The sequence below is a fragment of the Gossypium raimondii genome, chromosome 8 (assembly GCF_025698545.1).
Source record: "Gossypium raimondii isolate GPD5lz chromosome 8, ASM2569854v1, whole genome shotgun sequence".
Lineage (NCBI taxonomy): Eukaryota > Viridiplantae > Streptophyta > Magnoliopsida > Malvales > Malvaceae > Gossypium > Gossypium raimondii.
In genome coordinates this window covers 17,789,771-17,861,859 of record NC_068572.1, presented here as the reverse complement: position 1 = coordinate 17,861,859, position 72,089 = coordinate 17,789,771, and the positions used below count along the sequence as shown (strand labels likewise).

Genomic DNA, 72,089 nt, shown 5'->3' with positions numbered 1-72,089 from the left:
GCTTTTTTGTGGTAATTTGGTTTTTTTTAAAAGAGAATGAAAAATGAATTTTTTTGAAAGGTTTCTGGCTTAAATAGCCAAATAAAACGACGTCATTTTGGGCATGGGTCGACCCGACTCCGACCCGGGCATTTTTTAGCGGAGGGGTAAATTGCGCTTTTAGCCCCTGTGCCTTTTGAAGTTTTGCAATAAAGTTTTTTTAATATTTTTAAAATTTACCCTCTAATTTTTCTTCGATTTCAATTTATTCCTACCTGAACGACAACATTTTGAGGAAAAGGGGAAATTGCCCTTCCAGCACCTCTGAATTATTAGCGGGTTCAATAAGGTCCTCTGATCTTTAATAATTTGCGACTTTGCCCCAGTTTTTTTATTTTACAATTCAATTTAGTCCTTTTTTATTCTTATTTATTTTTTTCTCCTTAATTAATAATGTAATTATTATTTTCATATGTAATTATTTTTTTTCTTTTTTTTCTTTCTATATATATATGTATCTTTATTTTTACGTATATATTTATTTCCATATATATATATATATATATATATATATATACATATATTTTTAGTATAATGTAATTATTATTTAATTTTTTCTATTTATTTATATACATACATGTATGTATATTTATTTTTCTTCCAACAAATATTTTTCTATATTATATATGTATATATATATATATATGTTTTCTTTAAAATTATATGTACATGTATATATATTTATTTTTTCTCTAAGGAATATTTTTCTATATTTATATATGTATGTATATATATATATGTTTTTTATTGATTAAATACTTACTTATTTTTTAAACACATATTTTTTTAATTTGTATATATATAATTATATTTCTTTCTTTATTTTCATAAGTGCACTATATAGTTTGTTATATAAATTTTATAATCCAAGATTTTATATGTAAATCTATGTATATGTCTTTCATTCTTCATAATTTTAATGTATATTTTATGTATCTCCTATTCTTTATTTTTTACTTATTTCCTTCATTTGTTTATTAATTTATGTTTTCATTTATATTTTAAAAGAGTTTTTTAAATTTTTATTTTGCTCATTTATTTGGTATTCTTGCATTGTCATTGTTTATTTTTATTTTATTATTTTCGTTTATTTACTATTTATATTATGTCGTGCAATTGTTATATTTGTTATGGCAACATTTACACATACATTTAATATAACATTACATCATCTTTTAATCGAATTTAAAATAGAAATTTTCAAAATAGAGATAATACCCGTATTTAGGATTTTCAAGAGAATTGAGCCCTAACGTATTGGGTTCCAATTTTCTTCGTTAAATCTAATAATCGAGAATTGCTCTTTAATCAAAAACAAAATGAAAAAGCTTGTTGTTGGGAATTTAATATGTTGTGTCCTAATGCATTGGATGTGACGTATTGATTTCTCGAGACAAAGATTCTTTTTTTCAAAAATATATATATTAATAAAGGAAATATTCAATATTTAGGATGTTGAGAAATTGTGCCCTAACGTATTGGGTTGTGGTTTCGTCAAAAATCTTAAACAATGAAATATTCTTTTAAATTTTATCACACAAACCTTTTGGACAAACTCATCTTGAAAAAATAAAATATCATGCCCTAACGCATTGGGTGTGATGTTTTCTGTTTCGAAATGAGGGAGTCTTAATAACTTAACGGATAATTTAATTAGGGATCATATTTTTCAACGCTCGACATTAAGACATTAATTAATCAACTTGGTACCAATTTTTGGGCATTATGAGGGTGCTAATCCTTCCTCATACGTAACCGACTCCCGAACCCATTTTTCTAAAACTCGTAGACCAAAGTCGTTTTTAGGTGACCCAATCACACCTCAATAAAAGATTGGTGGCGACTCCAAATTTTCATCGACAACAAATTTTTGTTTTTTTTCAAAAATGAAAATGGTTTCGACAGCTTGGCGACTCTGCTGGGGACTTTTTTTTATAAGAGAGTCGAGCCACAGAGTTGATTAATTCTTGTCTTATCGTCGAGAAATTTTTTTTTTTAAATTCATGGTATCTTGTTGCATTCATTATTTCTTGCTTAATGGATTTAAGTATTGTTTGCATTACACATTACATGAGTTGAATAATTTTTCCCTTTTAAGTGGGAGCGAGAAACTAGTCCTTCGTGAGGTTTTCACCTTCGTACAAGGTAGTGGACCGCTTTCGAGATACATCCGTACCTATGTCTTCGTGAGATTTTCATCTCCATGCAGCCATAGGGAAATGTATTCCCCTGAACTGAACTCGGTCCATATGAGCCTATAATAGGTGAGGATTGAGGAATCTGCTAGTTCGGGTACCCTTGCTCTAGAAGCCAAACCTCATATAATGAACCTTAGGAATCCACCCTTGCTCTAGACATCCTATCAGGTGTTTCATTATTTCTTGATTATATTCTATGATACTAACTTTTAGTGTTTTCTTTTGATTGCATGACATGGCATTTCATTTCATTATGAAAGTCATCGGTTCATATTTAGTTGCTAGATAGGAAGCTTATCATGGAAAAAGGGTTTCTTAATAAAGTGGAAGAAATACGACTGCTCGAATATATTCCAAGAAACACAACAAAAGAAGGGTAATGAAGAAGTATATGACTTTACTTCATGGCCCGAGAATTTAAGTTGATTATTCAAGAGCTGCCGACATTTAAGGAAGTAGATGAGCATTACGAAGACGGGCAGATAATGGATCACGCAAAAAGGAGCTAGTAATGGCGTCCATTGGAAATTCGTGTGATTTGTCTTAAACATCCAGATGAATGAAAGATTGACTTTGTTTCTTGGAGTATAGGGGCGAGGCCGTACTTGTATCTGTTTATGTAAAGAAATTTACTTTCTAGTAAAGTTTTCTAAATGAAATTGAATCAAAATTGACGCCTTTTTTGCATTCATTTCATGCATTGCATTTGCTTCATATGTATTAAAAAACACTAAAAAATTCTAATTTATTTAAGTCATTCCTCAGATAATCTAGAAACCAACCAACCTACCAAACACCGCTACGGTACTCGATCGAAAACTAAAGACATGGAACAAAGGCTAGAACAGTTCCAAAAGGAAATGCAAGATCAGCTTCAACAACAAATAAATGAGTAGCTTGAGAAGATTCAACAAAAAATTATGGACAAAATGATGGAATCTCAGGGGAAAATGATGACCCAGTTAACTCAGTTGTTGACTAGAGAAGTTGATAAAGGGAAAAGCTCTGTGCTTAATGTTGAAGAAGGAGACAGTGAGGGACCTGTTTATCCTCCAGGCTTTACTCCTCAGCATGTGGAGGTATATTCGCAGAAATCCTCTATCATCATCAAGCCTCAACAATTACAGGCTGATGCTTCAATACCAATGAATTTTCAAGTTGGATCGGGCTCTAACCTTGGAGACAACCTTGTTAATCCTACTGTCTCTGACTTTGATGAAACGGCCGGAAGAGAGAAAATGAAGGATGAATCGTCAAAACAGTTAGAAGCGAAGTATAAGTGGCTGGAGGAAAAATTTAGAGTTATGGAAAGCACTGAAAGCTACCATGGGATTGATGCAAAAGAATTGAGCTTGGTTCCGGATTTAGTACTCCCTTACAAGTTTAAGATGCCTGAGTTTGAGAAGTACAATAGAACCAGTAGGCCGGAAGCTCATATAATTATATTTTGTAGGAGGATGACTGGGCATGTTAATAACGACCAGTTGTTGATACATTGCTTCCAGGATAGCCCCATAGGGGCAGCATCCAGGTGGTACAATCAATTGAGCCATACCAAGATTAATTCATTGAGAGATTTAGCACAAGCATTTATAAAGCAGTACAGTCATGTAACCGACATGGTACCTGATAGAATCACTCTACAAAACATGGAAAAGAAGCCCGGTGAAAGTTTTAGGCAATACGCACAAAGGTAGAGGGAGGTCGCCGTCCAAGTTCAGCCACCGCTCTTGGAAAGGGAAATGTCAATGCTATTCATAATTAGATTGAAAGCTCCGTTCATCACACATATGTTAGGGAGTCCCACAAAAAGCTTTTCTAACATAATCATGAATGGTGAAATGATTGAAAGCGCCATAAGGAGCAGAAAGATTGATGCTGGAGGAAATAACAGAAGATAAGCCTCAAAAGAAAAAGAAAATGAGGTGAACAGCGTGAATACATACAGCAAATCGATTGCTAATCAGCAGGGTTCATCAAGACAAGAATCATATGTGAAGCAAGGTACTAAAAAACTCCAGTTCACGCCAATTTCAATGTCGTACAAGGAGCTGTATCAAAGCTTATTCGATGCGCATGTTGTTTCTCCTTTACATGTAAAGCCTCCACAGCCTCCGTATCCTAAATGGTACGACGCAAGTGCACAATGCGATTATCATACGGGAATGACGGGACACTCAATAGAGAATTGCATTACCTTCAAAAAGCTAGTCGAAAATTTCATCAACATGGGTATTGTCATGTTGGATAGCTCATTTAATGCAGAAAATTTGCTACCCAATCATGATTGAAAATGGGGTGAATGCAATATATGAAGAGATGTTGGGAAGTGTTCACATTAATGACATATAGGAAGACACAAATGAAAGGGGGACCTTGTTAGATATCCGCCTTTATAAATCTGGGAGTGTTCTAAGTAATTGAACTGCGAAAGAAATCCCTATAGTTTTTAAAGCTTATTTAGAGTAATGTTCAGAACATTTTTGTTGTTTTTAGCCTAAAAATGATAGAAATTCCTTTGTGAAATAGGCTCATGTCTGAACGTCATTATTCTAATAAAATACATCTTTGCATTTATTTTTGAGCCAATATTTTTTCATTCTTTTTTGAAATAATTATTCTTTCATTCTTTTGGATTTTCTTCCACATCATTCTTTCATTCATAATTATATTGTACAAATAGTTATTCATAAATACATTCTTTTATATTGGGTCCCTAGATATCAAAATCATGAGTGACGCTGCTACAGGCTCAGAATTTCCTTTTGAGCGAGGCATGTGTTTAGAGCGATTTCATGACTTTGAAGATGACATAGATTGTAGCCTATTTTCAGACTTGTTAAGGATGGTAGAACAAGTCGAGAAAAAGATCTTACCCTACAAAGAATCATTGGGATACATGACTTCTCCTTATATGGGGCATGAAGGTCATTTGGTCGTTCTCGCCAAAAGAGTCTGATGGTCATTGATTCATCTTTGTGATCGTCAGTTACTTTACTAAATGAATGGAAGCTGCTTCATATGCCAATGTCACAAAGTCGACAGTTAGCAAATTCGTGAAAAATAATATGTTAGTATGGAACGCCAAAAGGATCATATCTGACAATGTACTAAATTTGAACAATGGCACAATATCAAAAGTTTGCAGTCTGTTCACATTAATGCCATATCGCCCAAAAAAAAAGGATGGCGCGAAAAAAAACTCTACCGGGGCAATGCCTTTCTCTTGGGCCCATCGCAGTTTTGCCTATTGAAGACAAAATTCTTTCTCTCTGAGTTTTTGAATCCAATTCCGATTGAAGAGGAATGTTCATAGTTGTCCATCATGGTCAAATGTGCCAAAAGCAAATGATGCAAGTTCACAAAAAAGGTTCGTCCTAGAGAATTCCTTGAGAGGGACCTGGTATTGAAGAAGATCCTTCCCATGCAAAAAGAACTTCATCCCAAGTTGGGAAGGACCTTATGTGGAAGGCCTTATTTGGAAAAGCATCGATTTTTATCAAAAAGGATAACAAGGACATGCCTAATCCTATGAGTTCAGATTCAATCAAAAATATTTCAAAATATATAAAAAAATTAGCAAAAAAAAAAGAAAAAAAGGAAAAAAAAATGGAGAGGCCAAGGTGAAAACCCGCAAAGGGCGCCTTAAGACCAAAGGGGATTTGAGTTGAAAACCCGAAAAGGGCGGCTCAAGTATTGATAAGAATGGGGCATAAGGTGATCAGAGCAGTTCAAATTTTGATCAGATTGGGGCATATGATGATCTTGAAGCAACAGGAAAGGGTGGACAACATCTTGGGACATCGACAGAGTACTGTAGATCTCCTAAACACATGTCAAACTCAAAAAGTTTGTACAGAGAAGCTCAAGCTGCGATATCTGGGGCACCCAATTTTTTATACTATTAAATTTGTTGTTCTTGGAATACTTCATTCTTTTCCAAGATACATATTCCCACTCAATTTCTTTATTTACTATTTTTGATAATCTATTTCTTTCGAACTATGCTCAGAACCAATTGTATTCTCATCCATTGTTATGACCTTTTTGCAAGCATGTTGCATTGGAATAATAATTAATGTACTAATAAAACTTTCACAATGGAGTTTTTGCATATTACTCTAGAAGTTTCTAAATAATACAGGAGCCTGAAGCAGGACTATTGTTTAGAACACACCAAGTTTAAAGGATGAAATGTCTAAGAAGAAAAAGTCTAAATTAAGACTATCCTGTCGGATTTTGTTGTCCAAACATTGATTGAACAAAATGATAAGATGTCGTGTTGGTGACAAGGCTTCAATGAACAAATAAGCAATGATCACTGAGTGATAAGAAGAGGTTTTCTCGGAGAAGAGAATCTTTCATTTATGCATAGGCATTTGGTATGACACCCTGTGAATGCTGTAAAGGACCAAAGAATTTCACATTCTATATCCTTAAATTGTATAGCAAAGGATTGAGAAAAGCCTAGATCTTTTTGCCCTTGGGTATCAGTGGGAGGAAGATGGTACGAATTTTATATCCTAGTGGATTGAATCTGGAGGATTACAGTGGGGGCAATCTGTGAGCATTTCTTTGAAATACCAGTTGAATAAAATGGCGTTCTGACGTGTCGATGTTAAAGCCTTAATGAACAGCGAGCAATGACAACCTAAGCATTAAAAATGATCATTCTCAAAAAAAAACTCTGCATTAATGCAAACATCATTCATACACGTCTAGTTAGGAGCATTTGATTCATTCTAATGATGACATCCTAATCTCTAGGCATAAATAGGTTCATAAAATGCATTATACAGGTCATATTCCCCAGAGAACAGATCATTGAAGATAGCAGATCTTGCCTTCCTGTACGGCCAGCGAAGCAGATCAAAGACACCAGCCTTGCCTCCCTCGGTTGCAGTGGAGCAAGTTGAAAATAGCAGATCTTACCTTCTTGTACAGACAACAAAGCAAATCGAAGACACCAGTCTTGCCTCCCAAGATTACAGTGGAGCAGACTGAAGATAGCAGATCTTGCCTTCCTGTACTAACAGCGAAGCAGATCGAAGACACCAGTCTTGCCTTCCTAGGTTGCAGTGGAGCAGACTGAAGATAACAGACCTTGCCTTCCTGTATTGACAACGAAGCAGATCAATGACACCAGCCTTGCCTCCCTGGGTTGCAGCGGAGCAGGTTAAAAATTGCAGATCTTGCCTTCCTGCACCGACAGCGAAGCAGATCGAAGACACCAGCCTTGCCTCCCTGGGTTGCAGCGGAGCAGGTTAAAAATAGCAGATCTTGCCTTCCTGCACCGACAATGAAGCAGATCGTAGACACTAGCCTTGCCTCCCTGGGTTGCAGCGAAACAGGTTAAAAATAATAGATTTTACTTTCCTGCACCGACAGCAAAGCAGATCGATGACCCCAGCCCTATCTCCCTGGACAGCAGTGGAATAGGTTGAAGATTGTAAGTCCTATCTCCCTAGTCAGCAGTGGAATAGGTTGAAGATGGCGAATCTTATCTCCCTGAAGTTACAGTGGAGCAGATTAAAGCCAATAATCCTATCTCTTTGAAGTTGCAGTGGAGTGGATTAAAATCACAGATCTTATCTCTCTGAAGTTGCAGAGAGCAGATCACATTGGGTCTTATCTCACTGAAGTTGCAATGGAGCAGACCCAAGAAAGCGAGTCTTATCTCCCTGAAGTTGCAGTGGAGCAGACTGAATAAGCAGGTCTTATCCCCCTGAAGTTGTAGTGGGGCAGACCCAAAATGGCGAATCTTATCTCTCTGAAGTTGCAGTGGAGCAGATTTAAGCCTATAATCCTATCTCCCGAAGTTGCAAGTGGAGCGGATTAAAATCACAAATCTTATCTCTCGAAGTTGTAGTGGAGCAGAGCAGAATAAGTAGGTCTTATCCCCCTGAAGTTGCAGTGGGGCAGACTCAAAATGGCAAATCTTATTTCCATTGGCCAAACCCAAGAAATAGAGTAGATCGCATCAAATTCATCTTTAAGTTGCAGCAGATCAAGTTGAAGTTATAAGTCTTATCTCCCTAAAGTTGCAGTAGAGTAGATTAAAGATAACAATTTTTTTTCTCTTGAGAAACTACAAGATACACATCCTATCTCCCGGCATTGCAAGAGAGTAGATTGAAGCATTTGTTCCTATACCTCGAAGATGCAGAGGAAAGGAATGAGGCTACTTGAAGAAAAAGAATACCAAGGTCTAGCACGAGGGCAAAATTGGGCATTTTAAAGTTTTGCTCCATTCTCGTTACGATAACGAGCAAAGAGGGCATTGTAATACCTATTTTGGCCGGGTCTAAAAGGCCCAAACTACAACGGCCTATAGGGCCCAAACCCAATTACAACGAAATAGGCCCAAATACAATGGCGAAAAAATATCGAAACCCTAGGGTTTCTAAATCATCTACGCCAGTAACCACCTAGCCCGTTTTGCGCCAGTAGTAATCTTCACCGTAAGGAATGGACACAGAGAAGGAAACAAAATTAAAAGATTTGCAGATTAAGAGATATCAAGCATGATTTGTTTCTTTATTTTTTTATTATTACTATGGCTACAAGAAGGCCATTAATGTACTGTAAAGGGGGATTGGAAATCAATAAAAAACTATTTCCACAATCGAAAAGAGAAAACTCAATACTAAGAGCAATACAATCAATCCAAAGGTTAACATCTAAAGTTTTTTTATATATTTTTTTATTTACTTTTATTTTTCTTTTACATACGAATAAAACAAATAAAAAGGAAAGAAGTAACATTTAGAGGTGCCCAGATCGCAGTGGATGGCCGAGGGTGTCGTCTCCAATGACAGACGACTGGAAGCCGAGGGTTTCCCGGGCTTTTGGGGCATTTTTGTTGATATTTTGAGGGATTTGAACCCAGATTTGAGCTTAGGGGAGTCTAAAAGGCCAAATAGGGGATTTTCTCCTTTTCCACCACATGCAGACGGTGGTCCGACGCACAGATCGACGGTAAACGCGGTGGCCGATGACTGACCGATACCCGGACGGTGCCTGAACGATGCGCAAAAGGGGAGAGTTTTTTTGAGGGAATTTAGTTTTTTTTTAAAAAGAAAATGAAAAATGAATATTTTTGAAAGGTTTTTAGCTTAAATAGCCAAATAAAACGACGTCGTTTTGGGCATGGGTCGACCCGACCCGGCCTAGGATTCGCACGTTTTTGAGCGAAGGGGTAAATTGCACTTTTAGCCCCTCCGCCTTTTGAAGTTTTGCAATTAAGTTTTTTTAATTTTTTTTAAATTTACCATCTAATTTTTCTTCGATTTCAATTTATTCCTACTTGAACGACACCGTTTTGAGGAAAAGGGAAATTGCCCTTCCAACCCTCCGAATTATTAGCGGGTTCAATAAGGTCCTCCGATCTTCAATTATTTGCGACTTTGCCCAGCTTTTTTATTTTACAATTCAATTTAGTCCTTTTTATTTTTATTTCTTTTTTCTCCTTAATTAATAATGTAATTATTATTTTCATATGTAATTTTTTTCTTTTTTTCTTTCTATATATATATGTATATTTATTTTATGTATATATTTATTTCCATATATATATACGCATGTTTTTAATATAATGTAATTATTATTTAATTTATTTTTCTATTTATTTATATACATATATGTATGTATATTTATTTTTCTTCTAGCGAATATTTTTCTATATTATATATGTATATATATATGTTTTCTTTAAAATTATATGTACATGTATGTATATTTATTTTTTTCTAACTAATATTTTTCTATATTTATATATGTATGTATATATATATATGTTTTTTATTGATTAAATACTTACTTATTTTTTAAACACATATATTTTTTAATTTGTATATATATAATTATATTTCTTTCTTTATTTTCATAAGTGCACTATATATTTTGTTATATAAATTTTATAATCCAAGATTTTATATGTAAATCTATGTATATGGAGCAGATCGAATAAGGTGTCTTATCCCCGAAGTTGTAGTGGGGCGGACCCAAAATGGCGAATCTTATCTCTCTGAAGTTGCAGTGGAGCGATTTAAGCCTATAATCCTATCTCCCGAAGTTGCGGTGGAGCGGATTAAAATCACAAATCTTATCTTTACGAAGTTGTAGTGGGCAGACAGAATAAGTAGGTCTTATCCCCGAAGTTGCAAAGGCGGACTCAAAATGGCAAATCTTATTTCCATTGGCCAAACCCAAGAAATAGAGTAGATCGCATCAAATTCATCTTTAAGTTGCAGCAGATCAAGTTGAAGTTATAAGTCTTATCTCCCTAAAGTTGCGTGAGAGTAGATTAAAGATAACAATTTTTTTTTCTCTTGAGAAACTACAGCATACACATCCTATCTCCCTGGCATTGCAGTAGAGTAGATTGAAGCATTTGTTCCTATACCTCTGAAGATGCAGTAGGAAAGGAATGAGGCTACTTGAAGAAAAAGAATACCAAGGTCTAGCACGACCGGGCAAAATTGGGCATTTTTAAAGTTTTTGCTCCATTCTCGTTACACGATAACGAGCAAAGAGGGGCAGCTGTAATACCCTATTTTGGCCCGGGTCTAAAAGGCCCAAACTACAACGGGCCTATAGGGCCCAAACCCAATTACAACGAAATAGGCCCAAATACAATGGCCCGAAAAAAAATATCAGAAACCCTAGGGTTTCTAAATCATCTACGCCGTAACCACCTAGCCCGTTTGCGCCGTAGCCGAATCTTCACCTGTAAGGAATGGACACAGAGAAGGAAACAAAATTAAAAGATTTGCAGATTAAGAGATATCAAGCATGATTTGTTTCTTTATTTTTTTATTATTACTATGGCTACAAGAAGGCCATTAATGTACTGTAAAGGGGGATTGGAAATCAATAAAAAAACTATTTCCACAATCGAAAAGAGAAAACTCAATACTAAGAGCAATACAATCAATCCAAAGGTTAACATCTAAAGTTTTTTATATATTTTTTATTTACTTTTATTTTTCTTTTACATACGAATAAAACAAATAAAAGGAAAGAAGTAACATTTAGAGGTGCCGGATCGCGATGGATGGTCGAGGTGTCGTCTCCAATGATGATTTAATTGGAAGCCGAGGGTTTCCCGGGCTTTTGGGGCATTTTTGTTGATATTTCGAGGGATTTGAACCCAGATTTGAGCTTAGGGGAGTCTAAAAGGCCAAATAGGGGATTTTCTCCTTTTCCAGCCACCGCAGACGGTGGTGCCGACAACAGCAGATCGACGGCGACGACGGTGGTGGCCGATGATCGACCGATACCCGGACGGTGCTGAACGATGCATAAAGGGGAGAGTTTTTGAGGAATTTAGTTTTTTAAAAAGAAAATGAAAATGAATATTTTTGAAAGGTTTTAGCTTAAATAGCCAAATAAACGACGTCGTTTTGGGCATGGGTCGACCGACCCGGCCTAGGATTCGACGTTTTTGAGCGAAGGGTAAATTGCACTTTTAGCCCTCCGCCTTTTGAAGTTTTGCAATTAAGTTTTTTAATTTTTTAAATTTACCATCTAATTTTCTTCGATTTCAATTTATTCCTACTTGAACGACACCGTTTTGAGGAAAAGGGAAATTGCCCTTCCACCCTCTGAATTATTAGCGGGTTCAATAAGGTCCTCCGATCTTCAATTATTTGCGACTTTGCCCAGTTTTTATTTTACAATTCAATTTAGTCCTTTTTATTTTTATTTCTTTTTTCTCCTTAATTAATAATGTAATTATTATTTTCATATGTAATTTTTTTCTTTTTTTCTTTCTATATATATATGTATATTTATTTTTATGTATATATTTATTTCCATATATATATACGCATGTTTTTAATATAATGTAATTATTATTTAATTTATTTTTCTATTTATTTATATACATATATGTATGTATATTTATTTTCTTCTAGCTAATATTTTCTATATTATATATGTATATATATATGTTTTCTTTAAAATTATATGTACATGTATGTATATTTATTTTTTTCTAATGAATATTTTTCTATATTTATATATGTATGTATATATATATATGTTTTTTATTGATTAAATACTTACTTATTTTTTAAACACATATATTTTTTAATTTGTATATATATAATTATATTTCTTTCTTTATTTTCATAAGTGCACTATATATTTTGTTATATAAATTTTATAATCCAAGATTTTATATGTAAATCTATGTATATGGAGCAGATGAATAAGGTGTCTTATCCCCCTGAAGTTGTAGTGGGGCAGACCCAAAATGGCGAATCTTATCTCTCTGAAGTTGCAGTGGAGCAGATTTAAGCCTATAATCCTATCTCCCTGAAGTTGCAGTGGAGCGGATTAAAATCACAAATCTTATCTTTCTGAAGTTGTAGTGGAGCAGACAGAATAAGTAGGTCTTATCCCCCTGAAGTTGCAGTGGGGCAGACTCAAAATGGCAAATCTTATTTCCATTGGCCAAACCCAAGAAATAGAGTAGATCGCATCAAATTCATCTTTAAGTTGCAGCAGATCAAGTTGAAGTTATAAGTCTTATCTCCCTAAAGTTGCAGTAGAGTAGATTAAAGATAACAATTTTTTTTCTCTTGAGAAACTACAGCATACACATCCTATCTCCCGGCATTGCAAAGAGAGTAGATTGAAGCATTTGTTCCTATACCTCAAGATGCAGAGGAAAGGAATGAGGCTACTTGAAGAAAAAGAATACCAAGGTCTATACGACCGGGCAAAATTGGGCATTTTAAAGTTTTGCTCCATTCTCGTTACGATAACGAGCAAAGAGGGCATTGTAATACCCTATTTTGGCCCGGTCTAAAAGGCCCAAACTACAACAGGCCTATAGGGCCCAAACCCAATTACAACGAAATAGGCCCAAATACAATGGCGAAAAAATATCGAAACCCTAGGGTTTCTAAATCATCTACGCCGTAACCACCTAGCCCGTTTTTGCCAGAGCCAGAATCTTCACCGTAAGGAATGGACACGAGAAGGAAACAAAATTAAAAGATTTGCAGATTAAGAGATATCAAGCATGATTTGTTTCTTTATTTTTTATTATTACTATGGCTACAAGAAGGCCATTAATGTATCAGTAAAGGGGATTGGAAATCAATAAAAACTATTTCCACAATCGAAAAGAAAACTCAATACTAAGAGCAATACAATCAATCCAAAGGTTAACATCTAAAGTTTTTATATATTTTTTATTTACTTTTATTTTTTTTACATACGAATAAAACAAATAAAAAGGAAAGAAGTAACATTTAGAGGTGCCGGATCGCGATGGATGGTCGAGGGTGTCGTCTCCAATGATGATTTAATCGGAAGCCGAGGGTTTCCGGGCTTTGGGGCATTTTGTTGATATTTCGAGGATTTGAACCCGATTTGAGCTTAGGGAGTCTAAAAGGCCAAATAGGGATTTTCTCCTTTTCCACCACCGCAGACAGGAAAGCCGACAATATGATCGACGGCCCGGCGCGGTGGCCGATGGATCGACCGAACCCGGACGGTGCTCGAACGATGCATAAAGGGAGAGTTTTTGAGGAATTTAGTTTTTTTTTAAAAAGAAAATGAAAAATGAATATTTTTGAAAGGTTTTTAGCTTAAATAGCCAAATAAAACGACGTCGTTTTGGGCATGGGTCGACCCGACCCGGCCTAGGATTCGCACGTTTTTGAGCGAAGGGGTAAATTGCACTTTTAGCCCCTCCGCCTTTTGAAGTTTTGCAATTAAGTTTTTTTAATTTTTTTTAAATTTACCATCTAATTTTTCTTCGATTTCAATTTATTCCTACTTGAACGACACCGTTTTGAGGAAAAGGGGAAATTGCCCTTCCAGCCCCTCTGAATTATTAGCGGGTTCAATAAGGTCCTCCGATCTTCAATTATTTGCGACTTTGCCCCAGTTTTTTATTTTACAATTCAATTTAGTCCTTTTTTATTTTTATTTCTTTTTTTCTCCTTAATTAATAATGTAATTATTATTTTCATATGTAATTTTTTTTCTTTTTTTTTCTTTCTATATATATATGTATATTTATTTTTATGTATATATTTATTTCCATATATATATACGCATGTTTTTTAATATAATGTAATTATTATTTAATTTATTTTTTCTATTTATTTATATACATATATGTATGTATATTTATTTTTCTTCTAGCGAATATTTTTCTATATTATATATGTATATATATATGTTTTCTTTAAAAATTATATGTACATGTATGTATATTTATTTTTTTCTAACGAATATTTTTCTATATTTATATATGTATGTATATATATATATGTTTTTTTATTGATTAAATACTTACTTATTTTTTTAAACACATATATTTTTTTAATTTGTATATATATAATTATATTTCTTTCTTTATTTTCATAAGTGCACTATATATTTTGTTATATAAATTTTATAATCCAAGATTTTATATGTAAATCTATGTATATGGAGCAGACTGAATAAGCAAGTCTTATCCCCCTGAAGTTGTAGTGGGGCAGACCCAAAATGGCGAATCTTATCTCTCTGAAGTTGCAGTGGAGCAGATTTAAGCCTATAATCCTATCTCCCTGAAGTTGCAGTGGAGCGGATTAAAATCACAAATCTTATCTCTCTGAAGTTGTAGTGGAGCAGACAGAATAAGTAGGTCTTATCCCCCTGAAGTTGCAGTGGGGCAGACTCAAAATGGCAAATCTTATTTCCATTGGCCAAACCCAAGAAATAGAGTAGATCGCATCAAATTCATCTTTAAGTTGCAGCAGATCAAGTTGAAGTTATAAGTCTTATCTCCCTAAAGTTGCAGTAGAGTAGATTAAAGATAACAATTTTTTTTTCTCTTGAGAAACTACAGCATACACATCCTATCTCCCTGGCATTGCAGTAGAGTAGATTGAAGCATTTGTTCCTATACCTCTGAAGATGCAGTAGGAAAGGAATGAGGCTACTTGAAGAAAAAGAATACCAAGGTCTAGCACGACCGGGCAAAATTGGGCATTTTTAAAGTTTTTGCTCCATTCTCGTTACACGATAACGAGCAAAGAGGGGCAGCTGTAATACCCTATTTTGGCCCGGGTCTAAAAGGCCCAAACTACAACGGCCTATAGGGCCCAAACCCAATTACAACGAAATAGGCCCAAATACAATGGCGAAAAAATATCGAAACCCTAGGGTTTCTAAATCATCTACGTAGTAACCACCTAGCCCGCTTACGCCAGAATGAATCTTCACCGTAAGGAATGGACAGAGAAGGAAACAAAATTAAAAGATTTGCAGATTAAGAGATATCAAGCATGATTTGTTTATTTATTTTTTTATTATTACTATGGCTACAAGAAGGCCATTAATGTACTGTAAAGTGGGATTGGAAATCAATAAAAAAACTATTTCCACAATCGAAAAGAAAACTCAATACTAAGAGCAATACAATCAATCCAAAGGTTAACATCTAAAGTTTTTTTATATATTTTTTTATTTACTTTTATTTTTCTTTTACATACGAATAAAACAAATAAAAAGGAAAGAAGTAACATTTAGAGGTGCCCAGATCGCAGTGGATGGCCGAGGGTGTCGTCTCCAATGATGATTTTTGGAAGCCGAGGGTTTCAAGCTTTGGGGCATTTTGTTGATATTTTGAGGGATTTGAACCCAGATTTGAGCTTAGGGGAGTCTAAAAGGCCAAATAGGGGATTTTCTCCTTTTCCAGCCACCGCAGACGGTGGTGCCGACGCTGCAGATCGACGGCCGACGCGGTGGCCGATGACTGACCGATACCCGGACGGTGCCTGAACGATGGGCAAAAGGGGAGAGTTTTTTAGGAATTTAGTTTTTTTAAAAGAAAATGAAAATGAATATTTTGAAAGGTTTTAGCTTAAATAGCCAAATAAACGACGTCGTTTTGGGCATGGGTCGACCGACCCGGCCTAGGATTCGACGTTTTTGAGCGAAGGGTAAATTGCACTTTTAGCCCCTCCGCCTTTTGAAGTTTTGCAATTAAGTTTTTTTAATTTTTTTTAAATTTACCATCTAATTTTTCTTCGATTTCAATTTATTCCTACTTGAACGACACCGTTTTGAGGAAAAGGGAAATTGCCCTTCCAGCCCTCCGAATTATTAGCGGGTTCAATAAGGTCCTCCGATCTTCAATTATTTGCGACTTTGCCCAGCTTTTTTATTTTACAATTCAATTTAGTCCTTTTTATTTTTATTTCTTTTTTCTCCTTAATTAATAATGTAATTATTATTTTCATATGTAATTTTTTTCTTTTTTTCTTTCTATATATATATGTATATTTATTTTTATGTATATATTTATTTCCATATATATATCGCATGTTTTTAATATAATGTAATTATTATTTAATTTATTTTTCTATTTATTTATATACATATATGTATGTATATTTATTTTCTTCTAGCTTAATATTTTCTATATTATATATGTATATATATATGTTTTCTTTAAAAATTATATGTACATGTATGTATATTTATTTTTTCTAACTAATATTTTTCTATATTTATATATGTATGTATATATATATATGTTTTTTATTGATTAAATACTTACTTATTTTTTTAAACACATATATTTTTTTAATTTGTATATATATAATTATATTTCTTTCTTTATTTTCATAAGTGCACTATATATTTTGTTATATAAATTTTATAATCCAAGATTTTATATGTAAATCTATGTATATGGAGCAGACTGAATAAGCAGGTCTTATCCCCCTGAAGTTGTAGTGGGGCAGACCCAAAATGGCGAATCTTATCTCTCTGAAGTTGCAGTGGAGCAGATTTAAGCCTATAATCCTATCTCCCTGAAGTTGCAGTGGAGCGGATTAAAATCACAAATCTTATCTCTCTGAAGTTGTAGTGGAGCAGACAGAATAAGTAGGTCTTATCCCCCTGAAGTTGCAGTGGGGCAGACTCAAAATGGCAAATCTTATTTCCATTGGCCAAACCCAAGAAATAGAGTAGATCGCATCAAATTTATCTTTAAGTTGCAGCAGATCAAGTTGAAGTTATAAGTCTTATCTCCCTAAAGTTGCAGTAGAGTAGATTAAAGATAACAATTTTTTTTTCTCTTGAGAAACTACAGCATACACATCCTATCTCCCTGGCATTGCAGTAGAGTAGATTGAAGCATTTGTTCCTATACCTCTGAAGATGCAGTAGGAAAGGAATGAGGCTACTTGAAGAAAAAGAATACCAAGGTCTAGCACGACCGGGCAAAATTGGGCATTTTTAAAGTTTTTGCTCCATTCTCGTTACACGATAACGAGCAAAGAGGGGCAGCTGTTATACCCTATTTTGGCCCGGGTCTAAAAGGCCCAAACTACAACGGGCCTATAGGGCCCAAACCCAATTACAACGAAATAGGCCCAAATACAATGGCCCGAAAAAAAATATCAGAAACCCTAGGGTTTCTAAATCATCTACGCCGTAACCACCTAGCCCGTTTGCGCCGTAGCCGAATCTTCACCTGTAAGGAATGGACACAGAGAAGGAAACAAAATTAAAAGATTTGCAGATTAAGAGATATCAAGCATGATTTGTTTCTTTATTTTTTTATTATTACTATGGCTACAAGAAGGCCATTAATGTACTGTAAAGGGGGATTGGAAATCAATAAAAAACTATTTCCACAATCGAAAAGAGAAAACTCAATACTAAGAGCAATACAATCAATCCAAAGGTTAACATCTAAAGTTTTTTTATATATTTTTTTATTTACTTTTATTTTTCTTTTACATACGAATAAAACAAATAAAAAGGAAAGAAGTAACATTTAGAGGTGCCCGGATCGCAGTGGATGGTAGAGGTGTCGTCTCCAATGATGATTTATTTGGAAGCCGAGGGTTTCCCGGGCTTTTGGGGCATTTTTGTTGATATTTTGAGGGATTTGAACCCAGATTTGAGCTTAGGGGAGTCTAAAAGGCCAAATAGGGGATTTTCTCCTTTTCCAGCCACCGCAGACGGTGGTGCCGACGCTGCAGATCGACGGCCGACGCGGTGGCCGATGACTGACCGATACCCGGACGGTGCCTGAACGATGCGCAAAAGGGGAGAGTTTTTTTGAGGGAATTTAGTTTTTTTTTAAAAAGAAAATGAAAAATGAATATTTTTGAAAGGTTTTTAGCTTAAATAGCCAAATAAAACGACGTCGTTTTGGGCATGGGTCGACCCGACCCGGCCTAGGATTCGCACGTTTTTGAGCGAAGGGGTAAATTGCACTTTTAGCCCCTCCGCCTTTTGAAGTTTTGCAATTAAGTTTTTTTAATTTTTTTTAAATTTACCATCTAATTTTTCTTTGATTTCAATTTATTCCTACTTGAACGACACCGTTTTGAGGAAAAGGGGAAATTGCCCTTCCAAACCCTCCGAATTATTAGCGGGTTCAATAAGGTCCTCCGATCTTCAATTATTTGCGACTTTGCCCAGCTTTTTATTTTACAATTCAATTTAGTCCTTTTTATTTTTATTTTTTTTTCTCCTTAATTAATAATGTAATTATTATTTTCATATGTAATTTTTTCTTTTTTTCTTTCTATATATATATGTATATTTATTTTATGTATATATTTATTTCCATATATATATACGCATGTTTTTAATATAATGTAATTATTATTTAATTTATTTTTCTATTTATTTATATACATATATGTATGTATATTTATTTTCTTCTAGCGAATATTTTTCTATATTATATATGTATATATATATGTTTTCTTTAAAATTATATGTACATGTATGTATATTTATTTTTTCTAACTAATATTTTCTATATTTATATATGTATGTATATATATATATGTTTTTTATTGATTAAATACTTACTTATTTTTTAAACACATATATTTTTTAATTTGTATATATATAATTATATTTCTTTCTTTATTTTCATAAGTGCACTATATATTTTGTTATATAAATTTTATAATCCAAGATTTTATATGTAAATCTATGTATATGTCTTTCATTCTTCATAATTTTAATGTATATGTTATGTATCTCCTATTCTTTATTTTTTGCTTATTTCCTTCATTTGTTTATTAATTTATGTTTTCATTTATAGTTTAAAAGAGTTTTTTTATTTTTTATTTTGCTTATTTATTTGGTATTCTTGCATTGTCATTGTTTATTTTTATTTTATTAATTTCGTTTATTTACTATTTATATTATGTACGTGCAATTGTTATATTTGTTATGGTGACATTTACACATACATTTCATATAACATTACATCATCTTTTTAATCGAATTTAAAATAGAAATTTTCAAAATAGAGATAATACTCGTATTTAGGATTTTCAAGAGAATTGAGCCCTAACGTATTGGGTTCCAATTTTTTTCCTTAAATCTAATAATCGAGAATTGCTCTTTAATCAAAAACAAAATGAAAAAGCTTGTTGTTGGGAATATAATATGTTGTGTCCTAATGCATTGGATGTCACGTATTGATTTCTCGAGACAAAGATTCTTTTTTTCAAATATATATATATTAATAAAGTAAATATTCAATGTTTGGGATGTTGAGAAATTGTGTCCTAATGTATTGGGTTGTTGTTTCGTCAAAAATCTTAAACAATGGAATATTCTTTTAAATTTTATCACACAAACCTTTTGGACAAACTCGTCTTGAAGAAATAAAATATCATGTCCTAACGCATTGGGTGTGATGTTTTCTGTTTCAAAATGAGGGAGTCTTAATAACTTAAAGGATAATTTAATTAGGGATCATATTTTTCAACTCTCGACATTAAGACGTTAATTAATCAACTTGGTACCAATTTTTGGGCGTTATGAGGGTGCTAATCCTTCCTCATACGTAACCGACTCTCGAACCCGTTTTTCTAAAACTCATAGACCAAAGTCGTTTTTAGGTGACTCAATCACACCTTAATAAAAGATTGGTGGCAACTCCAAATTTTCATCGACAACTAATTTTTGTTTTTCCCAAAAATAAAAATGGTTTCGACACACCCAATCGAAGAATTCAATCTTGGTCGAAGTTTTTCAATACTATAGCTATGGAGTTTCGGCTTGCTTAACAAGAAGAAGAAAAGAAAATGTTATAATATTAACTTGAAGTTATAAATTTTATTTACCATTTACTTATTTACCAATTTAACCTTTATTTTAACATATAAAATCATTAATACATGCCTAACAATGTCCATAATTTAAATATATGGTACAATCACTAACCAAGGAAGGTTTAATTACACAATTGGTCCTTCAATTATTTTAAATTTCAACTAAACAAGCTTTTTTTCAATTTAACCGTAAACTTATTAGGACTCAATGAGTAAATAGCCCAAAAGTTAGTGGATTTGACCATATCCACCACCGCTTGAAATTTTTTACCATGTTTTAATTACCATTTTGGTTCTTTTACTATTTTAAATCAAAAGAAATTAACTTTTACTTTATTTACAATTTAATCCTTTTCTTGTAATTAAGCAATAAATCATCAAAATTAATGGATCAAACTTCAATTCACATATAATATGACTCTGTAAATGTTAATAAAAATATTTACGACTTTAAATTACGGAAACGAGGTCCTAATACGTCGTTTTCAATAACCACTTGACTTTTGAACCGAACCACTTATACTAACTTTTAATTCAATTGGTTAAAATTTCTCAAATCAAACTTCATTATAAAATTACTATTGACTCATATAATTAAAATATTAATTATACTAGCTTACTCATCGAATTTGTGGTCCCAAAATCACTGTTTCTGACACCATTGAAAAATAGGCTATTACAAGAATTGTGTGGTCGAACCACCAAATACTGCCAGATACAAAATAATGTGGACATGCCACCAAAAATTGCAGATTTACGGCCAAATACTTCCTTCATACATTTTTCCCAACCCATGCATGTGTTATGGCAACATAATAGATTTTTCAGTAGGATGTTTTACATGCGAACCAGAATATTAGAATATAGCATGCTTAACATATGAATCAAACCTTATATTTTTACACATAATTTCACAATGACATTCTTTATCATGCAAATCAAAATATCAGTAGGGCATGCTGAACATGCAAATCCATAGATCAGATTTAGTAACCTATATTATTTTCATATAAATCAAAATATCATATTTTTATGAGTCATAAATCACATGACATGAGTAACGGAAATCACATTATTGAGTCGCTAATATCAAGAATCAAATATTCATAAATATTACACTTAAAAATATCTTTATTATTGAGTCGCTAATATCAATTATTATCAATTAAGTCCCCACACCTTAGATCTTGATCGAATAGATCCCGATTCCACTTCAAAAGAGATGAATCTGATCTCTTGAGTCACTATGCTTAATCACATATACGTGTTACTATCGATCTAATGAATAAATTATGACCCTTAATAAGAAAATAGTGGTGATTCGGCAATACTTTCACAAAAGTGTGATCAAATCGCACACTGTCACGAATGGGTAGTGATTCAAGGATTTCGATTAACTCTTCAATAAAGCATGAAAAGCAGTAATTAGTATTATTCTAATCTAGAAATAATATTATGAGAACATAGCGTGAGTGAAAACCTTCCATACTTACAGAAATAATGGAGGAGAAGGCTCGATGATAAATCTCAAAAAATCGATCAAAGAGAGGGATTATGCTCTATAAACGCAAAATAGAAGTGTTTAGTGAAAATAATTCAAAAATATTATCTTTAATATTTTAAAAATCATATTCAAAATTTTACATAGATAATTTTTGGAAAGATGAGAAGAAAAGAAGAAAAATGATAAAAATCAGCCGTGGCTGACAGTGGTAACACTGCAATGGTGCGACAGTGGTACGACGAAGGGCATGGTGAAGGTGAGGTGATGGTGCGGCTGCTGTGTGTGGTGGAGGAGGGGAAGCGATTAGAGGAGAAATGGCTTCAAAGGTGGTGAGAAAATGAAGAAAAAAGCTAAAAACCGATGGAGAAAGGGTGGTGGACAGCAAAAGAAGGGAGGAAGGAAAAATGGGAGAATCAAAATGAAAAATGGGATTTAGGGAGAGCTAGGGCCAATGGATAGTTTGGGTAAGTTTGGGGATAATGGGAGTAAAAAGTGAACAGTGAGTAAAAAGGGGAGTGAAAAGCGGCCTTTGGATGGATAGTTGACTCAAAACACAAGGAATCTCCCCCTTTTATGGAAAGGCTTGGGAGGCAAGTAGGGTTGACCTTCTAGAATGGTCAACAATTTCGGCTAGCAAATATAAATCGGAATGTGAGGGTTTGAACATGGGACCACTAGGATTTAATTAACATACTTAACCACTAGGCTACTAGCTCCCTTGTGTCATAAACTTGTGCATAATAATAAATAAAATTTAGGGCGTGACATTATATTTCTTTCTTTAATATTGTTAATTGAATGTTTGTGTAAATATTAGAATTAATTTATACTTGATATATATTTCACATATTTCAATTGTACATGTGTACATGTAACACCCCTAACCTGTATATATTGTCGGATTAGGGTTACAGAGCGTTATTGAACAAACAGAACATTTAAACATACATTTCATACATTATCATAAACATGTTGTAAAAAAAATCATTCACATACATATCATCCCTAAATTGAGCCCTCGAGGCCTTAAAATTTCTTTAGAAACAATTTGGGACTAAATTGGAAACATTTGGAAAGTATAAGAAAAAGTTAAAAAAAAGTTTGACTACAGGGGTCACACGGCCGTGTGCCTCACACGGCTAAGACACACGTTCGTGTCTCAGGCTGTGTAACCTTCGAACTAGGAACACACGGCCCTACCCCAGCCCGTGTAACTCTCTGCGTAGGGTCACACGCCCGTGTGCCAGGCCGTGTAACTCTCAAAATAGCCCCACACGTCCGTGTTCCAGGCCGTGTGCTAGGCTGTGTAACTAACTGACTTGCATGTAAAGGAACCTACAAAGGACACACAGTCGTGTCCACAGGCTATGTGTCACACACAGCTAAGTCACACGCCCGTGTCTCAGGCCGTGTAGACATAAATTTGCCCAAAATCAAGTCATTTCCAATACCAAATCATGCATACACCTATTGGCCTTTTATGCACATAATCAAGACATCAAAACCTTACCAAAACATGCATATAATGACCGATTTACGAGTTCTAGATCAACCAACCAATATGCCATTCAAGGCACCTTAAGTACATTCATTCAAAACTTACCTAAACATGTATACATTACCACATTTCAATCAACAAAATCTAGCTCAATACATTCCTAAAACATACCATATTTTAACAAAAATCAAACCAACTCAACACATACCATTTGAGCCATTCAAACATGCAACAACATAACCGCATTAACACAAACTAGCATGGCATCAAATGTACCAAACCAAACAACTTATACATACCAAATCATCATCTAAGCATTCAACTAAACATTATTATAAGTCCACCTATACATGCCATTATAACCTTGGCCAAAACATCAAAACCTACAGAAATTAATGTTGGATAGTGTGGTAGATCTTCAACGAGCTTCCAAATCGATCGAGCTTTCGATAATTTATAAAGCATAAGAAAAAAACTATGCAAGCACATAATACTTAGTAAGTTCGTAGAAAATGAAACACAACTTACCATTTCATTGCATAATAATAAGTATAAACATAATGTAATCCAAACCACAACCTTGGTTAAAGCCTAGCATCATCCTCAATACACAAGTTAGTGCATTTATACATAACTCATTTGGATTAACCACATGATAAGCCATTTTCATAAGAAAACACGTCATTTGAATTATACATCCTTTTCATGAGCATATGCATAATTTCATTTAGAAACTTAACATTTCAATCTCATTTCATGCCCGTTGAACCACTTAGAATATCATCGGATACTCAGGAAAGCTCACAAAAAGTGTGCTTAAACATATAATCATAACATTTCCTTTACATCATTACTCATACGAGCTATGAAATGGGCCTGCTCACACGAGCTGTGGGTCGAAATATAAGCTACACGATGCTGCTCACACGAGTTGTGGAGTACCCGCAACAAATGCAAGACCACAGCTGTCGATAGCACATTCAAGACCAACACCCGAAACATGAAATCCCTAATGACATGTCATTTGTATCCTATGAATTCTAAGGGTCAACCAAGACTCTATAACTGTCATAGTATTGCTTGTACATACATTGTTCAATTACATGAAAAATAATATATTAATAATATAATTTGAAATAATAATAAAATGATATTCATTCATATGAACTTACCTTGACAACTAGGGCGTAGAAAAGAAATCGTACTAATCTGAGGCTTTAGCTTTTCCCCAATCTAAATCCGTACGTGATACAAACTCGTATTTGTTGTCGAATTTGAGTCGTTTGTTGCCCGATCGTTAAATTAAGTAACAAAATTTTTCGTTTCTCAAAATATGTTTACGAAGGGTTGATAGTTTAAAACAAAGCAAACAAAATGGATATTAAATTGATGGAAGATGGAAAACGATCACAACAGCAAAAGAAAGAACCTCTATTAAGGAATAGAGACCCGAATCTTGTAGGGATATCAAGGGGATCAATGGATAGCTGGATAGGACCGTAACCCTCTATCTAGGAAGCTAGGAACCAGTCGGTATAAAGGGGTGAACACCACACTCAAAGAGTGATAAGTTCGAAAAAGGAAACAGATTGACGCCACTAGCAAGCTAGATAAGTCAATTTGAATCACTGAGAACAACGAGAGTTGAACAACTCACAAATATGTTATATTTCATAAAAGGATCAAAAGTTTTGTAACCTCCTAAATGTTTACATAATAGCTATTTATAGGAAACTATAAAAGAAGATGAATGACCAACAGTCAGCCATTAATGTAGTTCATGTACACAAACCATACAATGAACTGAATGATTCATGAACTCCCTTAAATGCATATAAATGGTTGTTCACTCCCCTTTGTTGGTTCATGGACATTCATGCCTTGTATTGGCATGTATTTGGACGTTCATGCACCTCATTGAATTATATTCATGCATGAACTTTAGCTTGAAGAGTCACATTCTTCCTCCCTTTGCTGTGCATGAATTCTTAGCATAGAAGAAAGCTTCAAGTGCCTTGTATGACCACCAAAAGTCTCATTCATCTCCTTAGGCCGTTCATGCACTTGTATGAAACATGCGTTCTCATAAATAGGTGATTTAATGGCATGTAGGTTCATGAACAAGTTTCATGCATCTTGCAGATTCATCCTCCATGATGTTCATGCATGTTACCATGCATTATGCTGAATTCATTGCTGAATTCTTTTCCCTTGGACGTGCATGCATGCTTAGCCATGAAAAACTCCATGTTCCATGAATTAGCCCTCTTTAATTCCTCTCCATCCCTTTTGACCAAATGTATAATGCATGGGACATGCATTTCCATTAATGACGCCATAATGAGATTGTTGGTTCATGAATTTGATGCATGGATCTTTAAAGTTCATTCACCACTTGGTGCATGTATATTCTCATTCAATGTGCCGAATTTATGGGGCACAAAACCCTTGATTTGTTCCTGAATTCTTCATTAAGAAATGCATGAAGACATGTACTTGGCCCTCCCATGCGAACAGTCACATGTATCTTCATAATGGCATGAATTTGTTGGTTCCATAAATGTTCCTTCTTAAATGAGTCCAACAAATTTGGAAATGGTGCATGTATGTCCAGCCGGATGTTTAATAACCTCTAAGACAAATTTAAAACCTGATTAAAACTACAATAGGACAAACTAAAACCACAAATTAAATGTGTAATAAGCTAAGACACAATTAAGATGTCTAACTAAAACATGCATTGATGCTGTCCGAATTAGAGCACACTTAATAGGCAAACTAAAACACGATTTTAATGTGTAATAATCTAAGACACAATTAATAGACTTAAACAACTAAAACAATCAAACATGTAATAATGTTGTAGGGAATTAAAAACATAATTAATATGACTAAAATAACTAAGAATTTTTAAGTCTTATTCAGCAACTAAATTAGCTAGTTGAATTGTAAATCGGCTTGAAGTAAAGTGCAAGGGCACTTGACGAGCACTCCCAAGCTCAATCGGTTGAAGCCTCTTCCCAAATTTGTCCCACCAAAGCCGAAATTGCTTCTTTGAATTGCTTAGATCGAACTCAAGTAATTGGACCAGTTGGTAGCTCAATTGGATCACGATCAGATTTGGTTGATTCCTTGGTGAGTTCGTATCAGTACGTGGTCTATCTTGATCTAAATAGACAAATTTAATCCATTTAATATCCCTAGCAATCAATTTAGTCCACATTTCATTTTTTACAAAATTATTATTTTGCCCCTAACATTTTAACTTTTCACATTTTAGTCCTTAAGCTCATAAATTGAAATCTAAGCATTTTAATCCTCTTCTCAAGCTAGCCAAATTCTTTAGGGGCTTAAATAAACCCATAAAAATCACCATTCATAAATGTAACATGTATTTTTACTATTTTTACAAACAAGCCCCTAAATACCATTTTCATCAAAAATCACTTTACAAAACTTGTTTATTTACCAACAATGACTCATAATCTATCGTTAAACATCAAGAATCACACAAAAGCATTCATGGAACAACCCTCAATCTTTAATAATTTTACAAATTGATCCTCAGGTTAGCTAGATTAAGCTAAAACGACTTTAAAAATATAGATTTCATTAAAACGAGGCTCGAAAACACTTACATGCAAGAGAGAAAACCAACCGTATGCTCAAACCCTAAAATGGCTTCTTCCCCTTCAATATTTTGGTGCAAAAAAAGCATGAAGAAGATGATACATCTTTTCTTGACTTTAATTTTAAGTTTATTATTAATTTACTATTTTAACCTTAACTTTTAACTTAAGAATAGTTAATTTCTGTCCATAAAAGTCCATTAACTATTTGAATGGTCTAATTACCATCTAATTCCACTCACTTTTAAGTTTCATAGCCATTTGGACCTTTTAAAAAATAGAACTCCACTTTTACACTTTTTACAATTTAGTCCTTTTCACTTAATTAATCACGTAAACATCAAAATTTCTTAACGAATTTTTTATATGACCTTACTAACATCACATAAACATTAAAATAATAATAAAATAATAATTTACTCATCAAATTTGTGGTCCCAAAATTACTGTTTTTATTTCACTAAAAATGGGTTGACGACCCTAGGAAGTCATTTAGGTAGGAATTAACCCGAAATCGGTATTGCTTACCAAACATCACTTAGCAGATCATTGGTTAGGGAAGGAAGAACATAAACCCTAGGCTTGACGACCCTAGGAAGTCATATATGTTGGAATTAACCCGAAATCAGTATTTTCTATCTGTGAAAACCTTACCCTACCCCGGTCTGAATTGTACAATCAAGAGGTGAGTAGCTCTTACTAACTAGTTAAGTCAGTAGAAGACTGAGATCCCTTGCTTGGTTAATTACTAGCCAAATATTTAGAGCCCTACATCAATATTTAATCAGGTAAAATAATTGGGTCTAGGCAGAAAGAACTCACGCAGTCGAAACAAGGGATAGGAGAAGCTGATACATGAACTTAGGAATAGATTTAGATCTAATTCAATTTATTTGGTTATCATTATCATCTTGCTTCCAGATTAACACTACTAATTTGTGACTCGAGTAGATTAGTATTTATTTTTGAAAATTGGTTTAATATAAGTTTTCTCCTAACTGTAATACCTGGGGTACAATCATCGGAATACTTACCAAGTGTTTCACTGTAAACAAACTATATTGCAACCTAACTCATATACTTGTGGTCACCACCTTAATTCATATCTTTAGTTGTAGTATTCACACTCTCGATTTAGTACGTCGGGAGGCAGTCAAGTTGTTAGCGCCATTGCCGGGGATTGCGACGGTGATAATTGTTATTGAATCAATTAGTTTGTAAATAATATTAGTCAATTGTATTAAATGATTATCAATTCATGACTTGTAGGCTTTAAAATGTAATTAGACCATTAATAGAAACAATGGATGGTATAGTTCATCTTTTGGTTATAAGTTAAGGTTAATTATAAGGGTAAAATAGTAAATTAGTAAATAAGAAAACATAAACTAAAATAAAAGAAATCATCATCACCTTCATTAGCTCACCACCGAATTTGGAGAAGGAAGAAAACATAATAGTTGAAGCTTAAGGTTCGGCCAAGCTAGGTTTTGTGCATGTAAGTGAATTTTTATCTCGTTTTTAGTGATTTATGTTTTTTAGGATAAATGAATGAAATCGAGAGACCCACAGAGGAGGTCAAGGTGTTACACCTCAACCAAGCAAGGAGGGCCACATGCGAGAATGCTGAGGCATCGCGCCTAGCTCAGGCATGCACCACAGGCCAACCAGTGATACGAACTCGCTTACGAGGTGTAATTGAGTCGTTGAATGCCCGATCGTTAAATTAAGTAGTCTCATTTCGGTTTAACAAAAGACTAGTTTTAAAAGAAGATAGTTAAAATAACGAATAATAATAAAGATAAATTGAAGGAATGATGATATAGTGAACTTAAAATAAGAATGAACCTGTAATAGAGATTAAGGACCCGATTCTTAAAAGTTTTAAGGTGGTTGATGGATAGCTGGATAGGACTGTAACCCACTATCTAGCAAGATAGAAACTAGTCGGTATATGGGGTGAACGCCACACTCGGAGATTGATAAGTCCAAGAAAGAAACAAGTTTGATGCCACTAGCTAACTCGGTAACTCAAATTGAATCTCGAAGAACAATGAGAGTGAACAACTCACAAAGTCTGATGTATTTCATAAAATAACAAAGTTAAGCAAGTAAGTAAGTAAGTAACCTCAAAAGGTTTACAAATGAGCTATTTATAGGCTGATGGGTATCCAGTCGAATAGCCACAATTGAATGCAAATACATGAAACTAAATTGACTTAATTTCCAGCTGAAAAATCCATTGAATTGGCTTCAATAATTAGCTGTCCATTGAGATTCCCCAACAGTCTTGAGAATGTGCTCTTTCGTGTGCTCGAACAGCCTTTGATAGGAACTTTAATGATTGAGTTGAAATGAGCTTTGTTTGGTTAATGAAGTTATGGCTGGAATGAATGTTTGAAGGTGCACCGAATGAGGAATCAGCTGGTGAGTGTATTTAATGGTAGCCGAATGGCCCTTGGGTGTGAAAACTCGGTTTTGGAGAGTCTTTGAGTGTAAACATTAAGCACTGAATGGTCTCTTGAAGTGTTAGTTGATCAGCTCACAATTGTTGGCTATGGATTCATGAATAATCAGCTGAGTAAATGCACCAAGCAACTCTCAAGATACATGCACAGTCGGGTGCATGTTCTTCATTAAATTAGCTTCATTGAATTTGGAAAATACATAAATGTCCAGCTGCAAACAACTCCCAATGTACATGCACAATCGGGTGCATGCTCTACATTAATTAGCTTCAATGAATCCATATTGTGCATGAATGTCCAGTCGCATGCTTTAATAACCTGCTAAGACAAATTAAACACTTGATTAAACAGCAACAAGACAAATTAAACACACAAATAAAATATGTAATAGACTAAGACACATTTAAGAAATTTGACTTGCTAACGTGCATTAAGTCTATCCGAATTTGAACATACTTAATGGACAAACAAAGACATGATTTTAATATGTAATACACTAAGACATTATTTAAATATGTAACATGCTATGACACAATAAAGGCCGAATCAACAATGACACAATTAATAGAACAAATCAATCAGACATGTAATTAAAGCTGTAGAAACTAAACATAATTAAATAAACTAATGTAATTAAAATGTCCAAGTCCTAGTAGCTAAGTTAGCTAGCTAAGTCAAATTTAGCCTCAAATAAATTGTAAATGTCCCTTGTTAAATCGTCCAACACTTGATTGATGAGTCCATTTGCAGTTTCCTTCCAAACTCGATCAACTAAAGCCGATATTGACTCTTTAAATCGTTTGGCTCGTGCTTGAGTGATCGGTCCACTAGGCAGCCTGATTGGATCTCGTTTGGAGTTAGCTGAGTCCTTGGGCGAGTTCGTATCAATCGAGGCCATCGTAACCCCAACGCGCAGGTCTAATCGAGGCCATTGTAGCCCAGTAGGCAACCAATGACCAGGGTGCCCAAAGGCATCGCCCTGTAGGCCAATGTGTATGGTGCATGGACGTACAGGGGAATGATCCCTTTTAGTTCGTATAATTATAATTTCGAAAAGTATAATTTTATGATGCTTTTAGATTTTTTTATTAATTCTTTTAGAATTACTGTTAACAGAATTCTAAAAGTATCAAAATGATATTTTAGCTAAAGTTTAAGGGCCAAATTAATTTTTAACCCTTTCATTATGCGTGTCACATAATCATATTGTTATTAACAAGCGAATGACCAAAATATAATAACTCAAAAGCGTTAATGATTATTACATAACTTTTAAAAATTCAAAAGCGTTAATGATTATTACATAACTTTTAAAAATTAAGTGAAAAAAAATATGGTTTTAATTAAAATTTGGTGACTATTAGTATAATTAAAATATGATTTCATTGGTTGCTGCTATCCATAACTTGCTGCTATTAAACAGTGGAAATAGAGGGTTGACCAGTTGCCCGGGCTTATGGACTTTATTTAAGTACAGGAATTAAAAAGCAGGAGGCAAGCTGACTGAGTCAACCAACGCAGGCAACCAAGACCGCAATGTTTTATTTATAGTTATATAAAAGAGTTTAACTAGTCGAACCCAACTGTTAAACTACTAATGGGTGAGATGATGTTGTTGGCTACCAAAACTTTAAATTTTTACATATGAGCTCTTTGCTTACGGTTCTTAAGACTCTCATGATGCAGAAGTCTTTATTATGTCCAAATGTTCTTATCATGTTTGGATTTAAGTAGTGTTTGGTGAATTATATTTTAAAAGAATAATTATATATATTTACAACAATATACTCATAATGTGTTAACACATTCGTTCAATATAGACCTTGTAAAAGAAATTAGGTTAATATAAAAAAATATTTGATTCATGAGTTTCATGTATCATCGGTGAACAATAACCTAAAACTTTATCACTGGTTAAATAAAAATATGAAAAATTTATAAATAAATATTGATAACTTTATTTAAATATAAACCCTAAAATCTAAACTCAAACCATAAATTGATTTAAATTCTAAATCCTAAACCATAAACTCTAAGCTAAAAACTCAAGAAAAATATAATAATTATAGTCTATATTTTTTAATACAAAGATTAGAACTACTCATAACTCCTCTTCAATCCTTAAATAAGAATGTAAACATACTTTAACGCACATGAACCCACATCCTTTTTCAATGACAGCAATGTTGATGCCAACCGAATTAAGACGCAATTAATAAATTATAATTTATATTTAATTTTGTTTAAATAAATTTATTAATATTTATTTGTAAGTCTTTCACTATTTTTTTATTTTATGATAAAGTGGTACGCTGTTATTTAATAATACTAACATATACATTAATAGTGCCTCAAATACTATTGCGTAATATATATGGGATGAATTTGTATTTGAATCCAACATTTATACATTTTATAGCTGCCTATCAAGACAAGGCAAAGTATGCAATTTTTATGCTTAGCAAAATAGATTTTAAATTGACAAAGTCAACATGTATCTAATCCACATGTCTACCATCAGGTTTTCTGCTGCCCAAATACATCTATACGCCTAAAAGAAAGAAAGAAAATTCCTTGTTATTTCATATAATATTATAGAATGGATCAAACTTTTGACCCAACATTCTCTTAATCTTGCATAAAAATCAGATCGTCACCCCCACACGGTACTTCCTTTTGATAAGCATTTTTATTTTTCTTCCCAACTTACTCAACACCTTCCTTTTCCTTAACTCATTACATTATATATCTAAAACTCTGTCTTATCTTCTACCAACATATATATATATAGCTTCGCCACACACATTAAACCTTAAACCCAAAGTTGTTAATGGATAAGTGGTATTTGCTTAGCCGCCTAAGGAGGGCGGTGAACAAGGTAAAAGTGTTGCTGAATTTCAATATGAATCGATGGCGTATTGCTTCCATGATCGGTACTTCTCGGAGCAGCAAAAGGCTGAGCTTCACGGATAGGCCAGGGTTGAGGGCGTGTGCGGATGACAATGATTCCGAAGATTCGGGGTATTGTTGTAATCGACTGGCTCGGACAACAAGTTATCCATCGGAGGATGATATTGACAAGAGAGCTGAGATGTTCATTGCAAATTTTCATCGACAACTTCAGATTGAAAGGCAGGTTTCATTGGAGCTCAAATACCTTCGTCTGAACAGCTTTGACAACATTTCTCCCTGATTAATGTATGCTTCTATTCCCTCATTATTTCATTTGTATTTATTTCGGAAAAAAACAATAAAGGATTGAACATTGAAGCTTTTATTGGCAATTAAATTCAGTGTGAATATTTTGTAATGGAAACCCGCAAGTTTTATCGGAGGTTGTCCAGTTTTGCAAATTCGATTTGAAGTTGTAATTCTTTGTTTATTTCGTCATCACAATTTTGATTCTTTTGAGAGATTCTAAGGAAAAGTATTATTCAAATCATATATATAATATTGAAGCAGATTTTAATTAATGAGATCATTGTGATATTGTCACCACTCACCACCATTAAAACTATTAAAACAAATGAAATAATTTTTATGTCAAGACAAATGAAATAAATAAAAGATTTTTTTTAATTATGTTAAAACCATTGTCTAACTTCGATTCATATTATTTTTATGAAATGAGTTAATTTCAGTTTCGGTCTTCCGTAGTCTGTGATCTATGTAGTTAAACCCTTTATTTCAGTTTTTTTCTTTAATTCAATCCCTGTTGTTAATTATTTTAATTATTTATTTTATGTGATTTATGCATTCTTATTGGTATTTTGTAAAGTTCTGATAAAACCAAAGAAAATAAAAGCAAAATAGTTTCCGAAATTCAGAAATTAAAATCATTAAAGTAGACCTCTCCTCCCTTGCAAACCAAACGTCTAAAGAAACTAGTTGAAATCTCTCTGAAAATCATCTAAAATCCTTCTGCATGTAAAACCCATTGATCAATCTCAGAGAGAAACACTTTGGTAACCTATTTGGAGTACATATAGCTCAATCTCTAAAAACCCAAAGCTTTCTGTTACCCATATTACGTGCTCTGATCGTAATACAGAAAGACAACTTATATTATTAAATGAACCTAAACATGTCCTTAGTCTAATCAGAAATAAGCAAATTGATTGAAAGACTAATATGTTGTCTATCAAGTCCAATTGGGGAGATGTCTTGTCTTGAGCATCGGAACAGATGACTCCCAGAAGATAGAGACATAAATGTGACTAACTAGGCTAACAGTACATCGGACAAGACCTAAGCAAAATAGATATTGAATTCGTTTATGCATTTATTCACTTGTGAAGTTCATAGTGTAACATACCTAAATCCTAAGTGGATGGCAGACCATGTATGCGTGACTCGTACACTTTGATGTAAGTAAAAGCCGGAGTTCAAATAGATAAGGAACCGAAAGCTGGTGCGTTAGGTGTACGACTTTTGTAGTATGTGTCATTCACAACAGTGGAATTCATAGCCCAAAGCATGGTTGATGAAAAGTAAGTGTGGTGACAGGTCGTCTATCTTTGTGATGGATGACTTGATCACTATTTGATAGTGATTGACTTTCATGAAAAAAGATGTAATGGTTACCATGAGATAAAATATGATCATATTAGAAGAATGGATATTATCCCAAAGAGATCAAGGATATCCTATGAGGGTAACAAACTTATGACAAGCACTAAGTAATTGTTTTCGTAATGGTATGTCGTTGAGGAGAGCTCAATCACGATACTATAGTGGAATGACTTCATGACCAAATGAGTTTATAATTAATAGGCAAAAAGCTAGAACTTCATTATAAACCATTTGAGCCTCAACTACATATGTCCAATCGGTCCCTCCACTAGCTCATTGAAACAAAAAATGAATTGCGTGTTTGAATAGAAATACACAAAATGAATAGAAAAAGAGAAATGAGAAACATTCAGGATCTCCAAGATGGAGAAATGGAATCATTTGGAAATGAATGTAGGTTTCCAAAAAAATAGAAACTTGCAATCTTATATAGGATTACTTAAAAAATTATGGAAGAATGAGTTTATATTTTTGGACTATTTTGAAGCCTAACAATGAAAATAAATCATCCAGTCATAGTGAATATGTTGAGTTGTGACATATTGAATGAATTTTCTCAAAATTTTATCGAGGTAAAATGGTCAAAATTTTACCGAGGGTAAAATTGTCAAAAATCTTAACGGGATAAAATTGGTATGAGAAAATTATTTAATATATAAATATTAAAGTTTATTTTGAGAAGTAGAAAAATTGAATCAGGTTGAATCACATTACAGAGTACTCGGTCAGAAGGCCCAAGAAGTACTCGTAATTGGACTCGATGTGAGAGAGGCCCAAAACCCCTTATATAACATAAAGGGGTGAAAACCCTAGTAGAAATACAAGGGTGAGTTGTTCACCCCTCTCTTACTCTAAGTAGGATGTTATTTTTCTATTTAAAATAAACATCTACAACTTTATAAGGGTTCTAGCTTCTCTTCCTATAAATAGATGGCACCGGTAGAGCTATTAACACAACTCTTGGGATATTGTCATTTTTCCTAAAAACAGAGATAATTATTCTCAACTTATAAACATAATTTTTAGAATAACAATTTTACCGATTTCTTTTTAAGAAGAGAGAATTTTTGTTTTCACCCCAAAAAAGAAATTTTTTTCTATTTCTGTGTTTTGGTTCAATTGGTTCGAGCCCACACTCGTAGTAGTTTGTGGTACAAGAATAGCAGAGAAGATCGTTTGGTTGAAAGCCGAAAAACATCAAGGATCCGCTTACCAGAAAACACAAGTGCATATTCAGTTAAGGTTTATTGCTATAAATATCACAAACCAGGTCGATTTTCAAAATTTTAATTTTTCGTTATGCAAGAAAATTGTTTTCGAACCGGGTGTTTTTCCAACATGACATGGTGTATTGAGGTAAGTAATGAAAATGGAAATAAAGGATTGATTTGTAAAGCATGACAATTGTGTATGTACAAATTGAATGGTATAATCATATGAAATGTATATGATCAAGTAGAACATGGCAAGATGCTGTAAGAATGGAAAGATTATGAAATATGAGTTAAGGCCCGTGTGTGCTTAGTGAATGATTAGGATACAAATGACATGTCATTAGGGTGTTTCAGGCACTATGTGTCGGTGATTATAGTTATCAGGTACTTTGTACTGCTGTTACAATTTTCAAGCACTCTGTGCCAGTGTTATATTATCAGGTACTATGTACCAGTGGTGGATATCATATAGATGGCTAGAATCTAGCATTTGTTGCAGATTCTCGTTAGCTTTTGTGAGCATTATTTCCCCGCGTATCTAAAGTTAAGTTGCTATAATTTTCCAAGCAAAACAATTAATGAAACGTATAGAAATGAAATCCTATGGCATGAGCGGTTGTGTATTTGTTTATTGTAATTTGGTCTGTGAGATATGCTAGCTTGAGAACTTGATAATGTTATATGCTCATATCTAACATTTTGGTATGGTAGGAAATGTGAAACATGGCAAGGAATACTAGCTATATGTAAACATTGAATTGTATATTTTAAATGACAGGTATGTGATGTTTATTTATACAAACTTACTAAGCTTTAAGTAAGCTTACCTCGTTTTGTTTTCTTCCTTGTAGATTGTTGGAATCGAGCTGTTGATTGGATCATCTTTGGAGATCACAATATCTGTTAACTCTTTTGGTAGCTATTTACTTATTTTGGTATGGTTATAAATGACATGTAAATAGGGTTTTAGCAATGTATGTTATAAGTATTTTGGTTCAGATTTGTGCCTTTCGTTATATGAACTAAGTGTATAAACATCTAATCTAATGGTTATTTTGGTGGCTTATGTTAGTATAAGCCTATTTGATATCTATCAAGTTATCTTGGTTATGAAATGTTGTTTATGTTCTTGGTTAGTTGGTGAACTTGGTTTGATGAATATTGTCATGAGAAAATGGTGTTGGTTTCATGATTGAATAGACATGAAATGTTAAGTTTGTTTATGCTTGAACTGTGGTGCCAATGATGGAATATTGGTTAAACACTTAGGTTGGTTGCTATATTGTGTAATTTGACAGGTATTTGATGTATTTTGTATAGGTTTAATAGTTGGTCTTGCATGACTGGTGGCCTAAGTGAATATAGGTGTGATTTCTTGGTTTAGAAGGCATGTTTAGGTGCACACGGCCTACCCCATGGCCGTGTGCCTTGAGTGCAAGGCATGACCATGTTGACTGTTGTATTTAGGTGCAGGTTGATCCACACAATCATAGTCTGTTACGCAGTTAGGCAACACGACCATGTTATAGAACCACATGGTCTCAACCTTGTCACACGACCGTGTGATCCCTATTTTCACTTTTTATCTATCTTTTTATTAAAGTTTCAAATTAGTCCCAATTTGTTTCTTAATTATTAAGAGCTTCGTAAGCTCAATTAAGGTTTGGTTTTTATTTAATATTATTGAATAATTGTATTTATATTGAATTATGGGTTTGTTGATTATTTATGTCGAATTATTGAATGATATTGATGTTTAATATTTGTAATACCCTATAGCTCAGGTCAGGTGACTGGATCTGGTATAGGGTGTTACATTTAGTGGTATCAAAGCTATGGTTCAGTCAATTCTTGGACTGAACGTAGCATGTATTGAGTCTAGAAATATATGCCACTTTATAACATGTGATAGTGTGATGACTTCTAATCAGTTTGACTTGTTTTCTTATAGCTTAGATTATTTATATTGTTAGTGATGTTATGCATTTCAACTATTTATGCATTCAGATAAAATTATGACTATGTTATTCATGCATTATAAATATGGGGAAAGCAACTGAATTAATTATTAAATCCTAACCGGACTATAATTAATTAACACGCTATCTAAATGGTGCATGTTTAATATATATTCGAGAGAATTAGGTTAAAGTTTGTAATAATTTGAGAGAACCTTATTACCTTGCATAATCTTAGGATTCATGTGATTAAACTGATTCAGTATAGAAATATTATTGTTACCACACAAAAACCTATTTTTGTGCTTATTAATTTTACTAAGTTGTTGACATAGACATATGTTATACTTAATAATTTAATAAGTTGAATTCTTAGGCGATGCCTAAAAAGGTAACCTTGAAGTCATAACAGACATAGATATATGCAGACAAGAGGTTAAACTTCGGACTTCGAGAGAAGCTAAAGTACTCGTAAATAAAATAGGATTGATAAATACCGAGTTGCCATGGAATTTTCTGAAACACCATTATCAATATTTAAATATTTCTAAGTTAGGAAGGAGAATTATTCTAACACATGCATGATATTGTGATTTCTCTGAAAGACTTGCATACTCATTCCTTGATATATTTAATTTAATTTTAAGCATATTTAAGTTAGTTTAATTTAATCGAACTCATCACTTAAATTTATTTCCATCACCAACCAATTTGCTAGTAATTAATTTTACAATATTTGATTCACATAAACAGTCTCTATGGAGACGATACTAGATATACTTATCACTTTATTACTTGTCAACGATTGTGTATACTTGCACGTCAATCGAATCATCTCAAGACAATTATCTTGTGAAAATGGCTTGTAGCAATGACAATGAACTTAAATTGTTTTAACAACCTTCTAATGGGGTGTTAGATTAGGTGTAACCACTCATTAGTTATGTTTTTTTATCACCAAAAAAAGGTTGCACTCAACCTACTTTTTAATTTAATTTTTTCTTTCTATATGTAAAGGTTTTAACTTTTGTTGGTTTTTAGTTCATTTTATGGCTTTTGGTATTACATAATGTTGCACTATGCTACTTTTTAATTTGAACTTTTTTTTTCTGGCTATATTATACGATACATTTTCTTGTTGAATCTTAAATTTAGTTTTTCATTTTATTTCCTATTTTCTTTTTCTTTTTACAATAAATGAAAGATTCCAAAAGGGAAAAAGAAACGAGGTAGCTATAAAAATCACCCGCAATATAGTTTCCCATTCCAAATATATGCTATCTGTAGATCATTTTAAAAAAGCAAGGTTCTTTTTGGTTCACATAGAAGAAAGCATGTTAGTAAAGAAATTCAAATGGTGCTTTCAAAATGACCGAATTTAATTCAGTTATTATTATTATTTTTGGGTAAACTATAAAATTAGTCACCAAATTATTAATGTGTTTCTGTTTTGGTTACCCAACTACGAAAATTTCCAATTTAGTCACTCACGTTTTAGATCATTTTTATTTTGGTCACTCTCACGTTAAATGGTTAACAAAAGTAATGATGCGGCATTTTTCTAACTGGTAAAATAACACATTTAATCCTCAATACTTACACATCTATCAATTTGATCATAATTCTAAATAATTCAATAAATTTAACCTCTACATTTACAAATTCTATCAATTTGATCCTCAAACACATTTAATTAAATATAATTATAATTATATTTAAACACTGTCGAAACCGTTTTTATTTTTGAAAAAAAAACAAAAATTTAGTTGTCGATTTAAAAAATAAAAAAATGGGAGTCGCCACCGATCCTTTTTATTTAGGTGTGATCGGGTCACCTCAAAAAGTGGTATTTTTAATAAGCGATTTGACTTTATTAAAACAACGATTTTAGTTCACGAAATTCAGAAAAACGGGTTCGGGATTCGGTTACGTACGAGGAAGGATTAGCACCCTCGTAACTCCCAAAAATTGGTACCTAGTTAATTAATTAATGTCTTAATGTCGAAAATTGAAAAAATATGATCCTTAGTAGAAACTTTAAAAATGCGTTACTTATTTAGACTTTTCTCATTTCGGAAAAAGAAAATATCACACCCAATGCGTTAGAGCATGACATTCTACTTCTCCAAAAATGAGTTTGTCCAAAATACTCGTGTAATAAAATTTAAAAGAATATTCATTTGTTATAAAAATATAGGTAGGTATGTGTATATTTTAGCGTTATAAAAAATATATGTAAGAATATTAAAATATACATAAATGAATATTTAATAACAATAATACTTAATAACAATAAAATCAAATTTAATAATAATAAATAATAATAAATAAATAAATAAAAAGACTAAATCGAGCTTTGACATAAATTCTGGGACTAAATCCGCAAATAAATGAAGTCGAAAGAACCCTATTGAACACGCCAATAATGCAAAGGGGTTGGAAAGGAAATTATCCCTTCTCCTCTAAAACGGCGTCGTTCAAATAGGACTAAATTGAAAACGAAAATAAATTAAAGTGATAAATTTAAAAATAAAGAAAAACCCAATTGGATGAACATTAAAAGGCGGAGGGGCTAAAAACGCAATTTACCCCTCTGCATAAAAACACACGGATTCTGGGTCGGGTCAGGTCGGTTTCGGGCCGGTCTATGCTTAAACGATGCCATTTTTAACATTTTGGACCGCTCCCAAAACGGTACCGTTTAGTACCACTATTTAAATCAATTTTTCCCCAAAAAAATCATTTACAGCAAAAAAAATAAAAAAAAAACTTAATATTCCTCTGCTAGGGTTTCGACCCTAGCTTCTATGCCGCCGCACCTCTGCCACGATCCCACCGTGAAAGGTCGTCGGAGCCGCACCCCAAAGAGGCTTTTTAGCTTTTTTAGCGCAGATTTAAAGGTGTCTCCAAGTATTTTCCTTTTCTTTCTTTTTAGTTTCCGTATAACAAATAAATAAATAAATCGAATCGAAAGAAAAGAAAACAAAGAAAACAAATCACTACCTTTAATCTCTATTTTGTTTTTCTCTCCTTGATATTGTGAAAATACTCGTTTTTATATTAATTTCCCAAAACAAAAATCCCCTCTATAGTATATTAATGGTCTTTTTATAGCCATAGTAATAATAAAAAAATAAAGAAACAAATCATGTTTGATATCTTCTTGATCTTTGATTTTGTTTCTTTCTTTGTGTTTATTTCTTGCAGGTGAAGGCGTGCGGCTCATGCGGGGGCTTGGATGCGGCGCAAAAGTTTACCCCAGAAACCTTAGGGGTTTCTAACATTGTTTTGGGCCACTGGGTTGGTATTGTGGGCCTCTGTATTTCGGGTTTGGGCCATATAGGCCTGTTGTAGTTTGGGCCTTTTAGACCCGGGCCAAAATTAGGTATTACTGCTGCCCCTCTTTGCTTGTTGTTGTGTAACAGGGACAGAGCAAAGACTAAAAAATGCTCGATTTTGCCTGTCGTGCTGGTCTTAGTACTCTTCTTCTTCAAGTAGCCTCGTTCCTTCCTACTGCATCTTCAAAGGTATAGGAACTAGTGCTTCCATCTACTTTACTACAACTTTAGGGAGATAAGACTTATAGCTTCAACTTGATCTGCTATCACTTAAAGATGAATTTGATGTGATTTGTTCTGCCACAATCTCAGCGAGATAAAATCCATCATTCTAATCCACTCCACTAAAACTTTAGGGAGATAGGATTTTTTTGCCCCACTGTAATTTCAGGGGGATAAGACTTGCTTTCTTGAGTCTACTCCACTGCAACTTCAGAGAGATAAGACCCGATGTGATCTACTCTACAGCAACTTCAGAGAGATAAGATCTGTGGATTTAATCCGTTCCGCTGCAACTTCAGGGAGATAGGATTATTGGCTTTAATTTGCTCCACTGCAACTTCAGGGAGATAAGATTCGCCACCTTCAGTCTGCCTCACTACAACTTCAGGAGGATAAAACTTGCTTACTTAGTCTGCTCCACTCCAACTTCAGGGAGATAAGACTAGATGAGATCTGCTCTTTGCAACTTCAAAGAGATAAGATCTGTGATTTTAATCCGCTCCATTGCTACTTCAGGGAGATAGGATTATTGGCTTTAATCTGCTCCACTGCAACTTCAGGGAGATAAGATTCGCCATCTTCAGTCTTTTTAATTGCAATGTTGGGGAAACAAGATTCGCCGTCGTAGCTTCAATCAGTTCCACTACACTACCAAGGAAGTAAGATTTGCTGTTGCGGCTTCAATCTTTTTCACTGTAATGCCAACGAGATAGGATTCGCTGACCACAGCTTCAATCCGCTCCACTTCAGCTAATCCAAGCCTTAACGCCAGGGAGATAAGATTCACCGTCGTGGCTTCAATCTGCTCCGCTACAACGCTAGGGAAGCAAGATTCGCCGTTGCAGCTTCAATATTGCAATGTTGAGGAAACAAGATTCACCGTCGTAGCTTCAATCTGTTCCACTACACCGCCAGGGAAGTAAGATTCGCCGTTGCGGCTTCAATCTTTTTCACTGTAATGCCAAAGAGATAGGATTCGTTGCCCACAGCTTCAATCCGCTCCACTTCAGCTAATCCAAACCTTAACGCCAGGGAGATAAGATTCGTCATCGTGGCTTCAATCTGCTCCGCTACAATGCCAGGGAAGTAAGATTCATCGTTGCGGCTTCAATCTTTTTAATGGCAATGTTGAGGAAACAAGATTCGTCGTCGTAGATTCAATCTATTCCACTACACTGCCAGGGGAGTAAGATTCACCGTTGCGGCCTTAATCTGCTCCACTGTAATGCCAAAGAGATAGGATTCGCTGCCCACAGCTTCAATCCGCTCCACTTCAGCTAATCCAAGCCTTAACACCAGGGAGATAAGATTCGCCGTCATGGCTTCAATCTACTCCGCTATAACGCCAGGGAAATACGATTCGCCATTGTGGCTTCAATCTTTTCCATTGCTACGTCAAGGCAATAAGACTGATGTCTTTGATCTGCTTCACTGCCAATATAGGAAGGCAAGATCTGTTATTTTCAACCTACTCCACTGCAGCTGAAGGAGACAAGGCTGGTATCTTCGATCTACTTCGCTACCAACGTGGCGCGATGGTGATGAAAATCGAAGGTGGCGTGTTGCAAGGATACTGCGGCGGCTTAGTTTGCTGCTTAGGGTTTCTGATTTGGGTTTTCTGGTGTTGGGCCATTTGGGCTGAGTTGGTTTTGGGTTAAGGTTATTTGGGCTAGTCTAGCTAATTGGGTTTAGTGTCTGGGCTAGGTTAATTGGGTTGTTTAACAAACTGTGGTGTTTGGTTTTTTTATTATCTATTGGGTCGGGCAAATATTAGGCCTTACAACTATGTCCTAATCTAATGTGTCTAGACTTTCCATTATATACTTGGCTATATGCCTTTGCTAGAGTAGCCTCACTATCACAACGGATAGAAATAGGTGAAATTGGCTTAGGCCATAAAGGTACATCATAAAGAAAATTTCTTAACCATTTTGCTTCTTTAGATGCAATGCTAATGCAATAAATTTCACGCCACGGTGGAATCAGTAATACATGTTTGTTTCTTGGAACCCCAAGAAATGACTCCTCCACCAAGAATAAAGATCCATCCACTAGTAGATGCATGATCTTCCAAACTTGTAATCCAACTAGCATCCGAATACCCTTCTAAAACTGGAGGATATCCATTATAACACAATCCATAGTTAATAGTTTTCTTTAAGTACCTAAGTACTCTATTCAAAGCTTGCCAATGCAAACTACTTGGATTACTTGTGTACCTACTCAATTTTCCAACAAGATATGCAATATCCGGTCTTGTACAAATCATTATGTACATAAGACAACCAATTAGACTTGCATATTTCAATTGATCAATTTTCCTACCAAAGATTAGATACTAATTTTAATTGAGGATCCATGGGTGTAGATGCTAGTATACGATTGAAAAGATCAAACTTTTAAGCACATTTTCAATGTAATGTGATTGTGATAAAGCTATAGTGCTTTCATCTCGGGTTATTTTAATCCCAAGAATAACATCTGCTACACCCGTATCCTTCATAGCAAAGTTGTTTGACAAGAATTTCTTTGTGTTTTCTATTTGTTCCAAATCCGTGCCAAAAATGAGCATGTCATCTACATATAAGCAAATTATGACAACTTTTCTATTTTCAAATTTGCTATATATGCACTTATCAGATTCATTTATTTTATAGCCATTAGCTAAAACAACCTTGTCAAACTTTTGGTGCCATTGTTTTGTTGCTTGTTTAAGCCCATATAAAGATTTAAAAAGCTTACATACCTTATGCTCTTGTCTTGGAACAACAAATCCTTCCGATTGCTCCATGTACACTTCCTCTTCCAATTCACCATTTAAAAATGTAGTTTTAACATCCATTTGGTGAACAATCAAATTATATATAGAGGTAAGTGATATTAAGAGTCTAATTGTAGCAATTCTTGCTACTGGAGCATAGGTATCAAAGTAATCAATACCTTGTCTTTGTGTAAAACCTTTTGCTGCATAAATTATGCACCAATGTAGGAGTATTATCCATGTCACATAAATTTTGATACTGGAGCATAGGTATCAAAGTAATCAATTTCTTTCCACCTAATGTAGGAGTATTATGCATGTCACATAAATCACTATGTATCAAATCAAGAAATTTTGTTTTCCTTTTAACCTTAGGGAAAGGGTTTCTTGTAATTTTAGTCAACATACATGTATTGCATTTTTCAATATTATTATTAAAAACAAGAATTAAATCTAATTTATACATGTCATTCAATTTTCTATAATTCAAATGACCTAATCTATAATGCCACAAACAAAAAGATTCAACCATATAAGCAGAAATAGTATTGTTATTCTTATTAATAATATTGAGTTTGAACATGCTCTCATACATATACCCTTTCCCCACAAAAATTCCTCCATTAGGCAAAATAAACTTATTTGCCTCAAAAACAAGTTTGAAACCAAACTTATTCAACAGACTTCCAGACACTAAATTTTTCCTAACTTCTAGTACATAATATACATCATTTAAGGTTAAAACTTTTCTAGAAGTGAATTGTAGTTCAACAGACCCTTTGCCTTTGATTGCTGCGGTAGAAGAATTTCCCATGTACAAGACATTGTCATTTTCACATTGTGTGAACTTTGTGAACATGCTTTTGTCTTTGCACACATGTTTGGTTGCTTCGGTATCAATCCACCATGTATTATCATCTTGTGCCATATTAATTTGAGATATCATTGCAACGAACTTTTCGTTATTATCAGCCTTAGAAGATGATTTCTTCTTTAAAAATTGACATTCATTCTTGAAATGTCCCGGCTTTCCACAATGATAGCATGAGCCATTTTGTTTCTTTTTGAACTTAGGTGCTCTATCAGTCTGATTGAACTTTCTCTTGAATGGTTTAGTAGTCTGTACTTCCTCCGTAACATGTACTTTGGCATTTTCAGAATTTAGGTTCTGATCTTGTTTTCGATACTCTTCTTCAATACGAAGATGATTTGCCAAAGCCTCAAGAGATATTTCCTCTTTCTTATGTTTTAGACTTCTTTTAAAGTATTTCCAAGATTGAGGAAGTTTGTCTATTATGGAGGATACCACAATCATTTCATCCATTTTCATATCATATTGCTTAAATTGATTCAGCATCTTTTCAATATCACGAAATTGTTCCATAATGTAATCGACCATCAACCATTTGATAATTATTGAAACGACTGACAAGAAATTACTTACTTGTAACATCTTCGGTCATGTATCTTGCCTCCAATTTGTCCCATAATTCTTTAGCGGTGACCTCGTTTTGGTAGGTGTCGAACAAACCATCAGATAAACCATTCAATATATGGCCCATGCACATGTAGTCAGCATTGTCCCATTTTTGTCTTCCTCGGGTTGCAGCAATAGATTCGTTTTCATTCTCTTCAGGTCTTGGAATATCCAAAACATAAGCAATCTTCAAAGTTGATAATAAGAAGTGCATCTTTTTCTACCATCGTTGAAAATTGCCACCATCAAACCGATCAAGTTTAACAAAGTTGGAAGCCAACTCCCTTAGTGTTCCACTTTCATGTGTTGTGGTAGTCATCATGAAATATAACCTTAAAATTGTTAGTTCAAAACTCCGATAAGAAAAATCTCAAACACACGATCGAAACTCGAACAGAAAAAGAAGAAATAGGACAGGCTCCAAGGCGTGTATCAAGCCACTATCTTTAAGGTTATATTCACCCCCACCTATCTTCGGTGTGCAAATGAGTTCCAAGCAAATTAACCTCGAGGATACAATGAAGCCAATGACTATTTATGTTTTGCATCGACGAGAATAGTCCACTATGCAATCGAGCAATGTATAACAAAAACTCAATTTCTACAAAGAATTTCAAGAATCTTTATAGAATAATCTAATAATATTAGAAAATGAATGAAGGAAAGAAATAATATTAGAATTTGTTGATATATTTACAAATGAAATCTCATTCCTATTTACAGAATTTTCATGTCTCTTCATAGAGACATCTTTTAATAGGTGTCTTTATGAATAAATAAATAATAATAATTATTCATTTAATTTTATAACTATTCAAATAATATTTTTGAATAGTTATAATTTTTTTAAAATCAAATGATATAACTTTTGACCAATGACCAAAAGTTTTATCTTTTGATTAATTACACCCATTCATTTATAGTTATTGGGATACTATAAATATTTGAAAATGTTCCAACAGAGAATCACAACAGTTTAAGTAGAAAAGCAAATGAACTAGCAATATAACAAGAAATAACTTATTTAGGTCAAACCCAGAGATAAAAAACGATATGTCTATGTAAGTTGGAAAAATGGGGGTGGCATCAAAACCCAATTTGTTTTTGTAAAATAAAAACTCAAAATTTGACCAAATCTTTCATTTGAATCATTCAAAGGAGAAAATAATTATATGCACATCACCAAAACGAATGGTACCCTTTATGCCCTAGAAAATCTTGACGAGTGACACGTCCTTGTAACATGTAATTGTTTCGAACCTTCTATGAGGATGATTAGGAAATCCAGCTAGAGGAGACAACAAGGACTACTTTTGGCGGTGTATGCTTTTTGCCGATGTCGCTCACTTCCTTTAGACATCCACCATTGTCATTGAATACTACTGCTTCTCAACTATCGCTTATGAACCTGAGCTGAAAACCCATTCAAATGGAGCATCTCGAGGTTATTTAAACCATAGGTTTTCAAGCTGGATCCAGGTCGGGTTGTAACACCCTATACTCGACCCGATCGCTGAGCTCGAGTAACAGGACGCTACACCGCCGTCTCATCAACAACATAACATACATCTCATTAACATGCAATTATCAAAAAAAATTACATTTGATCATTTATAGAGATTCAAAGTCATGAATACCCTAAGCAACATTGAATTGTGCTAAACATACATTAGACGAACTTATAACAATATTTAAACATGCTTTTAAACCACTTAACAAAAATTCCGAGTAAATAGCGTAGGTATCAATACTAATTCAATGGTATTGATATTTCTTTCAAATGGTATCAATACTGCTCGGAAAATCGATACCAAAACAATATTTTGTTTTCTTGCAAAAGTTAAAACCCAGCAGCTATCGATACAAATCCAAAACGTATCGATATTTTTACCCCGGGTATCAATACTCAAGAAATAGTATTGATACCAAATCAAGTTACTAACTTCCTGAACATTCAAAAATCATAGAGGTATCAATTTTAAAACCTGAATATCAATACTCCTACTCTAGACAACAAAAATACAACATATTAAAGCAATGAGTCCAACCTAACTTAAATACATTCAACATACAATTTTTACCACATCAAGCAATTGCCAAAATGACTATAATAACAGTTCAAAATATCAAAAATATGTTCGAGCAAGAATCAATATATCAAGCTTAATATCCATAAATCTTAAGAGCAATAAAGTCATGTAAACATCCAAAACATCATGGCATTGATCAACTAAAAATCTACCACATTGCCTTATTCCCACGGTTCAAAGAATAATAATATCACCTACACAAAAACTAAAGCCTAACTTGGATCACTTCCTTGGTATACCCACACCACTCACATCGCAAACGCTAAAACATCTGCAATGATTTTAAAAAAAGTGAGTGAACTTAATCAAGCTCAGTGAATGTCGAAACAACCGTAATGTATACACAACACCAAAGGTTAACAATAATTCATCAATAATTCATCATATTCTAAACAAGTCACAATAACATATTCACGCTTCATTAAATCATAAAACTAGCATATACTCTCATATATAACTACACTCAACTCATGTTCAAATAATTAATTTTACAATAATTCATCAAGACTAACAATGGATAAATACTTTAATAACTCACAAGTCTAGCTGATATATTCATATGCATTCACAAGTTAAATGAAAATGACCCAAATTACAATTACATACACAATTTACCATAAGAACATACTAACATTTTCATGAAACTTAAATCAACTCATTTAATATATTACTTACATGTTTATGCATTCGTCTCACATCGTAGTATCACAATATATAATATCACATTTAAATGATAATTTGGCACTTGGGGCTATGAAAATAAAAGCCCTATCACTACACATCAAATACACGGATCTCCAATACACTAAATAACTCGTAAAGTCGAACATATCTCAAAAGCGTAGCATTTAGCTAACACTTTCCAACACACCAACATATCCTAGTGAATGGAGCTTGGCTCACATTCCCTTATCTCTTCAAACTGTCCCAAGGCCTCAATGCCCAAATCACAATACAAGAGTGAGTACTCACAACCGTATGGCATGCCAACTATATCTAACAGTTTCAAAAAATCACAAGGCCAAAATATCCAGAATTACACAATTTTAATTATTGATTTAATGCACATCATCTCTATTCAAATTCATCAATTTACATCACAAGCTTATACACATTGCATGCTTATCAAACTCACATTTAATAGCACTTTTAAGTCCCACAATAATACACATTGAGTCATCCCATATTCGACCACATATGTGTATTAATATCAATACATCATATATCACATACAATTGTTCGCACGTATTACCTTTCATAATAATATCACTTTACAATTCAACACATATGTACTTACCTAAATATCGCTCACTTCCATTGTATATTTGCATTATTAGCATATTATCATCCCTATTATTTGGCATGGATATCATGCCCACAACACAACACAATTCACAATAGCCATCACAAATATCTCATGTCACAATATCGCATCATAATACACAATCCACAACTATTCACATAATCACACGTTTTGTCAAAATAAACCAAAAGGAATAGAAAGCTTACACTCGGAACTTAGGATAAGGGTTTAGGCTATTTCTAAGCTCTCAATTAACACTATGAATCGTGTCTACAAGTAGTGATTTCAAACACTCATTGTTCGCGTTTTCGCCTAATCACCGAAAGTTTAAACTAACTTTTCCTTACCTTTATCTTTACCTGCTGAATGTCCTAACAATTTCGAAGCTTCAACAAGGTAAATCACACAACATAATCAACAATCAGCCAAAGACTCACTTCAAATATTTTAAACAAAAGCCTAAGCTAAATTCTCTTATAATCGAAACATTCAACATAGCAAACTTTACACTCAATTATCACGTTATATATTTAATCTTTTTGCCTAAAACTGATTCCATTTATCTAATTTATTCGCCTACAACTGATTTTCAACCTTTAAACTACGAAAATTAATTAAATCCTTAGAATAATTAATAAAACTTTAAATTGAGTTGAGAAACCTTCTAATATCATCAAAACTATTTGAAAAATACTTTGAAACCATGTTTTTACCCAAAAATCTCGAAATCCACCATTAACGACCCAATTTTCAACTTTTATTCAAAACTTATAATTTAATGGCTAAAAAATCAATTTAAAAGACCAAATAACATTAAAAACTAATAAGAAATCAAATTGTTACCTTCAATGGAAGAGAAACGAGCTTTTAGTTGAAAACTCGAAAAACCCACAAGTTTGGGAGATGATAAAATCAAATGTGTTTTGAGTGTTTTTCTTGAAATTCTATGGAGATCTATGGCTTGGTTGATGATAGAAATTAAAAGAATAAAGTTTGTAAAATAAAATTGAGAAGGAGAAGCTTGGGAAGAATAATGAACAGCAACAAAAGTATGGGGAAGAAACTATCGTGGGTTTTATAAAAATGGAAGGGGAAATAGGGTATTTTTAAGAATTTGGTAAAAAAAAATTTTAACTACTCCTAAGTTAAACCCTTATACAAAACAGTGCTTATTTTAACATTGAAAGCCTTTTCAATATTATTTTCAAAAATTGTTTTAATTTTCAAAAAGCCATAGACGAAAACAGTTTCAAGGTACCACAATTCAAAATTTCTAAGCCAAAATTCCTAACTTACCCATAAAACTTATAGGCCAAATTTCAAAGTGTGACACGGGTTATTTTAATTATAATTATAATTATATAACAATTACCTTTTTAAAATATATAATATTTTTTTAGTGAAAAAGATCAATTTAGCTATTTTTAGTATATAAACTTTTTATATATTTTAAATTTTTGGGGAAATTACCAATAAAAGTCCCTTTATTTTCAAAATTACCGAAATAGGTCAGGTCCTAAATTAATTACCGGAATGGGCTAATTTCCCCCATAACGCGTCCACGTCAGCATGTTGTCAGGGGATAAAATAGGAAAACGCTTCCTCAAGGAAACGCTTTGTCCACGTGGACAGAAAACATATCCTTGAGGGCGCGCTTTGTGTCCACGTGGACAAAGCGCTGCCTTGAGGAAGCGTTTTCCCTGTGTCTGCTATAGTACCAATGGCTACTTTTTTTACCGTTGGTAACCTCCCAACGGTCAAAAAAAATTATAAAACCCTCCTTTCATTTTTTCACACTTAAATTCTTTCCATCTTCAATCTTTCAATATTCTCTCAAATTCCTCTTAAAGCTCTCATTAATTTTTTTCAGAAAAGCTCTAATTTTATTTTATTTGAATTTATTTTTTAAATCAAAAAAATTTGATCGTGTTAGCAATGACCGGAGAATTAATTCGTCTCGATGATAAACACATATCTGTCAAAGAAATGAAAATGGTAAGTGTTAAATTTAATTTTTAAATATTATTTAAGATTTTTTTAATATATGTAATTTTTAAATAATTTTTATTTTATTATTTCTTATAAAAGTCTATAGATCGGATATTGTAATCCTATATCCATAATATGCCTGGTCCTCCACCGTTGATAGAGGATTACCTGCGAGAAGCAAATTTTTGGCACATGGCGACGATAGGTCGGGGGTGCAAGTTGAACCCGTAACTCATTAGTGCACTGATAGAGAGGTGGAGACCCGATACGCACACATTTCATCTTCTTTGTGGAGAGCGTACTATCACTTTGGAAGACGTGAACTTACAATTGGGATTGTCGGTGGACGGGTACGCAGTCACCGGGTCCGTTTAATCTGGTGATTGGGGAGTGATATGCTATGAGCTTTTGGGTGCTATTCCGAATAATATTAACGGAGGTCGGATCGAAATTAGCTGGTTACGAGACACATTCCCGGAGCCAGATGATGATTCTACCAAAATAGAAAGAATACGATATGCTCGGACATACATTCTTAAGATAATTGGAGGTTATCTGATGCCAGACTTGTCACGAAACCTTGTAAATCTGAGATGGATGCTGAAACTCGTTGATTTTAGAGCAACTGGTGAATTTAGTTGAGGGTCTACCGTGTTGGCAACATTATGCAGGAGATGTCTTGATGTAATTTGACGAATAAGCGAAAATCGGAGGTTGCCTATCACTACTGCAATCATGGGCACAGTTTCGCTTTCCATTTTTACGTCATCGAGTGGACCACCAATATACATTCTCACTCATAACGAGGTAAATTTTATATTATATTTTACAAATATTACATAGATTTAATATATAATCGTATGCTAAAAATTTATTTAATTAGGTGGAACCATTCGGCAAGTTATGTTAGATTACCTACCTCTTTTGAAGATATACGGCTTCTAAACCAACGGTCGGAAGCACAAGTATTAAATAAAATAGATATACATAATGAGATATTCGATTCGTATTTAGTATTATGTATATAACTAATATTTCCATCATTTTCATATAGTTTCAATAGACACCATACGAGGATCCGGCAATTCGGGCAGTAATTCCAAATGAATACTTCCAAAATCCGAACGCTTAGCTTGTGAATGTCCCATTGGTCAACTTTACAATCGTAAAGATGCACCAGTCAGACAGAGTATTACGACTATTTGAATTCCGACAACCGATTCCCGTGTCACCTGAGGTGTTGGATGATCATCATAGAATCGACTTACGACAATTGTATACAAATTGGCTGAGTGTCCATTAAAATGAAATTGTCGTATCATTTCATTTAATTTCACCTGCTATCACCAAGGTTGATGCCATTTCATTTCTTTCCAACATTACCTACTAAGTGTCCATTAAAATGAAATTGTCATATGCAATTGCCATAAGTCGATTCTGTGATGATTATCTAACACCTCAGGTGCCACGAGAATCGGTTGTTAGAATCTAAATTGCCGTAATACTCTGTCTAACTGGTGCATCACCACGATCGCAAAGTTGACCAATAAAACATTCACAAGCCAAGCGTTCGAATTTTACAAGTATTCATCCTGAATTACTGCCCGAATTGTCGGATCCTCGTATGGTGTCCATTAAAACTATATGAACATGATGAAAATATTAGTTATATACATAATACTAAATACTAAATACAAATCGACTATCTCATTATGTATATCTATTTTAATTAACACTTGTGCTTCCGACCGTTGGTCTAATAGAAGCCGTATATCTTCAAAAGAGATTGGTAATCCAACATAACCTACCGAATGGTTCCACCTAATTAACTAAATTTTTAGCATATAATTAAATTTTAAATCTACGTAATAATTGTAAAATCTAATATAAAATTAACCTCGTTATAAGTGGGAATGTATATAGGTGGTTCACTCAAGAATGTAAAAATGAAAAGTGAAACCGTGCCCATGATTGCAGTAGTGATAGGCAACCTCCAATTGTCGCTTTATTCGGTCTCGTCGTCCCGCAAATCTCCTGGTACAATATTGCCAACAAGGTAGACCCCTAACTAAATTCACCAACTGCTCTAAAATTAACGAGTTTCAATAGTCATCTCAGATGTACAAGGTTTATTGACAAGTCCGGCATCAGATAACCTCCAATTATCTTAAGAATGTATGTCCGAGCATATCGTAGTCTTTCTAGTTCGGTAGAATCATCATCCCGCCCGGAATATGTATCGAACCATTTCATCTCGCTCGACCAATAATATTATTCTAATAGCAACCAAAAGCTCAGAGCATACCGCCCCTAATCACCGATTGAACGAACCAAGGTTCGTGGTACCCGCCCACTCCAGAATCCAGATTGCAAATTCATGTCTTCCAAAGTGATAGTACACTTTTCATATGGAAGATGGAATGTGTGCGTCTCGAGTCTCCACCTCTCTATCAACGCACTAATAAGTTTCAAGTCCAACTTGCACCCCCAGCCTATCGTTGCCACGTGGCAAAGACTCGCTTCCCGCAGGTAATTCTCTATCAACAGTGATAGAAGACCAAACATATTACGAATATAACATTGCAATATCGGATCTATAGGCTTTTATAAGAAATAATAAAATAAAAATTATTTAAAATTGCATAAATGAAAAAACTCTTAAATTATATTTAAAAATTAAATTTAACACTTGCCATTTTCATTTGTTCGACGAATATGTGTTTATCATCGAAACAAATTAATTCTCCGGTCATTGCTACCACGATCAATTTTTTTTAATTTAAAAAAATAAATTCAAAAAAAAATATAATTAGAACTTTTTTGAAAAAAAATTTAAAGAGAGCTTTGAGAGGAATTTAAGAGGAATTTGAAAGAAATTTCAGAAAATATTAAAAGATTGAAAATGGAAAGGATTTAAGTGTGAAAAAAATGAAAAGGGGGTTTTATAGTTTTTTTTACCATTGGGGGTTTCCAAAGGTAAAAAAAAAAAACCGTTGGTATTGTAGCAGACACGGGGAAAACGCTTCCTTAAGGAAGCATTTTCTTGCTTTATCCCCTTATCCCCTGACAACGCACTGACATAGATGCGTTTTTGGGGAAATTGGCCCATTCTAGTAATTAATTTAAGACCTAACCCATTTCGATAATTTTGAAAATAAAGAGGCTTTTATTGGTAATTTCCCCCAAATTTTTAGTTACCTATTTCAAATATATATTATTGCTTATATTGATTATTTTTGTTGAAAATAATTTAAACACAAAATTGTATATACAATGTTCCATATCAAGTCCTTTTTGAAAGATGTTGGATATCGAGTTACTATAATAATTCAAGTGAATTACTTAAGCATGATTATTCCTTTGAATTCTAATTTATCTAAAATAAAATTTTTATTATCTATTAAATTTATCGTTATAACCTTAAATTAAAAAGGTTTCAAAACTAAAAAAAAGCACACATCTGTTTGCTTTTGTAGCAAGTTTTTTTTAGGGTTTCAAAGTGTTTTCACATGGAGAACAGCGGTAGAAATATGGAGAACGACATAGCAAACCTCACGCTAGAAGATGATGAGGATGACATCTTAACGATCAGTAACAACAGAGATGCACCGATAGAGGTTTATGATCTGTGTTTAGTTGGGTGTTTTCTTACTACAAGTGTAATCCACTTCCCAATAATGAAGAGCACAATGGCAAATTTATGGCACGTAGTGAAAGGAGTACAGATTTCAGATCTGGGGAAAACGTTTTTTGTTCAAATTTTTTCATAAGATAGATTTAGAAAGAGTTCAAAATGGATCACCATGGACTTTTAACAACCATCTATTGGTGTTACATCGTATGGTAGCGAGGGAAAACCCACTACAAGTCCCTTTATTATTAGTTTGTTTCTGGGTACAAGTCCACGAGTTACCCCCAAGTTTTTTCTCAGAGCAATTAGCAAGACAATTAGGAGATTTCGTAGGTGCTTTTATGGAATATGATACAAAAAGTCTAGGGCGAGGTTTTATTCGTTACATGAGAACCCGAGCATTGATTGACGTGCGACAACCATTAAAAAGGAAAAAGAAATTGATGTTTGCATCAAGTATTTGCACCTATGTCAATTTTAAGAACGAAGAACTAACATTATTCTATTTCTATTGTTGGTGTTTGGGTCATAGTGATTCATTCTCCCAAATTAAGATGGAGTCTGAAACAAATGTCGCCCACATGGGATGGGATCTATCCATACAAGCCCAATCGAAAAGGGCTCTTACAATGAACAGTTTTTGGTTAAAAGGAGGAGGTAACACGAACGGAGGAATAATGGCAGAATCGATAAACCCAATTTCAAGGATTAATTTGGAAGAAGAATTGAGAGGCGTATTTGGCAAAGTAGACATGGAGCATGACTCGAAGGAACAATATTGGGAGGCTGAGGGAAAAAAGGCCACGTGGGGAAGGTGATCCCCGTAGAGTTTTTGGGCCAGGAAAAGGAAATGGTGAAAGGGTAATCATAAAATCTAACTATTTATCGCAGCTACCAAAAGGCAAGCCGACCGAACACAATGAACCTTCTAAGTTGAAACATTCGTGGGTTGGGGAGCCCACAGGTTATTAGACGACTTCGACACTAGACCTGTCCATGAGCCGGACGGCCCAGCCTGGCCCGCCCGAAATATGGGAGAGTTTGAGTAAAAATATAGGCCCGAAATATGGGCTTGGGCAAAAAAACGAGGCCCGTTTAAAAATAAGGCCGGGCCTCAAGCACCACTTTTTTTGCCCGAACCCGGCCCTGCCAAGCCCAAATATAATAAATATATTTTTTATTTTTATTTTTTAATTTTTAATTTTAAAATACTTCTAAAATTTTTTTATTTTTTTATTTTTAAAATAATTTTTTAATGTTTATTAAAAAATAGGCCGGGCCGGGCCGAGCTCAGACTTATGATATTTTTCCCGAGCCGAGCCTGGGCAAAATTTCAAGCCCATATTTCGGGCCGGGCCAAGCCTGGGCCTAGGAGGCGGGCCAAAAATTTTTTCAAGCCCGTCCCGGCCCATGGACAGGTCTATTTGACACGCACTGAAGACGTTAATAACCAATTGGTTTTCTTTATGGAGACCAAACTAAATGGTAGGAGAATGGAAGCAATAAAGAGAAAATGTGGGTTCATTCTTAGGATTGAGGTAGGGGCTAATGGTTCTCGAGAAAGTTTATACTTGGCATGGAAAGAGGACGCATCTATCACTTTACGTAGTTTCTCAATGAACCATGTTCATGTAGTAATAAAAGGAGATGAGGAGAAAAGGATTGGAGATTTACGAGTTTTTTTTTGGAGCCTCGTTTGTTCAGGATAGAAGCGATTCATGGAGGCTTATGACCCAAACGAATTCGCTTGTAGCAAAAGTTTTAAAAGCTAATTATTACCCTCGTTCAAATTTTTTAAATGTTGTTTTAAGACAGGGGCATCGTATACTTGGCAGAGTATTTGGTCAGCGAAGATGGTGTTAAGCGAGGGGATCGATTGGAGAGTGGGTACAGGGGAGAACATTTCAATTGTTAATCATACATGGATTCCCGATTCAATTAATTATAAGTTAAGCAATGAAATCAGAACTAAGACCTATCTTTTTGTTGTTGACTTAATTAATAGTAAGACTAGAGAATGGAGAAGGGATCAAATTCTGGATACCTTTTCGCGTGCTGATGCAGACAGAATTTTGCGAATACCTTTGGCCAGTACTCCTCATGAGGATATGTTGATATAGAGGGGGGAACCTTCGGGGGATTTCCCTGTGCGGAGCGCCTACAAACTATTACAAAATGGTAATCCTACTCCTACTTTAAACGAATTACAAACCAAAGCTAAAGATTTCTACAAGAAACTTTGGAGTTCAGAACTCCTGGCTAAAACAATTTGGCGAATTTCAAAGAACTATATTCCTATTTTTTCAAATTTGTATTATAAACGACTTGTGTCAAATCTATTATGTCCAAGATGCAGTATTGATGTCGAGAATGTTGACCAGTCTTTCGTGGCTGCCCTGCTTCAAAAGAGGTATGGGGGTTACTGGGTTTTCATGATATCATATTAGCGACAGACCAGGAATTTTTTGAATGGCTTACCCGGGCTTTCAACGGCTGTTCCGCTCCTAGAAGACGAGTTCTCTGTGTGGCACTGTGGAGACTGTGGATAGAAAGAAATAAAAAGTTGCACGGAAGAGTCGGTACACCAGAGAGACTATCAACTCTATTTCTTGCTACATTAAAGAACTAGAGATTGGGGAAGAAAGGGTAGTCACTAACAGAAGAGGAGTAAGGAGATGGGTACCGCCAAGCGAAGGAAGAATCAAAATCAATTTTGACGCGGCCTTTGATGAGGGGAATTCCAGATCGGAAACGGGAATTGTTGCTAAAAGCAATCAAGGAAAAGTCTTATTTTCACGGACGATCCTGCATGCTGAGGTGGGTACCGCGTTTGCAGCAGAAGCACTCGCGTGTTTATGGGCAATAAAAACAAATTCAGAAATGGGTTTTTCAGAAATAATCATAGTGGGAGACTCCCTTTCAATAGTAAAGAAATGCAACACCAACATACATGACAGATCTGAAATAAGCGCTTATATACGCAACATTAAACAGGAGATGAACAGGTTTTCTTTCACTCGAATCCAACATATCAATCGCTCGGAAAATCAATTAGCCCATCTTTTAGCAAAGGAATGTTTGAGTTCTGGAGAAGCTTCTTACCTGGAAGACGATGTTCCGAGCCACGCAAGACAGACGATGGAAAACGAATGGGCGTGAGAGCCGGACTAAGAAAATCAGAGAGAAATTTGAAGTCCTGGAAAAGAAGAAAGATGTTTTCACTTTCTTTATTGCATTTTGATTTCTCTGCATAATGGGGGCTTTGAAAAAGTTTTGTCTTAAATTATTATTTAAAATTAAATTTTGAATTAAATTTTTTCTTTGATATTTTTGTGTTAAATTTTAGTTAGTTATATTTTATGAAATTTTTAGTTAGTTATTAAATTTGATTAACACTATATTTGGATTGATAATTGTAAAGGAAAAGAAAGTAAAATAAAAAAAGTTAAAGAAAGGAAATTATTACATATTAATTTGGAAAGCAAAGTAAATTTAAGTATTTTTGTTTGGTTAAACGCTGAAAAGGAAAGGAAATAATTAAATATAGTGATCTTTTATAATCATAACCTTTTTCTATTTTGTGAAAGGTAATGTGTTGAATGATTAAAATTTAAATAAATTATTTGTAAATATTGATTGAAAGGTCAAATTAATTACAAATCAATTAATTAAAAATAATTTAAAAAATAGAAAGTTAAACCACACAAAGCGTTGTGATATCCCTAGCTTATTTAATTTTATTTTGTCAATTTTGAAGACCAATAAGTGGATATTTAAATATTTCTCTTCATATTAAAATTTTTAAACTAACCTAAAAACTTATACAGTATTCAATTAAATCCTTAATCCCAAATTTTTTTTTAAAAAAAATCACTTTGGACCCCAAAATTTGAAGCAAGAAATTTATATTGGCTCTCAATTATCCTTCTACAAAATTCCATTTTAACGTCCAAAAATTCCTTAAAAATTGCATTCGGACCTCATAAGTGAGTCAAAATTTTAATTTAGCCCCTACTTATAAATCTGAAATTTTTGGCCTTAAATTCAAAAATTAACTCAAAAACTAAATTAAGATTTAATTTGATTTCCAAATTTAAAATTAAATAAGATTAATTTACCACATAAATTCACATAAACACTTTATTCAAAGGTCAATTAATCAAAACCAAAAGCTTGGATAAAATTAGGTGTTTGTACATGGCTATGGGTCATTTGGTGAGGATAAATGATTTAATAATTACTTGTATAAGTAATGATTATTTTCATTATAGTAGATATAATAGTGTCCATGACATAAAAGTGATCAAATGATATCGTTAAATTTAACTTTAAGGAATTGTAAATACATTATGAAAGTAACACATATTGAAAGTTAAGAAGATAAGTAAATTTCAGTATACAGTAATGATACTTTTACTTTTAGTGATTTAACTTCATGAGTAAATAACTTTTAATTAATAAATAAAAAGTTAGAAGTTAATCACAAATTATTTTAACTTTTATTATATATTTCCAATCAACTACTATGCTAATTTATTATAACTATGAATTAATTGCATGTAACAACTTAGAACTAGTAAACAAATCATAAAGAGAAATTCATCGCATAAATTACTATATGCTAATTGCATTTTTCAATAAAGGACTTGAAATTAATTTATTTCTTTTAAATTATTATTTAAATAGATGAATAAATTAAATAATTGATCTTAGTTATAGTTAAATCTTATTCAGGGAATTAAATGAGTTTACATATAATTTTAATATAATAAAGTCATTATGATTTTAATAAAATTAAAATTAAATTGTGTCTCTCTAAACAATAAATCAAGCCTTCTTTTCCTCCAACTATTATTGTTTTAAATTACTGACATGGATGCCACATGTATTAATTGTTAATCTAGTAATGTCATATCAATAATTTAAAAAAATATTAAAAATATTAAAAGGTACTTTTAAAGTAAAAATATTAAATAAAAAAATTCTCAACCTTCTCAACTATTCTTCTAGGGATTCTCCTGGTTATCAAACACCACCTTCAAAAAAAGTTGAGCTTTAGTTTTCTTTTTTTTTTATTTTTCATCAAATCCAAAAACCAGAATTAATAGTTGAAAACCCGAACCTACCTTTCTCCAAACCAAATTGAACATTCTAACAATGAGGGTTTTCTAATCTTCTAATCATTTAAGCTCGGAGTCTTCATTGAATTCCTCTGCAACAAAATAACTAGAAAAAAAACCATGGATTTTTTCCCTATTCACCATGAATTGCAGTGAAAAAACACTGGAAACATTAACCCTCAAGCCTCTGTATCAAATGGAGAAACAAAATTTAATCAAAATTGCTACGGAATCATGTATAATTAATATCATTATGCCTTCTTATAGTGTCTAAAAATAGTGTGAAATAAATCAAATCATGTACAAATTTAATCAAAACTAGAAGGAAAGCATCGAAAAAAGAAGGGAACTTATCTTGGGTCAGTGGCATTTTACGAAGCTCTGACCTTCAGTTTGCAAATCCCAACAGTAAAGAAATAGCCACTGTCGAAAAGAGTAACATATCTCAAAATCGAGTCGATCTAACTGAGAGAGATCCGGGTTTAACAAGCTCGAAAGTCTCTTAGGATGTTTGGAAATTTCTAGTGATTTTCTAAGAAAAGCATTTTGATGCGAGCTGAATTTTTAGTGGCAAAAGAGTAATTTCTATGAACTTAAATGAAACGGGGCGTTTTCACCAAATAAGTTTGTTATTTTTGTTACCGCTGTCACAACTTCCCTTTTTGTCATTTTTCTTTATTTTCTCTATAAACCAGGTTATATGACTATAATACAGGGAATGAAATATGCAGTAGAAAACAACTCTTGGGTCTTTTCTTTCTTATTCTTTATCTTTTTCCATTCTATTGTTCTTTTCCTATTTTCTAGGTCGATTCTTATCAAGGTATCAGAGCTTCAGCGATTCTTCATGGATGGGGACGGTGTGACCACGCGTGGGCAGAAGGATACCTCGATTCTACAGCAAGAACTTTTGAAGGTCCAAGGGGAACTGTCTTAGCTAGATGCTAAATGAGACTTTAAGTTAGAAAGCAGGCTTCAAAACTTCAGGGAGGATTTAAGGGGAGAAATGCATTCACTCTTTGAACAATATTTGAGGTCCTCCTCATCGAATACAGCAGCAACAAATCAAGCAAAAAGAAAGGGCGTGTTGGGAGAACCTCTAGGATTTCCCCCCAAGGAATCGATGGCACCCAACCAACCCTCATTGGTTCTAGCATCAATTCAGCTGACTAGAGCAAGATTCGTTACTGAGTGATTTTCCAGATTGGAATGTCCTCATTTCAATGGATCTAATTTTAGAAGATGGTGGTCGAAACTCGAACAATATTTTGCATCAGAGTTAGTTCCCGCCTGTGATAAGGTTCGAATTGTTATCACATTTAGAGAAAGGAAGGGAGGGGTTTTGGGGCTCTACTTTAGGTGGTTTTAGACGGTGTTTCGTCATCGGAGTGAAGCGGTGACGACACAGCAAGAAGCTAGAGCTAGAGCTGAAGGAAAAAAAGGAGGAAAGAGAGATAAAAAAAAAAAAGAGAGAAAGAAGTGAAGAGTGCACATTTTGTAGAGAAAAGGATAGGAAACGGCACCGGAGAAGTGATGGCGGTGAAACAGGGGGCTATGGGTTTTTGTGGAAAAAAAGACGAAGACGAAGAAGAGGAGGAGAAAATTAGATAGAAAAGAAAGAAAGAAAAATAAGGAAAGATAAAGAGAGAAAAGCAATATATATATATACATATTTTTTTAAAACATAAAAAACACATGATTTTATTGTATCAAGAAATATCCATGCAGATGCCAAGCCAAATTTTAACGGCTTCGTTAGTATTTCCATCGAAAATAGACTAATTTGACGAATAAAGAAGCAGAAAAAATTAAAGAGCTGATTTGATGTTTTAAAGAAATGCTAAGGGTCAAAAATGTTATTATGCCATTTTAGTTTGGGGTTCTTAATTAATTAATTAATTAGGCTTGTATTTGATTCAAATCAAGCAAGATAAACTCGAAAATTTGGGCCAAAAAATCTTTGGTCACCATAGCCCAACTCGGCATGGGGAAGGACAACTAAGTTGCTAATTACCCTCAATTGAGTTATTTATCACCATTAGTTAAGAATATCCTCTCAGTCACATATTCACTAAGGATTACCACCTAAGTCACCCTTTGAGTCTCTTCCTAGATATATAGATACTCTCTTGATATCACCACTTGGCACAAGTTATACTCGATAGGATACCCTCTCAATCTCACCTATCTCGATATTCTATTAGGGACGCCACTCCCTAATATACTAAGAATTATTGAATAAACACTCAATTGTAGATAAATAATTACTTAATTAATAAATCATATCCACAACCGAAACATGCCAAATATGAAATAAGCACAACATTTATTCTAATATTTGTACAAATGTTAATTGTCCAGAGAAACAAAATATAAATAAAAGAATAAAATATAAATGAAGAAATTGCTCGTTGATAATTAATTGAGGCACGGTGCCAAAGCAATCCCCGCTCGCAATCTTCTTCACATCGGAATAGGAAAAATCTCGACTAAGTGAACATAAATAAATTACAAAGAAAAGCAAATAAATCTATTTAATTGTCTAGCTATCAACAACTTCCTCCATGATGAGATTATAATAGTGTATATATAGGCAAAACTTAAGGAAACATTAAGGTAATTTATTCCTAAAATACCCCTGATTTAATAACCAAATTACCGCTTTAAAATTCTGATCACGTGACCACTCAGCAATTTTTCACAATGATGCCACAACATCGTGACATCAACCCTGTTTTCAGCCTTTGATGCTTTGAAGTTTAGTGTCGTGACGCCAAATGTTGATGTCGTGACACGGCCATCGTTCCTTACATACTTAAGCCCAAATTGATGCCCTACACACTTAAATACCCATTAGTCATTCCTGAGGCCCGATTTGGCCCTACAGGTCATCAAAACACTAAAAACTATGTAAAAATACTTATTTTACCGAAATTAAACCTAAGCAAATAAAAACCGAAACCGAAATAAAAACATATAAAAACACAAGAAAATAAGCTCGTTAAGTGTCAGAAAGACCTTAATTTGCTAGAACGAATTGTGGCAGATCAAGGTTGTTGCAGATAAATGTTAGTTTTGTTTGATTGAATGAATGTCAGTAGAGTTTCGAACAGTGAAATGTAACAGCCCAATTTTGACCCTAATCAGACAAAGTGGTTTCAGGACCACAAATCCGAGTCAGAAAAATATTTTAATATTATTTTTAGTATTTGCAGTATGTGAATTAATATGTGTGAAAATTTCGTATGAAAATTTGATCGTTTGAGTGCTTAATTTGATAAAATGACTTAATCGCGTAAAATAAAAATTTAAGGGTCAAATCTAAAAGTACTCAATTGTTGTTGTCTTTTAAAAATGGGGGTCTTAAATGGAAATTAGGCATTTAAATGATAGTGGGTGACTATGGACAACTTTATCCTTATGTTATATGAAATATAAATTATTTAATAAAGGTTAATAAGGTCAATAAATAAAATACTAATATATGTTAATTAAAAACAAAGTAAAAATTCAATTGTTATCATCCATGTTTAGCCGAAACTAGAGAAAAGAAAGAAGAGAAAAACACAAGCATAGATTCGGCCATATTCAAGCTTGATTTAAGGTTCGTTTTAACTCGGTTTTTGATAATTTTTACGTTTTTGAGATCGTTACTTTGAATACTTCAAAACCCATGTCTTAATTTTGTGAATTGTTGATGATTTTGAAATGTGTCATTGATGAATGCTTGAACTTTGTGATAGTTCATGATGAAAAATTAAAGATATGTGAAAGATTAACATGTTTTGTCTTTGAATTTTTGGTGAAATTGAGTAATTAGGGCTAAATTGTGAAATTAAATTTTTGAGGGACTAACATGTGAAATAAATGAAATGTGTGGACTTGTATGAGCACTAGGCACATTCGACCCTTGTATAGTGTGGACAAATTTTGTGTATTTTGTGTTTTATGCAATAGGGACTAAATTGCAAAAAGTGTAAATGTCAAGGGCAAAATGGTAATTTTCCCATTTATGTGTTTTTTGGACTAAATTGAATGTAATAAAATTTAAACTAGCTCATTTTGAACATATTTAGATCAAGAACCAAATAAATCGGAGTTGGATCGGAGAAAAGCTAAAGTCGTCGACTAATTGTCCGGTTTCGATTTTACACTGTCCGAGGTAAGTCTACTAGCTATTTAATGTTATTAAATCAGTATATATGTATGTATATCTATTGTATTTTTGTTGAGTTAAAATTAAAAGTATATAAATTGAATTGGAAGTATGAAATTATGAATGTATATGTGTTAGATTCGAATGACCATGAATATGCAAATATACATATATATGTCCTTGTAATGAATTTAGATATGAACTTATATATATGTATTATATTCGAATAAGCATGTATATACATGTAAATTTTATTGTATTGAATTTAGGTATGAAATTACATAGGTATGTGACATATTCGAATATATGTATGTATATGTGTGAATAAGTTTTGAATTTAGTTAATCTTGAATGTTATATATGCTTACAAGAGGTTCAAATAGGTATGTATATATGAGTATAAATTCTTGAATTTTATTAAAAGTATGGATGTTACATATATATATGTATAATATATTTGTATATGTTTGGATCGAATAAGCATGTATACATATGTATAATTGTTTTTGAGTATAAGTATGAAATTATATATGTATATGTTAAATTGAATATGTATGTGTATACAAGTATAAGTACTTGTTTCAAATATAAGTATAAATTATATACATGTTAGATTCAATATGTATATATGTACATGTATAAGTTCTTGTATTGAAATGGGGTATGAACTTATATAGGTATATGCGAGATTCGAATGTTAAATGTACATAGTATGTTATAAGTTAAATAGTATGATAATAGTAGTAGTATCTAAAGTATGAAGTTATATATAAATGTGTTCGGTTGAATCATTGAGATATTAAGTTGGATTTGGTAATTGAACTTTATATATCCATGTGGTTCAAGAATATAAGTTATAAATTTTGGGTTGAATTTTTATGTATGGATTTTATATACATATATAGTTTGAATATGAGTTACAACTTATGTGAAATGAGATTTTAGGCTCAGTGCCTAGAAGGTTTATCGCCAGTGAGATAATTCAGACTTTATGTCTAGCAGGCTTGATGCATGTGAAACATTTCGGACTATAAGTCTAGTAGGCTAAAAGTCGGTGTACTGAATCGGGTTTTAAAACCTAGCAGGCTAAGTGCCGGTGAATCTGTTTATATTATGTGTTTAAATATATTGGATATGTACGTGATTTACGTCATATGTATTTGAAGAACATGTATATACATTCGGTCATTGAATTTGATGAGCATATAAATATTCGTTAATATGTATTTGAAGAGTATATAGATATGCTCAGTTTATTGCACTTGTTAAATATATATACATTTGGTTATATGCATGTGGTAAATATATATATATATATATGCATTTGGTATATGCTTTTAATGAATATCTATATATATTCGGTGATATGCATTTTGGTAAGTGTAAATATATCCGATTATATTTATTTGATGTATATGTATATACATTCGGTTATGATAATTTGTTAAGTATATATATTCATTCGGTTATTCATAATTGAAGTGTATATGCATTCGGTTTTAAGCTTTGATAATTATGTATGCATATGATTATATGCAATTAATATGTAAATGTATTCGGTTGTAAGGTTTTGATGAGTATATATATACAATTGGTTGTATGCATATTGTATATATATATATATATATATATGTATTCAAAGGATACGCATTCTATGAGTTCATATACTTGGTTATAAACAAGATGATTATGAATAACAATTATTCAAATGATAATATATGTGGTATTTGTGAATTCAATAGGTGTACCAGGATATTATATAATTGTTTTTATATATTTTGTTAAGCTATAGATTTACTAAGCTATAAGAGCTTACCTTGTTTGTTTACGTCTTTCTGTTTTATAGATTTAAAGATCAAGCTTTAAGCTTAGGGATCGTCAGCAAAGATCATCACTCTATCTACTGTCTTGGTATTAAAATGTTTGAATTTTAACTTATGGCATGTACAGGCTAGATAATGTTTTGAAGGTCGTACTTTGATGTACTGTATATGAAATTAATAGCCATATGAAAATGGCTTATTTTCTTATGGTTTAGCTGGAGTATAATGCCTTTATTTTGTTTTTAAATGGTTTAAAGTAAAGCTTATAATATGACATATTTAATATTAGACTAAGTTTATTATATTTAAATAATATATATAATGTATATGTTTGATTTTGAAATGGTTGTGTTTTGTTCAGTAATGCCTCGTAACCCTAATTCGGCGACGGATACGGGTTAGGGGTGTTACATGAAAGCTATGTTAACAAAAGTTTCAAAATTGAGTTTGAGACAACATAGATGGCTAGAGTTAGTGAAAGATTATCATCCGAGTAAAAGTTTATATGATGACGGATTTGTTGAGTTAGAAATCTCTAAAAGCTATGAATATTCACCTCATTTGAGAATTTAATGGTTTTATTGTTATTGAGTTGAAAGTTAAACCATTACTTCCTCAGAAAATTCGAGATTTGCAAAGAAACGATCTGAATTTGTTATCTAAATGGGAGCAAATTCAGAATGGTTAGATTATTGATTTTAGTGTTGGTAGTAATGATAGTTTGTATTTCTGAAATCAAATTTGTGTACCGAACAATTCTGAGTTTAAAAGAGAAATTCTACGGGAAGCCATAGCAACATTTATTCAATATATCCGGGAGGAAACAAAATGTATAATGACTTGAAACAAAGTTAGTAGTAGTCGGGAATGAAATGAGAAATATTTGAGTTTGTATCGAGATATTGGTATGTCAGCAAGTAAAATTTGAGCATCAGGTTCCATTAGGTTTACTATAGCTTATTATGATTCCTAAGTGGAAATGGGAACGTGATATGATGGACTTGTATCAAGACTTCCATTAACTCTGAAAAGAAGATTCAATCTGGGTAATTGTAGATAGATGGATGAAGTCAACTCATTTATTCCAGTCAAGACTGATTACTCGCTTAAGAAAATTAACTAAACTATATGTCGTTAAGATTGTCAACTTGTACGATGTGCCATTGTCTATTGTTTTTTATCGGGATCCGAGATTGTTTTAAAAGCTGTTTCAGATCGTCAGAAATTATTTGTGGGTTTGAGAAGAAAAGATGTCGAGCTTAGACTGGTGATAGAGTATTTCCAAAAGTCTCCCCGTGGAAGAAAGTGTTACAGTTTAGCAAAAAAGGAAACCTTAGTCTGAGATTTGTTTGGCAATATGAAATTATTGAGAGAATTAGTCTGGTGACTTACAGACTAGAATTTCCTTTGGAGCTCGAAAAGATTCATAAAGTTTTCCATGTTCCAATGTTTCTACGATATAGATCAGATTTCTCTTACGTGATTACTTCCAACGAGATAGAAATACAACTTGACTTGTTATATTCAGAAGCACCAGTCAAAATTTTAGCTTTGGAAATAAAAGAACTATGAAATTAATGAGTACCATTAGTGAAAATATTGTGAAATCGACATGGTATAGAAAAAGCTACTTGAGAAACGGAAAATTTAATGAGATCACAGTATTCAGACCTATTTTCAAGTAAAGATTTCGAGGATGAAATTTTCTTAAGGGGAGAGTTGTAACAATCAGTTTTTTAGTGGTGTCGAAAATGGTAGTTTGGGACCACAACTCCAACGAGTGAGTCCGTAAATAATATTATTTAATATTTATGAGTTAAATATAGTGTTATTTTGAATTTGATTTGATAAATTTTATTAATTGATTAGTTAGTCAAAGTACAAGTGGTTCGTAAAAAAAGTTAGTGATTTTGGAAAATGAGGTATCAGGACCTCGTTTTCATAAATCGAGCTCATAAATATTTTTATTAAATATTTAAAATTTTTTGCATAAGTGGATTGAAGTTTGGTTCGGAAATTTTGATGATTTGATAGTTAATTAAGAAAAAAGGACTAAATCGTAAAAATCGTAAAAGTTAATCATTATTGATTTTTATTAGTTAAGTGGCTTAAATAGTAAAGGTGGGAGGACTTATTATGGTATTTAGACCATAATATGATAGCTTGGACAGTTAGTGCACTTGATTAATTTGACTTTTATATTATTTTATAATTAAAATTAAATTATATGTTATAATTAAAATAAAGAAAATGTATCATCCACTTTCATTTCTTCTTCCTCCAACCAAAAATAATAAGAAACCATAAGAACCCATAACACCTCCCTCTATACTCAGACTAGGCTCTTTTTTTTTTTGTACAGATTTCCTTCACATGCTTGTAGCATCTACACGACAAATAAACTGTAGGTAGGTATTCATATTCGACTCTTTGAATTGCACCATTAATCAGTACCTGAGACACCCATGGCCTATCCAAATTAACATAAACTGCCATACGCGCAAATCTACCCGAGCTTGGTTATCAATATTGAAATCTAGCTTAGCGAACTTTCCCGTCGTCCCTCCAATCTCCCATAAAATTTTTCATTTCTACATGTATCCTGGAAGCCCTGGTAAATTGATCCATGACATAACCACACTAGGGAACGGTTGTGCAAGATCAAATTCTATGGACCATGGTTGCACCGTCAAGTATTGTCCATAAATGATCCACGGAACTTGGGAGAGAACTCTCTCAAAATCGTCGGACTTTTGGAACTTAGCCAAAAAATAGCCGTTCTCGATGTCCATCATTTGAAAAGGCTTAGATGGCTTCCAAAGAGAATACACTTTGTTTTGAAGCGCAACATACCCAATGTTTCGACCTAAAAGATTAATCACCATGATGTTAGCCATGTCCTTGATTAAGAATTGATTCACTTTATCAAAGAAATTAATCGAGGGAATGCCATTGACAAAAGAACTCGTGATATCCCCTTCCACAAAAACAAAGTCATCTTCCTCATCCATTTCTATTTCAAAGATCTCCCTCCTCGAATCACGAACAACTCCCAACAATTTCTCTTTCCATGATAATGTTGGAACCAATTCTTAGTCTACCACCATCAAACATCACCCTTCCATTTTCTTACCTTCTTTTTTTTTTCTTCTTTGTATGCGAATTTTTAAAATACTTCTTTTTTTTTGTTAGTTATATTTAAAGTGGGTCACATTTTTAGAATTAAGTTTTAAATATGATTTTCTTTCCATTATTAATGATGTATTATTACATTAATTAAAAACCAAATCATTAAACATTTTGAATAACTCCTCTATAGACTTTTTCATATTTGCATTATTAATCTCTAATAATCTATTTTGAATTATAATTTACTACTAATACTATTTATAACTAAGCAGATTAATTACCATAATTATAGATCGTGAATATGTTTATTGCTTATCAACAATTCATTTCATATTAAACGTTATTTGCTACCTCGGTCTTTGAAAGCAATTAAAGATTAATTTTAAGTACATTAATGACATATGCAACAATAAATGCATTAAAAGAAACATATCTACTTTTTAATGTCAATGTAAAAGGTAATAGAAAATTCTTTAATAGTGATTACGAAAATTAAGGTAAAATGAGAAATAAAATCACAACCATTAAAGTGTAAGGTTTTTTAACCTTATTTTCCTATTTTAAATATTTTTCTTATTTTTACATAATATCTTTTAATGTTATTTTATATAGTTTGTTTTAACATAATTTATTCTCTAATTTTATATTAAAATCATGAAAGGGAATCATTCATTAAAGATTTGAAGAATGGATTTGATAACTTTGCATCATTTGTTTTAACATTATTTATTCTCTAATTTTTGACATTAAGATCATGGAAGGAAACCATCCACTATGAATTTGAAGAATGAATTTGATGAGAGAATAATCAAACAACTGAAAAGTGCGAGATTGACATGCACAAGACATTGTACAATGAGCAATTTAAATTTAATAAAAAATTTAAAGAGCACAAGAACATTATGGAGATTTATCAAAAGATTTCATTGATTCAACCTATCAATGGGTTGAAAAACATATAATATTTTATACAGTATTTAAGATATATTATCTTATATTATTTGTGAAAATATACAAATAAGTTTAATATATTATAATTATTACATACAACTAATTTGTGTGTCACATAGTTTGAATCCGAATCCTACACCTGTAGAATCTATATAATTCTACTATATAAGATGTGATTTAAGCTTAATTCACTCCACTCGTTGCAACTTCCTCCCATACAATTATCTAGATTCAACTCTCCAATTAAAAATTTCCCTATAAACCTTAGACCAAACTAATAAATAAGTTTGTTTACAACACAAAAACACATGAATGTTACTCATAAATGAACAAATTGAGCTTCCTGATTAGCATATTAAAAGCAGTAAACAAGTCTATATAAGCTTTTATAAACTTGTGATTCGAGGCTAGTATAATTACATTAAATCACTCAAGTCTCACCCCAATTACTCCTTGACATGACATCAAAAGAGATCTTCATATAAACTTTTGATCTCAGTATCTATTTAAACAAGATAGGTAAATTATAGTAGAACTCCTTAAAATATTTTATTCTTGTTTTGACCGATATTTTCATCAGTTATATTTTTCTTTGATTGAATATCTTCGTCAATAATTCCGAAAATATGTAAAAAAAAAATCTTTTAATCTTGTTAAAATATACTAACAAAATAGATAAATTATAATTGCAATTAAATGTGCAAAACAATATTTAATCTTGCTATTATTTTAATTTTTAATTTAGATTGTTGATTGACTCTTAACTCTATCAATTTTATTGCCAAAGTAAAAGAATGTAGGTTCGGGTGCGCTGAAGTGCATTTATCTTCTTATTTTAAGACAAAAAAAAATCTATCTATCCTAGGAATTATATAAAAAAGAACAAAAAAAACCGAGACTATATAGTATGAACAATTAAAGCAGTTTCCCGTTTATCTTGGATCAGTATAAATCAAGATTCTCACCGGGACTGTGTGTATTGAGCAGCATGCTTCCAGGGTCAATAGCACTTTCTTTTAGATCCAAGCATTGGGTGGGTCGGTGAGTATAAGCGCAAGAAAAGGATCGATGTTTGCCATGTTCTTACAAATTGCATTTCCACCTAATTACCAAAACTTTGGGCTACATACAGGACTCCACCAACAAAAATTGCGTAGCTAACGTTAGGCTTAAATCCACCTCAGGAACTTTCTATTCTTAATTTGACTCATATACAATGCAGGTAAGTACATTGTTTTGCTTTATTTATTATTATATATTTATTGTGATATAGTACAAATTTGAATACACTTATAGTGGTTGATAATGTAGTCGACACATACTATAAGAGAAAGCATTAGATCTGGGTACCCATTGGCCCCGCCCCTGATTTAGATTTGTAACTCATTCCTCTCTCTAGTGGGTTAAAGACACACATAGTTGAACCTTCACAGCTGTTCAAATCCAGGATACTGGAATTCTTTTTCCTAACTTCTAACAAAAATGAAAATATTACCCGTAACTTTATTAAACAAATTCCATGCTCATAATCAAGTTATACATGAAATTACAATTTTTATTGTTTGGCATTTAATTATAAATCATTTGATGCAGTGTCGGTGGATAAATTTAGTGCACCATCGGTAAATAATAATATGACACCTCATCATTAAATAAAATAAAAATATAGTGGAGAGCTTATAAATAAATATTAATAACTTTATTTAAACATAATTAAATTATAAATAAACCCTAAAAGCTTGAGATCTTAAATCTAAGAGTAATTAATGTTTATTTATAAGAGTTACAATTAATGTTTAAATAAAATTATTAGTATTTATTTACAAGTTCTTCATATTTTTTGTTTAATTTAATTATAATTTGTCGTGTTATTATTCATTGTAAAACCTATAAAGGAGTATCCTCTAATTAAAATTAGATTAGAATTCTTTGTGTCAATTGTAACTTCAAATAGACTCGGCTTCAGTTTTTCAATATTGTGAGATAAGACGAAAGGAAAGAAGGGTTAATTTCATGCTTCCCATGCCTTTTTCCTGAAAATATTCAAGCTTTCTTCTCTCAATCACGTTCTTAGAGCATTAAGAGGATGAAAAGTCAAATTTGTTAGTCCAAATAGCACGAAACTCACAACTACTACATCCGTTGTATCTAAGGAAAAAACTTTATTGAATCTCGCACCCCCTCTCTCTCTTAAACCCTGTCTAAAGAAGCCAATTAACTCCATAATATCAAATTACAATATGAAGCCTTCATCAAAACCATCAGAAGGGAAGCGATTCATTCTCTCATCTGTCACTTTCATCTTCTTCCTCTGTGCATTAGCTTCCATCAATGAAATCAGATTCGAGAGCTTGTTTAAGCTTGGAAGATGTGCTCTTTCCAACGCCCCTCTGCCTCTCAACTCATCTTCAGAAATGTCCACACTTGCACCCAATTCCTCATCCGATGACATTCGGATTCTGATCGGAATCCTCACACTTCCCGATCAGTACCATCGCCGCCATTTCCTTCGTCTCATATATGGTACGCAGACTCCGGTGGGGGCACAAGTGGACGTGAAGTTCGTGTTTTGTAACCTCACAAAGGAAGACCAGAAGGTATTGGTTGCACTCGAGATAATGCGATACGATGATATCATAATCCTCAACTGTAAAGAAAATATGAACAATGGCAAGACTTACACCTTCTTTTCGAGCTTGCCCGAGATATTCAACTCCTCGGATAGGCCTTACCCTCCTTACCATTACGTGATGAAAGGAGACGATGATACATACTTGAGGTTAGACAAGTTGGTGGAGTCATTAAGGCCATTACCAAGAGAAGACTTGTATTACGGGTACGTAATCCCATGCCCCAGCATGGACCCTTTTGTTCATTACATGTCTGGGATGGGATATTTGGTATCATGG

The 72,089-nt window shown here is 33.2% G+C and overlaps 2 protein-coding genes and 1 long non-coding RNA gene across 8 annotated transcripts in view; 2 read left to right on the top strand and 1 right to left on the bottom strand.

Moving 5' to 3' along the window:
- The first annotated feature begins 32,145 nt into the window (after positions 1-32,145).
- On the top strand, positions 32,146-32,799 carry LOC105793579 (uncharacterized). The gene has a single exon (XM_012622468.2). The coding sequence runs from the start codon at positions 32,277-32,279 to the stop codon at positions 32,637-32,639; it is 363 nt and encodes a 120-aa protein (XP_012477922.1). The 5' UTR covers positions 32,146-32,276; the 3' UTR covers positions 32,640-32,799.
- A 14,267-nt stretch (positions 32,800-47,066) lies between these two features.
- Positions 47,067-60,714, bottom strand: LOC128043100 (uncharacterized). Of its 6 annotated transcripts, none has more exons than XR_008198810.1 (6): positions 59,128-60,706; positions 58,992-59,037; positions 56,660-57,197; positions 56,480-56,540; positions 56,046-56,397; positions 47,067-47,349 (listed from the first exon to the last, which is right to left on the bottom strand). It is a non-coding gene; the product is annotated as an uncharacterized LOC128043100 (long non-coding RNA). The 6 variants fall into 6 exon arrangements; XR_008198808.1 differs by lacking the exon at positions 47,067-47,349 and adding an exon at positions 52,736-52,907 and having other exon boundaries at positions 59,128-60,705; XR_008198811.1 differs by lacking the exon at positions 47,067-47,349 and having other exon boundaries at positions 55,904-56,397; positions 56,660-56,845; positions 57,104-57,197; positions 59,128-60,714.
- Positions 60,715-71,366: 10,652 nt separating this feature from the next.
- Positions 71,367-72,089, top strand: part of LOC105790948 (hydroxyproline O-galactosyltransferase GALT3) — a 1,185-nt gene continuing 462 nt past the window's right edge. Inside the window, exon 1 of the mRNA XM_012618764.2 lies at positions 71,367-72,089. This exon is cut by the window's right edge and continues 462 nt beyond it. Coding sequence (XP_012474218.1) covers positions 71,421-72,089 — 669 coding nt within the window. The 5' untranslated portion in view covers positions 71,367-71,420.

Excerpts from the sequence above, each read along its gene's own strand:
- LOC105793579 (XM_012622468.2), top strand. The coding sequence starts at position 32,277 with ATGGATAAGTGGTATTTGCTTAGCCGCCTAAGGAGGGCGGTGAACAAG.